The sequence below is a fragment of the Rana temporaria genome, chromosome 7 (genome assembly GCF_905171775.1).
Source record: "Rana temporaria chromosome 7, aRanTem1.1, whole genome shotgun sequence".
Taxonomy (NCBI): Eukaryota; Metazoa; Chordata; class Amphibia; order Anura; family Ranidae; genus Rana; species Rana temporaria.
In genome coordinates, this window is record NC_053495.1 from 18372886 (window position 1) to 18444974 (window position 72089).

The following is a 72089-nucleotide window of genomic DNA, read 5'->3' on the forward strand; positions in this document are numbered from 1 at the left end:
GGCCGTATTATCGGTAAAGCGGCACTAAAAAGCGGTGCTTTACCATCGTTTTAGCTGCGCTATTCGGTCGCTAGAGGGGCGCTTTTAACCCCTGCTAGCGTTTAAAGAAAGGGTTAAATGTGTATCGCTGCTGCCGAAGCGCCCCTCCCTGAAAAAATGTCAGTGGACGCCCATGGTGGCAAGCTTCTTCTTCTACTCTTGGCATCCTCTGACAATTTTGGGCTAGATTCAGGTAGCTGGGCGCATTGTTACGGCGGCGTAGCGTATCGTATTTATGCTACGCCGCCGTAAATCAGAGAGGCAAGTGCTGTATTCACAAAGCACTTGCCTCCTAAGTTACGGCGGCGTAGCGTAAATGGGGCCGGCGTAAGCGCGCCTAATTCAAATGAGTATGAGGGGGCGTGTTTTATGTAAATGTGTGGTGACCCGACGCGATTGGCGTTTTTTACGAACGGCGCATGCGCCGTCCGTGTACTAATCCCAGTGTGCATTGCTTCAAAGTACGCCGCAAGGACGTATTGGTTTCGACGTGAACGTAAATTACGTCCAGCCCTATTCGCGAACGACTTACGCAAAAAAATAGACGCAGGAACGACGTCCATACTTAACATTGCGTACGCCTCATAGAAGTAGGAGCAACGTTACGCCGGAAAAGCCTTACGCAAACAACGTTACAAAAAAATTCCGCCGGGCGCACGTACGTTTGTGAATCGGCGTATCTAGGTCATTTGCATATTCTACGCCGAAAACGACGGGAGCGCCACCTAGCGGCCAGCGTAAATATGCACACAATTATACGCCGGCATATTCAAGTTACGTCGGCGGAGGAAGCCTATTTTTTTCAACGTATCTGCCTTTGAGAATCGGCGTAAAGATACGACGGCGCAGATTTGAAATTACGCCGGCGTATCTGGAGATACGCCGCCGTATGTTGTTGCTGAATCTAGCCCTTTAACTAAACCAGCGTTCCTCTTTAAAACGTCGCAGTGCTCCACGCTGAGCCTTTGGGAACGCTCTCTATTGTAGCGCCGCTGACCGCACATAAAATTCATAAAAAGCCGCGCATTTATTCTCATTCAATCCACTATTTATCCTTCCCAGGAACGCAGATGTGATGTGAGTGCGGAAGGAAGGGAGGCTGAGACCTGTGCGCGCCGCTAGACCTTGTTAATTCCTGACTTATTTAGTAATGTGGCAAAGATACAGCGCTGCCAATCGCCTGCTACAATTCTGCGCAGTCCACCAGCACCCGCTGCCCCCCGGCATCCCTTGTGTCAGAGCTCCCCCTGCTGGCGATCGATGGCAGAGCCCCCTGGCATACATCTGGAGAGCCTGCCATCCAAAGTGGGTAGCAGATGTCTTCATTTCTGCCCTTTAAACGCCCAGAAATGACGAGCGAGAAAAATGCTGACAGGCGCAACTTTTTTTGTTGTTGTGGCGCAGGTGACAAAAGCACAAATTTCAGGAATTCAGCGTTATGGAAGTACAAAGGATCCCACGCCTGGATCTCCGTCTCATAACAAGCCAAGGGCAATCTGTTTAATAAGCTTTATCATGGATTCTGCAATAAAAGTAGATAGAAATCCTAAATGAATTACGTTTCCTTTGATTATGGGCCGGTTCACGCCACAAAAACGCACCCCAGATCCGTTCCTGAATGCGTTTCAGCACGCACACTTTTAGCGCGTTTTCGTTGCGTTCTTGGTGCATTTTTAATGCGTTTCTGGATGCATTCCCGATGCTTTTTTTTCTTCTTTTTTTTTCTGTTTTTTGTTTCAGGGACAGTTCACACCACATGCAGTCCAGTGCGTTTTTTTTTTTTCTGCATCAAAAATAGGTTATATGCTGAGCCGTCTTTAACCACTTAACCCCCGGACCATATTGCTGGTCAAAGACCAGATCACTTTTTGCGATTCGGGCACTGCGTCGCTTTAACTGACAATTGCGCGGTCGTGCGACGTGGCTCCCAAACAAAATTGGCGTCCTTTTTTCCCCACAAATAGAGCTTTCTTTTGGTGGTATTTGATCACCTCTACTTTTTTTTTGTTGCGCTATAAACAAAAATAGAGCGACAATTTTGAAAAAAAAACCAATATTTTTTACTTTTTGCTAATAAATATCCCCAAAAATATATTAAAAAAAAACAAAATTTCCTCAGTTTAGGCCGATACGTATTCTTCTACATATTTTTCGTAAAAAAAAATCGCAATAAGCGTTTATTGATTGGTTTGCGCAAAATTCATAGCGTTTACAAAATAGGGGATCGTTTTATGGCATTTTTATTAATTTTTTTTTTTTTTACTAGTAATGGCGGCGCTCGGCGATATTTTTTGTGACTGCGACATTATGGCGGACACATCGGACACTTTTGACACATTTTTGGGATTATTGTCATTTTCACAGCGAAAAGTGCTACAAAAATGCACTGTTTACTGGGAAAATGTCAATGGCAGTGAAGGGATTAACCACTAGGGGGTGCTAAGGGGTTAAGTGTGCCCTAAGGGAGTGATTCTTACTGTAGGGGGCGTGGCTGTCGGCGTGACGTCGCTGATCGTCGTTCCCTATATCTGGGAACAGACGATCAGTGTCACTGCCACACAGAAGAACGGGGAAGGTGTGTTTACACTCACCTCTCTCTGTTCTTCAGCTCCTGTGACCGATCGCGGGACACCGGCGGCGATCGGGTCCGCCGGTCCCGGGGGCGCGGTCACGGGTCGGGTCGTGACCCCGCGGCTGGGCTCCTAAAGGCAACGTACAGGTACGCAGGGCCGCCATCAGGAATTATGGGGCCCCTTACACAGCTTCAGGCATGGGCCCTCCTGGAGCAGAGAACCGGGGGGGGGGGGTGCTGCCGCCTGAGATTGAGAAGCGGGGGGCTGCCGCGAATCAAATTGAGAAGCGGGGGGGCTCTTTACAAAAAAAAAAGAAATAAAGAGAAATATATATAATAAAAGGGGGGTAGCCATCCGGGGCCCTGGGGACCTTTAATAAAAAAAAAAATATATATATATTATATATATTTATAAAAATATATATATATTTATATATATATAAATATTTTTTTTTTAAAAGGGGGGGTTGCCATCCAGAGCCCTGGGGACCTCTGGGCCCTTTAATAAAAAATAAATATATAAACAAAAATAAAAAAATAAACATTTATAAAAAAAAAAGGGGTTTGCCACATGGGGCCCTGGGGACCTCTGAGCCCTTTAATAATAATAATAATAACAAATATAAAATAGAAATATAAAACTATATAAAAAAAAGATAATTTTTTTATAAAAAAAAAGGAGGGTTGTCATCCGGGGTCCTGGGGACCTCCGGACCTCTAAAAATAATAAATATAAAAAAAATGGCCCTTTAATAAAAAAATAAAATAAAAATATATTAAAAAAAATATATTTTATTTATAAACAATAAATAAAAAAAGGGGGGTTGCCATCTGGGGCCCTGTGGGCCTCCGGGCCCCTGGGAACCTCCGGACCTCTAAAAATAATAAATAAAAAAAATCGGCCCTTTAATAAAAAATAAAATAAAAATATATTAAAAAATATATATTTTATTTATAAAAAAAAAATAAAAAAAGGGGGGTTGCCATCTGGGGCCTTGTGGGCCTCCAGGCCCCTGGGAACCTCCGGACCCCTAAAAAAAAAAAAAATTACCATTCTTCCAATATCAGGGTTATTTGACACATTCTGTACGATAACTTTCTGTTTGTAAAACAATCAAAATTATGGGGAAAAAAACTGTCATTATCGGTTTCGGTTTTCGGGTAAGTGAATCCTGCATTTTCGGTTCCGTTTCGGCACCAAAATTTCCATTCGGTGCACCTGTACTTCCCACTGATCCTGGGGCCCTTCATTCCCGGTGCAAGGCACTTTCCTTTTCTATAGTTGCATAGATTGCAATGTTAAATCACAAGAGTCGCAAGTAAGTCACAAGGAAATTGCAAGCAAGTGGCAAGCAAGGCGCATTATTTTAGGGTCACAAGAGGCCCCCTTCCTATCCTCTTGGCCCCCCCCCCCTCACAGGGGCGGAACACCAGGGCCCAGTCACAAGTGCGACCTTGGTAGTTCTGCCACTGTAACAAGGGCCCAGATTCAGTAAGAATCTGCGCCTTTCTTACGCAGGCACAGGGCAGCGTTTTTACCCTGCGCCCGCGCAAATTTTCTGCGCTGCCCGCGATTCACGGAGCAGAAGCTCCGTAAATTGCGGGGGCGCTGTGTTAACTTGCCCGGCGTAAGGGCGCCTAATGTAAATGATCCCGCCGGGGGTGGGAATCATTTAAATTAGGCGCGCTTCCGCGCCGAGCGTAGAGCGCATGCTCCGTCTGGAAACTTTCCCGACGTGCATTGCGGCAAATGACGTCGCAAGGACGTCATTTGCTTCAAAGTGAACGTGAATGGCGTCCAGCGCCATTCACGATACACTTACGCAAACGACGTAAAATTTGAACATCGCGACGCGGGAACGTGGCCATCCTATAGCATTGGCTGCGCCTGCTATTAGGATGTGTAACGTTGCGCGAAACCCGACGTACGCAAATTACGTAATTTGCGTACGCAGGGCCCGCGCAAGTTTGTGAATCGGTGTTAGTATGCAATTTGCATACTATACACAGATCACAATGGGAGCGCCCCCTAGCGGTTTTCGCTAGAATGCAGCCTAAAATCTGCGTGGCATAAGAGCCTTATGCCGCGCAGATTTTAGGCTGCAGTCGGCGTAGCGATGTTCCTGAATCAGGAGCATTCGCTACGCCGGAGCAAGTAAGCAATTGCGCTGTGTAACCTATGGTTACACGGGCGCAATTGCTTCTTGAATCTGGCCCAAGGTCTCTTTAAGTGGCGTTTGACCTTTGCGGCAATAGAACAAAACTTGCTTGGAAAAAAAAAAGTAAGCAGTTTCTTTGCAAAGACTTCTTACACAGAGTCACCATCTGCATTTCAAAAGCGTCTTTCATGGTAAATATTCGGTTTTATTTACATATATTTTTCTAAGTCGACCTCCAGGGGGGGTTTTGGCGGCGCAGTATTGTCATGTCACACCATTGCTTATCTGCGCCTCCTTTGATCTGCTCGTTCCGGGCCTGGAACCTCTGCCAGAGGACTCCGAAACACACGACTACTCTGGATCCTCGTTAATCAGAATATCCCCCCGGAGGTCCAAGATTAACCTTCTGCACCACAGCCAACCCAGTCAAAGATTAGCAGCTGTAGAAATAATTACGGTATAGTCAGTATTCACAAGGAGGCCCCCCTCTTCTAAGCAAAGATCAGCATATTCAAGAAGAACAATGTCTAAGGCCCCGTACACACGATAGAATCCATCCGCAGATAAATCCCAGCAAATGGGTTTCAGCGGATAGATCCTATGGTGTGTACACGCCAGCGGATCTTTTTCCGCGGATATTTCTCCCCTGGGATGGATTCCAGCAGATCGAATATTTGCTGACATGCACAACATATCCATCTGCTGGAATCCATCCCAACGGATGGATCCGCTCGTCTGTACAGACTCACCGAATCCATCCGTCCCAAGGGATCCCCCGCATGCGTCGTAATGAATTGACGCATGCGTGGAATTCCTTATATGACAGCGTCGCGCATGTCGCCGCGTCATAATCGCGGCGACGGCGCGACACGTCATCGCCAGAGGATTTCGGCGCGGATTTCAATGCGATGGTGTGTACACGCCATCGCATAGAAATCTGCTGAAATCCTCGAGAGGATTTATCCGCGGAAACGGTCCGCTGGACCGTATCCGCGGATAAATCCTCCCGTGTGTATGGGGCCTTAGTCTAAAGCAGACCTCCTTATATGTACCTGAATGGGCCTTCATAGTAACTTCCTGTAATAATCCAGCAGAGCGGCATTTTAAGCCAGTCTATGATGCTTTGCACACTGCTGTCATCCTGCTCAACCAGAGGTTGCCAGGGGTTCCATAAGCTGTGGCTGATTGACATTAGGGTAAGGGTAATTGAGAAGAATGCTCACATTGGTAGCAAATGGGCAGGGCCATCTTAATAGGATCATGGGCCCCTGGGCAAAGTAATGCTCTGGGGCCCCTACAATGATGACAGTGCAGGTAAACAGACATCAAGTAGGTAGGAGGCAGACTGCCTCCCCTGTGTATCTATCCCTCTTGGTGCCATCATGGGCCTCCCAATTTCAGGGCAGTGTGGGCTCAAAGAACAGCTGCTTTGGGGAAAGTGCAGGGGCCCCTCATGCAGCTGGTGCTCCTGTTGATTTCCGCGTCGAATATGTAATTGAGCTAGATACGCCGATTCACGAACGTACGTACGCCCGTCGCAATTAGTTACGCCGTTTACGTAATACATACGCCGGCGTAAAGATAAAGCTGGTCTCTAGGTGGCGCAGCCCATGCAAGGTATGGACGTCGGAACAAGCGTATCTTTTTACGTTGTTTATGTAAGTCGTACGTGAATGGGGCTGTGCGTATGTTACGTTCACGTCACAGGCATTGAGCCGGCGTATCTTTGGGCGTAAATACGACGTGATACTGAGCATGCGCGCGTGCGCCGTTCGTTCGGCCATGCATCTACATGGGGTCACGCTTAATTTAAATACAACACGCCCACGACCTGCCTACTTTGAATTACGCGTGCTTACGCCGGCCGATTTACGCTACGCCGCCGTAACTTAGGACGCAAGTGCTTTGTGAATACAGCACTTGCCTCTCTAAGTAGCGGCGGCGTAGCGTAAATAAGATACGCTACGCCCGCACAACGTAAAGCCGCCCTACGTGAATCTAGGCCATAGTTTTGCATTCAACAATAAGCTGATTTATTACCCCCACCCTCCGTCTACTGTTAAGAAGAGCAGTAAGTGGTAAAAAACAGCAAAGGAGAATTCTTCCCAATGACCACCAATCTAAGGAGCATTCTCCCCTCTGGCCACCAATGTAAGGAGAATTCTTCCCAATAACTAACAATGTAAGAAGCATTTTTTTCACTTACTGGTGACTGTTATCAATGAGAGTGAAAGTAAAAGAAAATTTACAGTTTTGAGTTGTCACTAAAACAGGAATATATTGGAAATCTTCTAATGGGAAGACAAGTTCTGGTGACAACCAGGGATTCTCTTACTTTGAAGGGATTTCTTCTCACTTCCTGTTTTGGCTATGGGGCAGGAAGTGAGGGGAAATCTTCCTGACAGAACAGAATTATAGACCATCTATTCTATAATGTTAAAAAAAAAAAGTTTCCTATACATGTTTTTTTAACCGTACCTTTGGCCGCTTTTGAATGGCATATCATTTTAATTTCACCGGCGCCATATCAGTAAACAGATGGATTCTGATTGGCTGGTATCGGACGCTCTTCTTAGCAGGTCGCTCTTCGCCTTATTGAATAAGCCCTTAAGTATCAACACACTTGAATCAGATCCCTCAACACCTGGAGGAAAAGTTACGTCGCGCGCGAGGCGAGGCGGGCGCTGAAGTGAGAAGGCGAGGGACTCTTTGGCGGAGAAAAGGCGAGTTTCCATGAGAACGCAGAGAGGTTGTTTGTTAAACAAGCAGGCGACGGCTTTCTTATTTACAATTTGCTAAATGGGTCTGACTATTCGCTAAACGCATCGCGCCAATTTTCTCCCCTCCCGGCTCTGAGTGCTGCAGATGATATAAGTAGCACCTGTGCTGCAGATATAGATAATCCCGCCGCAATTTGGATAACTTGAAACCAACGCAAACACTTTTTTTTTATTCTCTCCCACTTAGTGATATCATTTTCCAAGGGAGCGGCGGGAATGACAAATAGCTGCATGGCCCCCGACTATACAATGACGGATCGACGCCTTTTCCTACTCGATCCAGAAGTAAAAACAAGTTTGGTTTTAGATATACTTTAACCCCTTGTCTACCAAAGTATGTTTACAAACAGCATAGTATACAAGAGGTTAAAGCAAGATCATGTCTGTTTTAGGCTGCATTCACACCTGAGCGACACAGGTTTCCAGAAACTTGCAAAAAAAAAAATCGATAAAATGCGCATCACGCGTGTGGTGCCTATATTTCTTAATGACACCCCAAGTGACGGTCGCGCATTTTGTCACACATTTTTCACACAACAAAATTCGCATTGCTAAATGGCTCGGTGTTAAAATTTGGTACTTGAACTTCTTTGGTGCGCAACAAAAATGCACAAAAACATGCGTTGCTAAATGTGCTCGGCTTATTGTTAAAATGTGATGCTTGAGCTTCGTTGGCACGCAATAAAACATGGCTTTCCAAACATGCTTGGCAAAGTGGTAAAATTTAGTGCTTCCGCTTCATTGGCACGCAACAAAATGCACAAAAACGCAGGTTGTCAAACGTGCTTGGCTCGGTGTCAAAGTTTGGTATTTAAGTTTCTTTGGCGCGCAACAAAATGCACAAAAAAACGCAGATTGCCAAACGCACTTGGCTCAGTGTCAGGATTTGGTACTTGAGCTTCGTTGGCGCACAACAAAATGCACAAAAACGCTCAATGCTTGGCTCAGTGTCAAAGTTTGGTACTTGAGCTCCTTTGGCAGGTGCAACTTGAGCTTCGTTGGCGCACAATAAAATGCACAAAAATGCGAGTTGCCAAACGCACTTGGCTCAGAGTCAGGATTTGGTACTTGAGCTTCATTGGCGCTCAAAAAAACACACAAAAACGCGCAATGCCAAACGCACTAGGCTCAGTGTCAGGATTTGGTGAGCTTAATTGGCGCTCCAAAAAATGTACAAAAACGCGCAATGCCAAACACGCTTGGCTCAGTGTCAAAGTTTGGTACTTGAACTCCATTGGCAGGTGCAACTTGAGCTTCGTTGGCACGCAATAAAAAACGCACAAAAACGCGGGTTGCCAAACGAACTTGGCTCAGTGCTACAATTTGGTACTTGAGTTCTTTGGTACGCAACAAAAGGCACAAAACATGCATTGCCAAATGTGCTTGGCTCAGTAGCACGTTTTTCGCACAACCATTACAGCTTCACCAAAAAAGAAAAAGTGCAAAAACGCAACACTCACATGTGAACAAAGCCTTAGCCTTTATTCTTTTCTTTTTTTTCTCGGGACTATCTGTGCCGTGATTGAAGATGGATGGACATCGCGGGACACTTCCAGATTCCGATAAGCCACCTGCCCGTAGACCCCCAAAACCACTGGGCAAGGGTTGTGGGGATGAGGCCCTTTTCCCCATCAACATGGGGACAAGGTGCTTTGGGGGGACCATGTTGAGGGCATGTGGCCTGGTATGGTTCAGGAGGAGGGGCGCTCTCTTGTCCCCCCCCCTTTTCCTGCGACCTTCCAGGTTGCATGCTCAGATAAGGGTCTGGTATGGATTTTGGGGGGGACCCCCATGCCATTAAATTTTTTTCATTTGGTGCCGGGTTTCCCTTAAATACCAGACCTGAAGGGCCTGAAACTCGCTCATCCATGTCTTTATGGACCTTGCTTTGTGCACTGGTCCAAATCATTTGGTTGAGGGGGGATTATGGCGTGGGGTTGTTTTTCAGGAGTTGGGCTTGGCCCCTTAGTTCCAGTGAAGGGAACTCTTAAGGCGTCAGCATACCAAGACATTTTGGACAATTTGATGCTCCCAACTTTGTGGGGAACAGTTTGGGGGCGGCCCCTTCCTGCAGGGTTATGGGGATGAGGCCCTTTTCCCCAGTGCACAAAGCAGGAGTCACCATGAGACAGGAAATCTGGGGCACCAGCTTAAACTGGAACATAGGCAAGGATTAGAAGATGAAGAAGCTGCATACTCAGTAAGTGATTACATCACGATATAATATGTGCTGAGCACATAATATCACTTAACACAAGACTCCATGGTCTATGTATTTTTTTTTATTATTATTTTATTATTATTTTGAGACTGGGACAATTGTTAAGGATTTTAACCGCTTTCCGACCGCCGCATGTATATGTACGTCCACAAAATGGCACGTACAGGCATATGGGCGTACAGGTACGTCCTTGCCTTTCCGCGGGTCGGGGGTCCAATCGGGACCCCCCCCCCCCCGCTACATGCGGCGGTCAGATTCCCGCGGGGAGCGATCCGGGACGACGGCGCGGCTATTCGTTTATAGCCACTCCATCGCGATCGCTCCCCGGAGCTGAAGAACGGAGAGAGCCGTATGTAAACACGGCTTCCCCGTGCTTCACTGTGGCGGCTGCATCGATCGTGTCATCCCTTTTATAGGGAGACTCGATCGATGATGTCAGTCCTACAGCCACACCCCCCTACAGTTGTAAACACACACTAGGTCAGTGTTTCTCAATTCCAGTCCTCAGGCCCCCCCAACAGGTCAGGTTTTCAGGATTTCCATTATTTTGCACAGGTGATTTGATCAGTTTCACTGCCTTAGTAATCACCACAGCCTTTTCATCTGAGGGAAATCCTGAAAACCTGACCTGTTGGGGGGGCCTGAGGACTGGAATTGAGAAACACTGCACTAGGTGAACCCTAACTCCTACAGCGCCCCCTGTGGTTAACTCCCAAACTGCAACTGTCATTTTCACAATAAACAATGCAATTTAAATGCATTTTTTGCTGTGAAAATGACAATGGTCCCAAAAATGTGTCAAAATTGTCCGAAGTGTCCGCCATAATGTCGCAGTCACGAAAAAAATCGCTGATCGCCGCCATTAGTAGTAAAAATAAATAAATAATAAAACTATCCCCTATTTTGTAAACGCTATAAATTTTGCGCAAACCAATCGATAAACGCTTATTGCGTTTTTTTTTTACCAAAAATAGGTAGAAGAATACGTATCGGCCTAAACTGAGGGAAAAAAAATGTTTTATATATGTTTTTGGGGGATATTTATTACAGCAAAAAGTAAAAAATATTGCATTTTTTTCAAAATTGTCGCTCTATTTTTGTTTATAGCGCAAAAAATAAAAACCGCAGAGGTGATCAAATACCACCAAAAGAAAGCTGTATTTGTGGGGAAAAAAGGACGTCAATTTTGTTTGGGAGCCACGTCGCACGACCGCGCAATTGTCTGTTAAAGCGACGCAGTGCCGAGTTGTAAAAACGCCTTTGGGCATTTAGCAGCATATTGGTCCGGGGCTTAAGTGGTTAAATTTTTTTGGGGGGGGGATGAAGTTTCTAACCTGATGGTACAAAGAAACTTTAAAGCATGTTTACTGGTAAGTGGCCACCAGAGGGCACCATTCAATTTAGAGTTTATCCTGCTGGAGGACTTGGCTTGCTATACAGCCAGCAAGATAAGATCACAAATCCTGCATGTACATGAAGATTGGATTCCTCTAATTAAGTGATCGGGAGCTTTGATGCATCCCAAAAATAATAAACATAAACTTCTTTCTGAGGGTAGGAAGCACTTCAAGACATTCCAGATGTGTGTCTTACTTATTGCTGTTCTCCCCCAGGACAGCCGACTCCAATGCTTTAAAATCATTAAGAAAAATAATATAAAGCTTTGCTTGTTGATTCTAATATCTGCAAACAGTTTTATCCCCGAGAGATGAAACATTTTCAGATGTTACCATCTCCATAGAAACACAGAAGGCTTCTCTGTTAATAATTAAAATATTTAGACTTGTTTTATTAACATGTTATGTTATTGTAATTTGGTTTGCAAACAGCGCTGAGAATAAAAATAAAATACAATTTATCCGTCTCCAAGACGCGCCGAAATCAGCGATTTGTGAGCCCGAGAGGTAATTAGCAGAAAACGTCCTACATTTCCATCTCATTATTTATTTTATACACAGACACCCACACTGACACTGACACCCACACTGACACTGACACCCACACTGACACTGACACCTACACTGACACTGACACCCACACTGACACTGACACCTACACTGACACTGACACCCACACTGATGCCGACGCCTACATTGACACTGACACCTACACTGACACGACACTGACACCTACACTGACACGACACCTACATCCACACCGATGCCAACGCCTACACTTACCCTGACACTGACACCCACACCGATGCCGACGCCTACATTGACACTGACACCGACACTGACACCTACACTGACACTAACACCTACACTGACACCTACACTGACACTGACACAGACACCCACACCGATGCCGACGCCTAAACTTACCCTGACACTGACACAGACACCCACACCGATGCCGACGCCTACACCGACACTGACACAGACACCCACACTGATGCCGACGCCTACATTGACACAGACACCTACACCTACACTGACACCAACACTGACACCTACACTGACACAGACACCTACACCAACACTTACACTGACACCAACACTGACACCTACACTGACACCTACACTGACACCTACACTGACACAGACACCTACACCAACACTTACACTGACACCTACACTGACACCTACACCAACACTTACACTGACACCAACACTGACACCTACACTGACACAGACACCTACACCAACACTTACACTGACACCAACACTGACACCTACACTGACACCTACACTGACAGCAACACTGACACCTACACTGACACCTACACTGACACAGACACCTACACCAACACTTACACTGACACCAACACTGACACCTACACTGACACCTACACTGACAGCAACACTGCCACCTACACTGACACCTACACTGACACAGACACAGACACAGACACCAACACTGACACTGACACCTACACTGACACTTACACTGATACCAACACTGACACCTACACTAACACCAACACTGACACAGACACCTACACTGACACTGACACCTACACTGACACCAACACTGACACTGACACCTACACCAACACTTACACTGACACCAACACTGACACCTACACCAACACTTACACTGACACCAACACTGACACCTACACTGACACCAACACCTACACTGACACCTACACTGACACAGACACCTACACCAACACTGACACCAACACTGACACAGACACCTACACTGACACTGACACCAACACTGACACCTACACTGACACAGACACCTACACCAACACTTACACTGACACCAACACTGACACCTACACTGACACCTACACTGACACCCACACTGACACCCACACTGACACAGACACCTACACCAACACTGACACCTACACTGACACCCACACCGACACCTACACTGACACCCACACTGACACAGACACCTACACCAACACTGACACCAACACTGACACAGACACCTACACCAACACTTACACTGACACCAACACTGACACCTACACCAACACTTACACTGACACCGACACCTACACTGACACCAATGCTGACACAGACACCGACACAGACACCTACAGTGACACCAACACTTACAATGACACCGACATCTACACTGAGACCTATACTGACACCAACACTCACACCAACTACGTTTTTTTCCTGACGAGATTCTGGCCCGTGTGTACGAGGCTTCAGCTTGCACTACAGCCAGCAAAATAAGATCACACATCATAGATCAGACCCCATCGGTCAGTTGGTTCCAACACTAATGCTGCATACACACGGTCAGACTTTAGACCGGGCAAAACTCCGTCGGAATTACCGACTGAAAAATAGAGAACCTGCTCTCTATCTAAAGTCCATCGGAAATTCCAATGGAAAAAGTCCGATGGGGCGTACACACGGTCGGAATATTCAATGGAAAGCTCCCATCCGACTTTTTCCATTGGAATTTCCGATGGACTTTAGATAGAGAGCAGGTTCTCTATTTTTCCGTCGGTAATTCCGACGGAGTTTTGCCCGGTCTAAAGTCTGACCGTGTGTACGCGGCATTAGTATCGTCTCCGCAAACTGTTTTATCCCCCGAGAGATTAAACATTTTTAGACGTTAAAATCTCCATAGAAACACAGAAGGCTTCCCTGTTAATAAAATATTTAGACTTGTTTTAGTAACATGTTATGTTATTGTAATCTTGTTTACTAACAGAATAAAAATAAAATACAATTGATCCGTCTCTAACGTCCCGTTCACACGATCCGAAAATCGGGCAAAAAATACCGCTTTCCAATCGATTGTACGATAATCGGATCGTTAGTACAGAACTTTCCAGACTCGATCATCACAGTTCATCCGATTGGACAGAGACGAAAACATTTCTGATACCAGATCCTGTGATTTTCGTTTAGTCAGCACAGTTGTCGCCCTAAAATACATTACAACACGTGACATCACTTCCAAAAATGTCATTCTGTTGTGTGAGAATTTTCGTAACTTTAGTGATCTCTCCATTTTCGATATGCGACTCGCATGCAAAAAACAAACCGACGATCTGTCATCGGATTTTCGGATCGTGTTTCCGGGGCGTAAGAATAATTCCTGCATTTCCATCTCATTTTATTCATGAACTTCGCAACAAATTTCAGGGTGTTAGAGAAAAGAGACCCGGGAACTGCGAGACAACGACACATTGACACGTGGGAGCCTAGAACAATGACACATTGACACGTGGGAGCCTAGAACAATGACACATTGACACGTGGGAGCCTAGAACAATGACACACTGACACGTGGGAGCCTAGAACAATGACACATTGACACGTGGGAGCCTAGAACAATGACACACTGACACGTGGGAGCCTAGAACAATGACACACTGACACATGGGAGCCTAGAACAATGACACACTGACACTTGGGAGCCTAGAAAAATGACACACTGACACTTGGGAGCCTAGAACAATGACACACTGATACGTGGGAGCCTAGAACAATGACACACTGATACTTGGGAGCCTAGAACAATGACACACTGACACATGGGAGCTAGAACAATGACACACTGACACTTGGGAGCCTAGAACAATGACACACTGATACTTGGGAGCCTAGAACAATGACACACTGATACTTGGGAGCCTAGAACAATGACACACTGACACTTGGGAGCCTAGAACAATGACACACTGATATGTGGGAGCCTAGAACAATGACACACTGATACTTGGGAGCCTAGAACAATGACACACTGATACTTGGGAGCCTAGAACAATGACACACTGATACTTGGGAGCCTAGAACAATGACACACTGATACTTGGGAGCCTAGAACAATGACACACTGATACTTGGGAGCCTAGAACAATGACACACTGACACTTGGGAGCCTAGAACAATGACACACTGACACTTGGGAGCCTAGAACAATGACACACTGATACTTGGGAGCCTAGAACAATGACACACTGATACTTGGGAGCCTAGAACAATGACACATTGATACTTGGGAGCCTAGAACAATGACACACTGATACGTGGGAGCCTAGAACAATGACACACTGATACGTGGGAGCCTAGAACAATGACACACTGATACTTGGGAGCCTAGAACAATGACACACTGACACTTGGGAGCCTAGAACAATGACACACTGATATGTGGGAGCCTAGAACAATGACACACTGATACTTGGGAGCCTAGAACAATGACACACTGATACTTGGGAGCCTAGAACAATGACACACTGATACTTGGGAGCCTAGAACAATGACACACTGATACTTGGGAGCCTAGAACAATGACACACTGATACTTGGGAGCCTAGAACAATGACACACTGACACTTGGGAGCCTAGAACAATGACACACTGATATGTGGGAGCCTAGAACAATGACACACTGATACTTGGGAGCCTAGAACAATGACACACTGATACTTGGGAGCCTAGAACAATGACACACTGATACTTGGGAGCCTAGAACAATGACACACTGATACTTGGGAGCCTAGAACAATGACACACTGACACTTGGGAGCCTAGAACAATGACACACTGACACTTGGGAGCCTAGAACAATGACACACTGATACTTGGGAGCCTAGAACAATGACACACTGATACTTGGGAGCCTAGAACAATGACACATTGATACTTGGGAGCCTAGAACAATGACACACTGATACGTGGGAGCCTAGAACAATGACACACTGATACGTGGGAGCCTAGAACAATGACACACTGATACTTGGGAGCCTAGAACAATGACACACTGACACTTGGGAGCCTAGAACAATGACACACTGATATGTGGGAGCCTAGAACAATGACACACTGATACTTGGGAGCCTAGAACAATGACACACTGATACTTGGGAGCCTAGAACAATGACACACTGATACGTGGGAGCCTAGAACAATGACACACTGATACTTGGGAGCCTAGAACAATGACACACTGATACTTGGGAGCCTAGAACAATGACACACTGATACTTGGGAGCCTAGAACAATGACACACTGACACTTGGGAGCCTAGAACAATGACACACTGATACTTGGGAGCCTAGAACAATGACACACTGACACTTGGGAGCCTAGAACAATGACACACTGATACGTGGGAGCCTAGAACAATGACACACTGATACGTGGGAGCCTAGAACAATGACACACTGATACTTGGGAGCCTAGAACAATGACACATTGACACTTGGGAGCCTAGAACAATGACACACTGATACGTGGGAGCCTAGAACAATGACACACTGATACGTGGGAGCCTAGAACAATGACACACTGATACTTGGGAGCCTAGAACAATGACACACTGATACGTGGGAGCCTAGAACAATGACACACTGATACTTGGGAGCCTAGAACAATGACACATTGACACTTGGGAGCCTAGAACAATGACACATTGACACTTGGGAGCCTAGAACAATGACACATTGACACTTGGGAGCCTAGAACAATGACACATTGACACTTGGGAGCCTAGAACAATGACACTGACACTTGGGAGCCTAGAACAATGACACACTGATACTTGGGAGCCTAGAACAATGACACACTGATACTTGGGAGCCTAGAACAATGACACACTGATACTTGGGAGCCTAGAACAATGACACACTGACACTTGGGAGCCTAGAACAATGACACACTGACACTTGGGAGCCTAGAACAATGACACACTGATACTTGGGAGCCTAGAACAATGACACACTGACACTTGGGAGCCTAGAACAATGACACGTTGGATAGATGGACAGTTGCTATGGACACATCTAGTGACTGACAGTTACCATGGACACATGATTGATAGACAGTTGCCATAGAAACATGATTGATACACAGTTGCCATGGACACATGCAGTAAATGACAGTTGTTATTGACATATCTGATGAATGACAGTTGCCATGGACACATTTAGTGGATGACAGTTGCCATGGACACATGAAGTCAATGACAAATTCCATGGACACGTGTAGTGAATGACAGTTTGCATGGACACGTGTGGTATGACAGTTGCCATGGAAACATGTAGTAAATGATAGTTGCCATGGACACATGTGGTGAATGACAGTTGTCATGGACACGTGTGGTGAATGACAGTTGCCATGGACATGTGTAGTGAATGACAGTTGCCAAGGACACAAGTGGTGTATGACAGTTGCTATGGACACACGTGGTGTATGACAGTTGCCATGGACACATGTAGTAAATGACAGTTGCCAGGAACACATGTAGTGAATGACAGTTGCCAGGAACACATGTAGTAAATGATAGTTGCCATGGACACAAGTGGTGAATTACAGTTGCCATGGACACAAGTGGTGAATGACAGTTGCCGTGGACACAAGTGGTGAATTACAGTTGCCATGGACACAAGTGGTGAATGACAGTTGCCGTGAACATATGTGATGGATGATTCAGCGTCATAAAACCACGTGAGGGATCGGCTGTTACTATGGATACATGTCAGCTTTATTCCGTCTCCAGTCACGTGACTGTCTTTCTGCCTTATCATCCTAGCTAAGCATTGTGCGGGGAGTGACTGTCTCTCGCGGGGAGGTGACGTCACGGCCGAGAGAAGTGGGCGTGGCTGGCGGGAAAGAGAGCGCCGCTTAGTGTACGGAGTCCGCCGAGGCGCACACACATTCTCAGCCGCCGCCGCCATGCCGCCAACCGGCAACGATGGGCTCCGGAGCCGGGTGCAGGAGATGGTGGACCGGAACCCGGTGATGGTGTTCAGTAAGAGCTCCTGTCCGTACTGCATTAAGGTGAGGGCCTCCGTGTGTGTGTCCTGTGTCCCCGCGGCCTGTGCTGAGGGACTACAAGGCCCAGCATGCTCAATGCCGGGAAGGAGCCTCAAGAAAACTCAAGGCACAACTTCTTATTTTTTTCCATTTTTGGGGGGTTCTAACCTGTCATGGTTGTTAGCTGTGACCCCCATTGGGGGAAGATTTCCCTTCACTTCCTGTTCTGTACTAAAAACAGGAAGTGAGAGAGAATCCCCCCACAGGGAGGGTGTCCCCAGAACTAGTGTCCCCGCCGGCAGATTTCTCCTCTATTCCTCTTGTGGATTGGTTTTCCCTTTCATTCTCTGTTATCAGTGAACAGAGAGGGGGAATCTCCCTACGGGGGACACAAGCAGCAATAAAAACTGACAGGGGGTCTGATCCATCGCTGCTCCAGCCCTTGGTTTTACTTTAACCCCTTGAAGACCCACGATTACGGGTGTCGGGGGATGGTCATCCGCTGACACCCGTAATCACATAGGGACCAATGTATGTCCCGTTTTCATCCGCAACGGACGGATAAAAATGCGGAAATACGGTCCGTATGTGTGAAAGGGCCCTTAACCAATTTTGCAGCTAAATGCCCTGGCCAGGTTTTGCGATTCGGCACTGCGTCGCTTTAACAGACAATTGCGCGGTCGTGCGACGTGGCTCCCAAACAAAATTGACGTCCTTTTTTTCCCACAAATAGAGCTTTCTTTTGGTGGTATTTGATCACCTCTGCGGTTTTTATTTTTTGCGCTATAAACAAAAATAGAGCGACAATTTTGAAAAAAATGCAATATTTTTTACTTTTTGCTGTAATAAATATCCCCCAAAAACATATATAAAAAACTTTTTTTTTTCTCAGTTTAGGCCGATACGTATTCTTGTACCTATTTTTGGTAAAAAAAAAATCGCAATAAGCGTTTATTGATTGGTTTGTGCAAATTTTATAGCGTTTACAAATAGGGGATAGTTTTATTGCATTTTTATAAATGATTTTTTTTTTCTACTAATGGCGGCGATCAGCGATTTTTTTTTTTTTTTTTTTTTTTTTTTTTTTTTTTTTTTTTTTTTTTTTTTGTGACTGTGACATTATGGCGGACACTTCGGACAATTTTGACAAATTTTTGGGACCATTGTCATTTTCACAGCAAAAAATGCATTTAAATTGCATTGTTTATTGTGAAAATGACAGTTGCAGTTTAGGAGTTAACCACAGGGGGCGCTGTAGGAGTTAGTGTTCACCTAGTGTGTGTTTACAACTGTAGGGGGGTGTGGCTGTAGGTGTGACGTCATCGGTCGTGTCTCCCCTATAAAGGGGATGACACGATCGATGCAGCCGCCACAGTGAAGCACAGGGAAGCCATGTTTACATACGGCTCTCCCCGTTCTTCAGCTCCGGGGAGCGATCGCGACGGGGCGGCTATAAACGAATAGCTGCGCCGTCGTCTCGGATCGCTCCCCGCGGGTTACCGACTGACGCATGTACCGGGGGGGGGGGGGTCCCGATCGGACCTGTGGAAAGGCAAGGACGTACATGTACGCCCATATGCCTGTACGTGCCATTCTGTGGACGTATATGTACATGCGGCAGGCGTTAACCAGTTAAGGGGTTGTAAACCCTCCATGTTTTTCACCTTAATGCCTCCTACACATTAAAGTGGAGGTTCACCCAAAAACTTAATTTTTAACATTAGATTGAGGCTCATTTTGTGAAGGGGAATCGGGTAGTTTTTTTTAAATCGAAGCAGTACTTACCGTTTTAGAGAGCGATCTTCTCCGCCGCTTCCGGGTTTGGGCTGCGGGACTGGGCGTTCCTATTTGATTGACAGGCTTCCGACGATCGCATACATCTGCGTCAGGATTTTCCGAAAGAAGCCGAACGTCGGTGCGCAGGCGCCGTATAGAGCCGCACCGACGTTCGGCTTCTTTCGGCTACTCGTGACGCGATGGATGCGACCATCGGAAGCCTGTCGATCAAATAGGAACGCCCAATCCCGCAGCCCATACCCGGAAGCGGCGGAGAAGATCGCTCTCTAAAACGGGTAAGTACTGCTTTGATTGTAAAAAAAACACCCGATTCCCCTTCACAAAATGAGCATCAATCTAATCTAAAAAAAATAAGTTTTTGGGTGAACCGCCACTTTAAGGCTGGGTTCACACCTATGTCGCATGACAGGAGATTGTGACCGTCTCTCTATGGAGCCGGTTCGCACATCTCCATGGCGGCATCAGAGCGGCTTGCACAGGAGTCCTGTGCGTCTTTGGCTCCGTTTCAGCGCTGAATTCCGGCAAAAATTTTGGTCCCGATTCATCCCTGAAATGGAGAACAGGGACGCACCGGACCCTTGCCGTGAGCCGAATGTGAAGATGGTGAACACCTTAAAGAACATGGTATCCAGTTTCTAACTTCAGCATGTACCACATTTTCCTCTCTAGTTTTAGTAAGTGGCGGTTCAGCAACTTGGGATCCGACTTGTAAGTCCTCAAGTTGCCCCAAGTTGCTGGACATAAGAAATGCCATAGAAGTATATGAGAGCCGTCTTAAAGCGGTTGTATAGGCCCGATTTTTTTTTTTTTTTTTTTTTTTTTTTATTTCTCACACCTGTAAGGCAAACGGCAACTTTATGTTGTGTTGTAAGTTGCTCAAAGTCGCGCTGAAATCTCCTCCCAAATCGCCTTGCAAAACCACTCTAAGTCGGGTTGCCACTGTGTGAACCGGTGATCTGCCGTGCTGGTTCCAGCTATCGTGGAAGTTCCAGCGCAAGCTGATGTGCTGAGATGGTTCCAGCTATCGGGAAAGTTCCTTCAAGGACTGCGCAGGCGCAAACTTGCTGACGGAAATCTCCGAACCGCGGCCGGCATCCAGGGCGACGTGGATTTCGAGGTAAGTGGCCAGTCGGCCTCACGTCCTCGCTTCGCACGGACGGCTCGCTCGGCCTCCTGGCTCTTTTTTTATAACATCCTCCAATCCACGGGGATGTTAAAAAATGAGCCTGGATGTCGGGCGAGGTTCGGAGATTTCCGTCGGCAAGTTTGCGCCTGCGCAGTCATTGAATGAACTTCCCCGTTAGGGGAACATTAAGGACAAGTCACCGGCACTTAATCAACCCCTTAGTGCTCTGGATACAAAGTATTTCTTTGTTCATATTTCATGTCTGAGGTTTACATTCGCTTTAAGTTGACCTCATTTGACGTTGTACCCACTTTAAAAGCCGGCTTCTCGCATCTGACCGTGACTGGATACACTGTGTACACATCCCGGAAATGTATCATTACAATTAGCATCATGTTTACCAGTTTAATCTTTGCAATCTATTGTGTGCTTTAATTTTGCTCTGAACCGTGTCACCTGAATTTTACAAGTCTAATGATTCAGGAAGCACACCCTGTCCCAGGCTCTCTGTGTAATTTAGCATGATATATGGCTGTCTGGAGTGCATGTGATGAGTGATAGGCCAGTGTCGCACTTGGGATGCGGCTGCTGGAGAGATCGCTGTGGAACTGAAGCGATCGCCTGGTTGCACGTGACGCTCCCTTACCAGCTGGGCAAGCGACAACCTTCGCTCTCTTGCTGGGATTTTAGATTTTGCAGCATTTTTGACAGCCGGAGAGTGATATCTTGCGTATCCAGCCGGTGAGGGAGCAACGCGTACAAGACGTTCTCTCCATACACATTTTAGTGATTAAAGGAATTTCACCCAACTTGGGGTAAAGTAAAGGTTATCTAACAGTTGTCCCTTGTCTGATAATTAACCACTTACTAGTTGAAAGGGATTGTAAGGTCAGAAGTTTTTTTTTTTTTTTTTTTTTTTTTTTTTAATGGTTTATCTTAAAGCGGATGTGCCACTAAAAAAATATATTAAAAGCCAGCAGCTACAAATACTGCAGCTGCTGACTTTTAATATAAGGACACTTACCTGTCCTGGAGTCCAGCGGCATCCGCAGCAGATGACGAGCGATCGCTCGTCACCCTGCTGCTCCCCCCTCCATCCACGGTAAGGGAACCAGGAAGTGAAGCGCTGCGGGCTTCACTGCCCGGTTCCCTACGGCGCATGCGCGAGTCGCTCTGCGCCTGCCGATTGGCTCCCGCTGTGTGCTGGGAGCTGAGTGTTCCCAGCATACAACGGGGGACGGACGGGATGCCAGGAAAAAACCCGTCTTTTGCCTGTGTCGTGTGGCCTGAAGTGGGTGCAAATACCTGTCTGTAGACAGGTATCTGCACCCCCCTCCCCTCTGAAAGGTGTCAAATGTGACACCGGAGGGGGGGGGAGGGGGCCGATCAGCGCGACTTCACTTTAGGGTGGAGATCCGCTTTAATTAGAGCTCCCCGATTCTGACTAAAAATGAGAATCACGATTTTTTTTGCTTAGAAGATAGATCACGATTCTCGCGTCGGAAAATCATCTTTCACATAAAAACAAAAAAAATTGGGCTAACTTTACTGTTTCGTTTTTTTGTATTATTATTATTTTTTATTCATTGAAGTGTATTTTTCCCAAAAAAAAAATGCATTTGAAAGACTATTGGGCAAATACAGTGTGACATAAAAAAGTTTTCTTTTTTTTTTCTTTTCTTTTTTCAGGTGAACATGGACAGACGGTCCGTGTTCATCCGATTCCCCCCCCCCCCCCCCATAGGGGAGAGCGGAGATCTGACAGGGTGGTCCCTGCACAGTGTGCGGGGACCGCCCTGTCATCCGCCGGCTCAGCAGGGATAAGCCCTGTTGGGGGGGGGGGGGGGGATTTGGTAAAATATCAGGGGTCATCTCCCCTTTAAGACAGAGAAAGGGACTAAGGACACAGATTCCCAGCCTCAGCTGAAATGAATGGAGAGAAGCTCCTCTCCATTCATAAACTGAAGCAGTGATTACTGACTCTGTCCATTCGGAAAAGGTAGGAGCCGGGTTTAGCTCTCTATCCTGACAAATTGAGGGGGGAGAAGACGGCACGGGGAAGACTTGTAACTCCCCCCACCACCCGATACTTGACTGCCCAGGTATCGGGAGAAGCATCTCCCCCGAGTACAAGTACTCGGGGGGGAAATGCTCGGTATCGGTACGGATACTAGTATCGGGACATCTGATGTCTTGGCAGCTCAGTCGAGAACACAAGCAACTGTGACAGTTTGTCAGTCATGGTATGCCTTGACTATAACTTGTTTGGGAAACCATTTAATCGTTGGATTTAGTAGTTCCGTTTTAATAAGGTCTGAAGTTACTGTTACAAAGAAGTGCCTGGTTCAGCTTGAAGAAGCCATGTTAAGAAAAGGCACGCTGTGGGTACATTTTTATCTCTCAGGTCAGAGCCCTGCACAGTTGTACCCATTTTAAATATGGCTGCAGTGGGAGGAATCCCCACCCGCTGTCAAGGGAGGGGTGCTGGAGCTATTTCTAAAGGTGAACTTGCCCTTTACATTATTTATTTTTTTCTTTTTTCCAGGTTAAAGAACTCTTTTCCTCCCTGGACAGAGAATATGTGGCTCTGGAGTTGGATCAGTGTGGTAAGATCATGCTGAGTTGATTGCTGAGTAGCAAACTTGCCTGTCTAGTTGGTTATAACTATTAATGTTTTACATGTAGTAAATGTACGGCCTTCAACTGGTTCCAAGAAATGCGGAATTATGCTGCTCTGCTGTGTCATTAAATGCATTTATGTAAAGAGGTTTACAGAATAGTGACCTCATTTCTACCTGCATTGATATTGGCTCTGACGTTTAGCCTATAAGGCTCCATTCACACCTGAGCGTGTTGATTTTTTGAGTGTGTTTTATAAGCTTGTGTTTTTTTTATTTTTTTGTTTTTTTTTCCAGGCTATTTTTAAAGGTGTATTGCAAGAGAGTCGGTTCACACTGGGGCGACTTGGGATCCGACTTGAAGTCGCCTCAAGTCGTCCCAAGTCGCACTGTCGAGAAAAACAATGCAAGTGAATGGGAGCGGTGTTAATACACACGACTTGAGTCGCTCCGACTTCTAAAGAAGTTCCTGTACTATTCAATCCGACTTGTAGGCGATTTGTACCCATTGATTTCAATGGAAGTCGCCTCCAAGTCTGTCTTAACTGAAGCAACTTTCCAGGAAGATAACATACATTTCTCAGGCAAACCTCTCCCTCCCCTAGAGCTGATTGTTTGATTGGCCACTGGAAAGTCTCCTGTCCTGGAGACGACTTCAAGTTGTGTTGTAAATCGCCCCAGATCGCCCTGTGATTCATGCTCATGTCGGAGTCGCCTCTGAAAGTCGCGCTGGAAGTCGTGTCGCCCTAGTGTGAACCGACTCTTATATACAGTTTCAGGCATTTTTGTTTAGCCAAAAGAAAGACAACGCTTTTTTTTTTAATAGTTCGTATTGCGAAACATTTTGTAAACCGCGTTATTTGCAATCCGAGGTTCCACTGTAGTTGCAAAGCCTTTCAGATATACAAAGTGAAGTGACTGGCCTTATGTGATGGAGATAAAATGAATTCAGGTACATAAATTGTACCTGTTTATCTACAGCCTTCTAAAGTACACAGATCAAAAGCAATTTCTGATCTCCAGCAAGCAGGGATCCAATGCCACACACTGCACAGCATAGGACACAACAGGGAGCTGAGTTTAATCTTCAAACGATTGTTTTTGTTTCTTTACCTTTTACAAACATGTTCTGCTTACCTGCTCTGTACAATTCTATTCCGCAGAGTGGCCACAAACTTCCTCTTCTCAGGTCCTCTGCTGGCACTCCTGGTCCCTCTTCTGTCCAGTGCCCCCCAGGAAAGCCGCTTGCCATGGGGGCACTTGTGCGTGCTTGTTCCCGAGGCCCACTGCTACAGACATTGACTCCCCCCCCCCCCCCCCCCCCCCCCCCCACTACCTAGTCAATTGATTTGATTGACAGCACTGGGAGCTGAGGCTGTCCGTCACCGTCTGTGTTCTTGGAGGGGTGTCGGGTGTCTCCTGAGATTCTGTAGTGTCGGAATAACCTGTCAGAAATTAATGCAGATAGCATAGGAAGAAAGGAGACGGGACTCCTATTTGATGCTTTTGATTGAAGCTAGTACACACTATAGAGGGATATGATCTGTTCATTTTTAATTTCAGAGGTTTACAACCACTTTAAGTAGAGAGTACACTAAGGAACCTGAACTGTTTATCAGCTGACACCCGCAATCACATAGGGACCAATGTATGTCCCTTTTTCATCCGCAAACGGATGGATGAAAAAGCGGACATACGGTCCGCACGTCTGAAAGGGGCCTATTTTTTTTCTTCCGTCTGCGGATCGGATGAACACGGACACACGGTCCGTGTTCATTCCGATCCCCCCATAGGGGAGAGCGGAGAAAAGACAGGGCAGTCCCTGCACAGTGTGCGGGGACCGCCCTGCCAGCTTAGCAGGGATATACGGAGCGATCCCCGCTGAGCTTACGGAGGCGGATCATTACTGATTCGCCCCGTGTGAAAGGGCCCTAAGCATTAAAAAAAGGGGGGGGCTTCCCATGAGATTCATATAAGCAAATCCCGCTGGCAGATTAACGACTCCTTCTTACTTTTCCTTCCCTCCCACTTTTTGTATTGCTGGTATTTTGACCATCCTAGAGAACCCTAGGTCTCTTCTCCCTCTCTTTGTCTGCGCCTTTTTCTTTTTTTGATCTGTTTAAAGTTTTGCTGGAGAATAACCTTGCTAAAAAATTTCCATTTGAAATTTCACAATAAAATATTGAACATCAAATAGTTTTTTGTTTTAAACTTTTTATTTTTTTATTTTTATTTTTTTTATTATTATTAATCATCAATGGATGACCATCATTTGTTTCCATTGTAGATGATGGTAACCGTATTCAAGAAGTCCTTTTTGAAATGACTGGCCAGAGAACCGTTCCCAACGTCTTTGTAAATAAAACCCATGTCGGAGGATGTGATAGAACTCTTGAGGTAATTTTCCAGGAGTAATGGGTGGTAAAGCATATCACCCACCTCTGCCTGCTTCAACCTGGTATGTTTTAAAATGTATGCAGTTTCTGGCTGAGCACTGGTAAATGTATAAAGTGGAACAAAAATGGAAAAAGTAAAGATTTGCTTTGTTACAGAGAACGTTCAACATGGTAATTATGCCCAAGCCTTACCCTTAATAAAATAAAGCAGTACGATTGTGGAGGCCACAGACACACGCCAGGAAGAAAAATGCTTTTCAGTGGGAATTTGAGTTTGTGTGCGTGTGGGGTTTGTTTGTTTTTTTCTAACTGGGCTTAGCTGTAGATCTGCAATGCGATATCTAAGGTACTGCGGACTCTTAACTGGCTGGTTTCAAGAGATTTGGCATGAGACTTGGTGATCTCACTAATGTACTGATCACTGTTCTCCTTTACTGGAGGCTCTGACATGAGGAAGCAAAGCCCTGCTTCAACCAAGATGGCTACCTCCTGGATACAGTACAGAATAAATAAGGCATTGTAAGTAGCAGGGAGACCACAGGCAATACTGCTGACTAGTCATTTGCCCTCTGTTTGCCTTTTTTTGGGTTCAGCTTCAAGAGTTCATATCCTCTTTAAGACCCCCTTCCACATGAGGCAGATCAGCTCAGCAGGTGATCGCTCCATTGATCTCTGCTGAGCCAGCGGATGACAGGTCCGTCTCTGAGCAGGGAGAGGCCTGACAAAATGCTGCCGATTTCCTATAGGGAGATCGGACAAAGAGGACATGTCTGTTTTCATCAGATCTCCTCTCATCCGCCAGATGGATGGCTGAACCTATCGCCATATGTTCGTTTTTAGCGGATCGGATGGCAGACGGGTGTCAGCAGACACCTCTCCGTTGACATCTGTCTCCCCATAGGAGTCAATGGATAGTCTGCTTGGATCTGCCTGAAAAACAGACATGTGGATCCGAGTGGGCTTGTCATGTGAAAGGAGCCTACAGGGAGAGTCCATCCCCACTGGCATTTGTTAGGTAGATAAGGGAGAGTTGATCCTTTGTGTTTCCTAGGCTTCTAGGGAAGTTAGAAAACGTCCTGTGTGCTTGAGGCCATACAAATATACATACTGTTATACTGATATGAGATTAATGTTTTTGTACATTAACATGAACTCATTATTTTTTTATTTATTTTTTTACTTTTAGGCTCACCGAGATGGGACCCTGCAACAACTGTTGGACAACAATGCTTCTGTCTCTTATGATTATGACTTGATTGTCATCGGAGGAGGCTCAGGTGGCCTGGCTTGTTCCAAGGTATGGTCATGTGACGGTCTCATCCCTCCCTCACCTGTCTTTCCACCAAGGTTGTGCTCTACTTGAGCGTTTCAAGTGGAATCTGTCGCAAAGCAACATACCTGTGTGAGGACACAGGGCAGCGTATTCCTTTTTGACTTTCATTCCTCTTATTCAGATCATCGGCTCATGAATGTTGAAGTGAATTTAATCTTTACCACTTAAAGGGGTTGTAAAGGTAAACGTTTTTTTTTTTTTTACCTTAATGCATCCTATGCATTAAGGTAAAAAAACATCTGACAGCACCGAGCCCCCGTTTTTACTTACCTCTCCACTCGAAAGTCCCGGGCGCGTGCTTGTCATCCTGTTCGGTTCCCAGCCTGGCCGTTGATTGGCTAGGTTGGGCGGATTGATAGCAGCGCCACCATTGGCTGGATGACGCGGCGCGCCGGGGGGTGGGGCCAAGTGATGCAGTCGGCGGCTATGGCCACCGCTGTACCACGGGAGTGTGCTCGCAAAAGCTTTCCACCATGCGAGCTCGCTCGCATGAAGGTTAAACGTTTTTGCGAGGAGGAGCCGAGACAGCCGCCGAGGGACCGCAGAAGACGGGGTTAGGGGACACTCTGTGCAAAACGAGCTGCACAGTGGAGGTAAGTATAACATGTTTGTTTTTTAAAAAAAATAATTCTGCCTTTTAAAGACCAGGCCTATTTTTTTTAATTTGTTTACAAGTTAAAATCATTAAAGGGAAAAAAATAAATACATTGGATTTAAAATTGTTTGGAGGTCAGGTCTAGTATCCCTGTGATGCATATGATTGGCCAATATGTGTGGGTGTTGTGCTCTCCTCCTTCCTTTTTTATTTTTTTTGTGTGTGTTCCTGATTGTTTAAATTCAGCTATTGATAGTAGATTCAAATTATGTCTCTTCCAGGAAGCAGCTGCTCTGGGAAAGAAGGTCATGGTCTTGGATTACGTCGTACCCACCCCTCTAGGGGCGTCATGGGGTAGGTTTCTTCATGTAGATGGAATGTGAAATCGCTTTCAGTAGATTTCTGAGTGTTAAAGCAGAACGCTGCAGAATTCAACCTGCTCACTACTGCCCCCTTCTGATGGAAGGGTTTACAGAGGAGTGGGTGAGGGGAGGGGTCATAAAGATAATAAATACTTTATATAGATAAAAACCCTGGTGTTTGTTTTTTGCTCTCCACATTGTTAATATTTCCCCTCACTTACTTGTGAGAGCCTGAGCTGGAAGTGAGAGCAAATCTTCCCAAAGGAGACTTAATAGAAACCTGTCGGATGTTCTAATCCCTCCCCACTTTATCCAAAGGCTGCCATTCTGCCCGTGTAACGAATGATCGCTGGGTATTGGCGGACATAGAGTCCACCGTACTCGCCACTTGGCTCCCGTTGTGTAGAATCGGAGTGGGAGCGGGCCTGCCGGAGGCCCTCCAGACCAGCAATTATAAGATCGCATACTAGGTACGTGACCTGGCACAAATTGGCTGCACTAAATGTACGGTGGGCGCTCCGTAAGTGGTTAAAGGTCTATTTAAATCTGAACTCCATCTGAGTTTCTTTCAATATTGCGTTGTAGAGACGCTCCACTCCTGTACTGAAACTACATGCTCTGCACGCTGTCGGCTTTTAGCATTGTGCATTAGAAGCCGTCAGATCGCGTCTCACTTCCTGTCTGAAAGAAATCTACCATTATTTAGCAATTGCCTCTCTTCCCTGGCCCGTCCCCTTTTTTTTTTTCCATTCATAGCTGAAAGGCAATTTCAATCATGGAGGCTCAGCATCCCATGTGGGCCTTGCCATAGCTTGCTGTTTTTAGGAACCTTTATACATAAATATCACTGGCCCCTCTCACCATCCATGATCTGCCTTATTTGCATAGAAATGCAAAGAGTCATGACATCACTAGATCAAACAAAAGCTATCACTTGAAAATCCAGATTTTATTTTATGTTGAGAGAACCAGAGATGGTGAATTATCGGCTTTGGATCATCTGTCTCATTTTATTGTTCCTGTGAATTTTTCTTGCACTTCCTGCTATGGGAGTAGGTGCCAGAACATTAACTGCTAAGTACAGTGACAGATTGTTTTATCAAATATAATTTCCTTTTGTTTTTGTTGCTGCTTTAGTCACTGTGTACTCCTCCCCAGCTTAGTTTTTATAACTGATTTGTGTTTATGCAGGGCTCGGTGGTACATGTGTAAATGTTGGGTGTATTCCAAAGAAACTAATGCATCAAGCGGCTCTCTTGGGTCAGGCACTGAAAGATTCCAGGAAGTTTGGCTGGGAGTATGAAGAGCAAGGTAAAAAGAGAATGAAGTATGGAAAAAAAAAAAATTGTGCAAGCCAAGAGCTGAATTGCAACATGCGTGCCTGTCGCACACTTTCACAAGACATTTTGAACTGGTAAATCTTAATTGTAGAGTAGATTAAAAAGGAAAACAATTTGCCCAGGAGAATTCTGATCAAAGGAGGGAGCAGAGTGGGCACTAAAGTCCAAAGCTAAGGATGTGCTCATGCTAGTGTGATGTGGGAACCTTGCAAATCCACTGCGGGTTCCCGCATTGCACCTGACTCGTTCACACTGCCATATGTGAACTGCTGGGGAATGTCAATACATTGTTGGGCACCCCCATTTCAGCTCGCGCATCGCTCTGCGAACTCTCAGTTCGGATATGAATCTGATCGCATAAGTGTGAACACCTATGCGATCCAATTCTGGTGCGGACCAAAAAATGATCCTGTGCGAGTCTAGTCCGAATGCGATTTCAACCATACTAGCTGTCTTATTGCATGTGATTTGCAGTGCTGTGCGAATTGCATGCAATTTTTTGCACCACGTAGCAGTGTGAACCCGGCCCTTAAATGCAAATCTGTCAGTCACATACTTTGATGCAAGAAAAGGATTGAAGAGAGAGAAAATGTTAACTTTTGTTTTTAATTTTTATTTTTTTTCCCAATCTGCAGTGAGTCACAACTGGGATACAATGCGACAGAATATTCAGGACTACATTGGCTCTTTGAATTGGGGCTACAGAGTGTCTCTGCGGGACAAAAATGTCCGCTATGAAAACGCATATGCAGAGTTTGTTGAACCACATAAAATCAAGGTAATCTCACTTATTTAAAATTGCCCTTGTGAGTCAAAGTAGCCGAGAGGATTATCCCTCATTTTTATATTTTACTTTAGTTAAGCCAGCCATAAACCGAACCATGATCAAACCATCGATCAACACAGGTACAATCTGTTCGATTTTTAGGATGCAATTTATTTCCAGCGGTTATAGCCGCCAATAAAAAATTGCGGTGTTCTCCAGGCCGGGATGGCTGCACACCCACCCCCTCGGGTCTCAGATTACTCAGCTCCCTGTTCTATACTGTGCAGTGTGACATCAGATCCTCCGCTTTTGGAAGCACGGAAATGGTGTGTAAACTACACTTGATGTGTAAACCCCATTTTCGCCCGATATGTTTCAGCTGCCGAAATTTCAGTGCATCTCTATTGAATGGTTGTGGTGAACAGAGGGCTGCAGATTAATGGTTACTACATGTAGGAGGCGGCCAGTCACTTCAGTGGGTATATGTAAGGGTTTACAACCACTTTAACTCTAAATTGATGCACTACAAAGGCATTTAAAGCATCACCTATGGACAATTTTGGGTACCGTAGCTTTTTGCCACTTCATGTGCACACCGCTTTTTTTCTTAAAGCTTTGAAGTATTTGATAACCATTTACATGAGACCTCCTTGTGTTTTTATATTTTGCAAAAAAGGGGGATTTATATTGTGTTTCTGTGCACTAGTTTCTCAAATCTTTCAATTTTCAGGACATTATACAATGGTGCATTTTATTTTGTAACCTAAAAATCGTACGACTACGTGATCTCTGCTTTCAGAAAATGTATTGGGGGATTTTAAGCAATCGTTTGGCCTATAATGCACATGTTTCTATGTATGCATAAGGTTAAATATTACTCTGACAGTGAAAGAGTTGGACAAAAGTTGAGCCTTTAATGTCTAAAATTTCTGGTATTTTAGGCAACAAACAGGAAGGGAAAGGAGAGTTTCTTCACTGCAGCAAAGTTTGTTGTGGCCACAGGTGAAAGGCCCCGATACCTGGACATCCCTGGAGATAAAGAATTCTGCATCACCAGGTGGGTGTATTTTTTCCGTCAGACTTTCCCATTTTCTGTTTTGTGTTTTTTTACTATTACTACATTCCAGATTGTCAACCCCTCTTATAGACTTTGCACAATTTTCCTGAGTTTTGCTGTTATCTGACAGTTTTATAGTCAGGACCCAGTTTGCTTTAATAAAAAGCCTGGTTGTGTAACCTTCAATATATGCCAAGTATGTGTTTTTATTGCACAGTGGCCTCGCCTGCCTTCTCCATATTAGGGATGATCTTTGTGAACTCTAAAGAGCAGCTTGAATGCAAAAAAAAAAAAACTGCATGAGAAATACTGATGCTACTCAAGGAATTTTTGCAACCGTTTTTGAAAGGGTAGTTTTATAAAGAGGACTTGTACAAGCTGTGCCCAAATAAGTCAAGCAAAGGACTTAACCACTGTCTGCCATATAGCAGATTAAAAAACACAAATTGCTGCAGAAACGTATTGCATGCTTTTCTGCAGCTTCTCCATCGAAGTATATTAAACCAAAAAAGCACCGTTTTGTGTTGAAAAAAGTCCCTGACTCTTTCCAAATGGGCAGCGGCTGGAAAAAAAAATATGTGAATGTGTCCCATAGGAAAATATGTTGCATGAACTGTAGTGCGTATCTGCAAAAAAAATGCATAGGTGTGAACCAAGCCCAAGACATTTGGTAAAATGGGGTTAAAAAAAACTAGAATTAGCCCTTGAACAGTTAATGAAATTTATAGTAGCGGTTTGCTCTTTATGTGCTATAAAGGGCTAATTTTTATTTATTTCTTTAACCCTATTATGTTACTGATTGATTTTATGAAAATGGTAATCGATTCATTTTTAGCCCTATAGCAGAATGACATGTGTATGACGTCCAGCAGGATAAGCTGTGATCGCGCGTGGCGATCGTTGGTGTTGTCAGTCATTACGGAATCTCGATAAAGAGCCTTTGACGTGGGCTCTTTACCATGTGATCAGCTGTGTTCAATCAGTGTAAACGGGAAGAGCCGTTGTTCGGCTTTTCCTCCACTCACACGCTAGTAGAGGAGAGCCGACCGGCTGCTCTCCTGACAGCGGGTCTGCGCTAATTATCGGTTTGCAGTTTTGGTCGACCAGTTGCCAAATCGCACAATTGGCCCTCGCTCTTTAAAACAAAATGTACAACAAATCTTTGGGGTATTGCTTAGGCATATTTGTGGGGTAATTGACTACAAAGTCAATTCATTGTTCTCCTTAAGCCCCCATTCACACCTAGGCGTTTTGTCGCCTGTAGTGTGACGCTGCAGCAGCCCCGAGACGCCAGAGGGACGAAAACACATGCACCTCTATGGAGATGGTTCACATCTCCACGCCGTACGCCTGAAAAAAAGTCCTGGACCTTTTTTTCAGGCGGCGTTCGGCATAGGAGATGTGAAGGCTGCATTCACAATCGCGGCGTTTTGTCGCCGCAAATCGCGGTACAAAACGCTGCTATTTGTCGCCGCAATTCGCTGGACAAAACGCCGCGATTTTGTACGCCGAAGTGTGAATGCAGCCTAAGATGGCAAAGCTTTGCTTTGCGTTCAGGTCTCTTTATGATTACAAAAACCTTTTCTGGCTTTGCTAATCTAAAAAGATTTCATCATATGTAATGGTGAAAGGTGTTTCTTCACTTCTCTTCCGTTTTTGAGAAAGATCAGTTGGCATTCTTCAGAATGTTTGTTTATTATTTGGCTTAAAGCTGAACTCCAGAGACACCAACTTTAATTTGCATCTATTCAATAACCACAAGGGAGAGATGGAGAGATAGATATAGAGAATATCTCTAATAATAATATCTATCTGTTTTGCGTGTACCCAGGTTCCTTTGGAAACCCAATGTTTACATTGTAAAAGTAGCAGTGACCTTATCAGTGTGCTGTACATAGCCTGAGCAGAGCTGTGGGAGGGGCTCAGCAGGCTCGGTCTACTACAGGCTGCCTGCAGAAATTTACAGGAGGGGCGGAGGCAAGAAAAGTCACCCTGCACAATGTGGGAAAGCAGCAGTGACCAGTCTTTGAGCCGGTTCACACCGGGAATCGTATTAGAACACTGTGTGTTCCTGTGTGATTCACTTGCAGTTCTGTGAGGTGCGATTTCAGCCTGTTCAAAAAAAAAATCACACCACACAATGCACTACTTTTTGGAAACTCGATGTAACCGGATTGCACGGTACAGGCACACGTGCTGCATTTGGGGTTTCATTTCCCAACTGTTTCCTGCACTGCGTGGCCCTAAATTATAGGCAACTGCTGCACAGATCTGGAAGAAATGCATACAGACCAAGATTCCAGGAAGAATACACATGACCGTTGTGGTTAGACAATATTTGCTGATCCCGGAGTTCAGCTCTAACAAATGTGTAATTATTTCCTGTTTTGTCAGACATCCTTTTTTTTTTTTTTTTTTTTTTTTTTTTTTTTACTATTTAAACTGGTGTGAAAATGAACTTGGTAATGTATTTCTGTAAAGTCATTGGCCCAGATTCAGTAAGAATTGCGCATAAATTACGGAGGCACAGGGCAACGATTTTGCCCTGCGCCCCCGCAAATTTGCGCCGCTGCCCTCGATTCACGGAGCAGTAGCTCCGTAAATTGCGAGGGCGCGCCGGCAAAATTGCCCGGCGTAAGCGCGCGCAATTTAAATGATCCCGCAGGGGGCGGGAATCATTTAAATTAGGCGCGTTCCCGCGCCGATCGTAAAGCGCATGCGCCGTCGGGAAACTTTCCCGGCGTGCATTGCGGCAAATGACGTCGCAAGGACGTCATTTGCTTCAAAGTGAACGTGAATGGCGTCCAGCGCCATTCACGAATCACTTACGCAAACGACGTGAAATTCAAATTTCACGACGCGGGAACGGTGGGTATACTTTAGCATTGGCTGCCCCTACTATTAGAAGGGGCAGCCTTGCGCTAAAGACGCCGGTGTTAGTATGCAATTTGCATACTATACACTGAGCACAATGGGAGCGCCCCCTAGCGGTCATCGCAAGAATGCAGCCTAAAATCTGCGTGGCATAAGAGCCTTATGCCACGCAGATTTTAGGCTGCAGTCGGCGTTACGATGTTCCTGAATCGGGAGCATTCGTAACGCCGGCGCAAGCAATTGCGCTGCGTAACTATGGTTACGCAGGCGCAATTGCTCTCTGAATCCGGGCCATTCTCTTTAACTGAAATGCATTAACCATATCCTGAGAATTCTATTGGTCATGGGTTTTCCTCTGGCTTCACACTAGTCCAATGTTTAGCGGTTCCTCTCCGTTGTAGCTGCGGATGAGCTGACCCGGGAGAGGGGGGGAGAAAATTTGTGATCAGATCTGCTAATCGGATGCGTTTCCATAGATTGTTTCTGCAATTCACACTGCAATGCCTAGAAAACGCACAGGTTTTTTGGACAATGCGGATTGCAAATGCAACGCACATATGTGAACCAGATTAATTCAAACGAATAGATCAGGGATATGCAATTAGCGGACCTCCCATCATGCCTCTAGGTGTCATGCTCATGGCTGTCAGAGCTTTGCTATGCCTCATGGGATTTGTAGTTCTGCAACAGCTGGAGGTCCGCTAATTGCATATCCCCGGAATAGATTTTAAAATGTTCTGCGAATTGGATGCGGTGTAAGCTGCATCCAATTTGCATAGGTGTGAACCTTCTTTTAGATACATTTTTGATTGTCCCTGTGTAGTAATCGCGACTTTCCTTTTCATAGGGTGCAACGTTGTCTTCAATGAAATCACTCCAGGGTTGTCATCTGCTACTTGGACATTGGCAGTGTTGATCAGTGAATATCTTTGCCTAGGCCCCATACACACTTGTATTGTATTGTATTTTTTGTCTTCAGATGTACCAAAACCATATAATATGAGTTTAAACCTTAGAGTTTAGATTTGTATGCAATCATGCAGGCACTACATGCTTTTGGTAAATCGAAAGACAAAAATCTGCAGAAAATGTAATAGTGCGTATGGGGTCTCAGACTGACAGCACATTGCTCTGTCTGCAGTAGCTTAGCTACATGACAGAATGGTCCCTGTTCCCCTAGTTTCGTCTAGCATAGCTCAGGAGTAGATAAAATACTAGAAGCTTTCAATGGATTTTAACCTGGAGCAAGATTGCTGTTCAGATCAGCTGGCCTGTTGTGGTTTGTGGAGTATGAAACCAATATCCGTGTAAAAATTCATTTATGAAATGGCCAGTGTTCATTAACTGCGACCTCACTATGAAAATAATCCTAGGAGATTCCAGCCACAAACGATTGCAGAAAAGAGTGCCAGACAAAAGAAAACAGCTGAAAGTATCTGAGGCAACTTTCTGCCAGGGGCATTTTTATTTATTTTTTTCACATTTAAAAATCTGCAATTTCTTTTTTTTTTTTTTTTTTGCCAGAAAATTACTTGGACTGCATATTCCAGGTCTTACTAATTTGTACGGGGGCAAAATGATATCTCTCACTCTCTGGAGTCCATACCTCAGTGGTTGTAAAACCAATTTTCTTCTTTCTATAATCCAATGTGTTAAAGTATTTACCCCCGTGTGTGTGTGTGTACACATACATACTGCTTCATACCTAATTTCAAAGAGCCCCTTGACTCTCACGTGACCACCCACCGCTGTCTTCTCTGATTCTATGGCTACAGCGGGTGGGGCTGAGAATACCCAGTTTGTCGGCTGAGAGGAGAGCTGCAGGGCGGTCAAGTGATCACCAAGCAGCACTCTGAAAATGGGTATAAAGGCCACTTTTTTTTTTTTTTTTTAGATATATATTTATAAATGACATAGGGGCAACAATTTGCAGCAGGAGGGAAGGAGCGGGTACTAAAAGAGCTTGACAGGCAGGGCGGGAGGTGAGAAGAGCTGCTGGTGAGGGAGGCACGTAAACTAACCAGTGTCAGGGTTCAGCAGCCATGATAAACCGTGGTTAGTTTACAGGGAGCGGCCAGAACCAGGCAGGATCAACCAGGTATTTCAGGTGATACAAGGGGCCAAAGCACTGTGCTTTATAGCAAGCTTAAAAGGGAACAGGATCCATAATGTTTTTATTTTTTTTGGAGTAACAAACACTTTAATACAGGAGAGAATTTTGCTAGTTTTGGAAACTGCAGCTTGGCATTGCATGCTAATGAGTGTATGATTTACCAGAACACCCAGATCCTTCTCCACCATTGATTCCCCCAGTTGTACTCCACCCTAATATGTATGATGCATGCATATTTTATCCCTCTAGTGCATAACGTTACATTTATCAGCATTAAACCTAATTTACCACATCGTTCCCCAATGAAACTGCATTGAGGTCCGCTTGTAAATTGGAGACATCCTGTAAGGACGTTATTCCACTCCATAGCTTGGTGTCGTCTGCAAAGTCTAAAATAGTACTTTTAATCCCAGACACAATATCATTTATAAAGATATAAAAAAAATAAGGGTCCCACCACTGATAACCTTAGATCATACAGAGTAAGAGTCATTAATCCCTACTTTCTGAATGCTGTCTTTTAGCCAGTTTTCTATCCATTTACACAGATTTTTTTCAAACCTGTAAATTTTACCTCCTACATTAGCAAAGTGTACAGGCTTGGGGAAAATCAGGGTATCCTTCTCCAATATTCATATTTAAAATTTATTAAATTGAGAGACTCTTCATCATTTTTTTTTTCTCTCCTTTTTTTTTTTTTTTTATATGCCATTAAGGGAACACTTGCTGTGTGTGAAAGACCTGTCCACAAAACCATTAGGCTTGTTTGAAGTCTTTGCAGGAGACAAGTGGCAGCATCCCCAAAAAATAAGACACAACTAGCATTGTTTTTAAAGTGCTGTTCTTGCCCCAAATTTAAAGTGACCAGCTCTTCAGATTAGGGTATCCCTCTTTCTTTTTAATAACTTTCTTTTTTGGGATGCTTTGAAATTTCCACGTAGTGTTGTGCCATCTTGTGGCCATACTATAGTATTACACTAATCTGCATCCCTCTGCGTTTTAGACAGGTACAGTACCCAGCCCCACTGCTGGCAAGCTGGACTGGGCTGAGCGCTGTACTGAGTGGTAATCTCATTTAGGGCTCTGTGCTTTCAGAAACTAATGTCCCAAACGCAGCTCTACTAAACACTTGAGTATCACTTGGTACGGCAGTAAACCCCCCCTCCCCCCCCCCCCAGCCAGCTGCAGCCTACAATTGATGACTGCCCACAAGCAGTGGGGCTGGATGCTGCACCTGTTCCTCCCCGGGCACACACTAAACTGCCAGGAAAGATGCACAGCAGCTACCCAGGAGGGCCCAATGATCAGGAAAAATTACAAACCAGCTGCACAAGGAATGAAGGAGATTTGTATATGTTCTGTAGTCTGTTACTGTGACTAAAAGGAATGAAGGTTGTCAGTTTAGAGAAATCTGAATGGAAATAAAAGGAAGTTATGGGGGGGTTCTGAAGACAACAATCATCCATACTCTCCTCTCTGCTGCAGAATCGGTGTTATGCTGCAGCTGTGGCCCCACTGGTTTAAAGACTGAAAACTGAGGATTCACATGCCTGCTGATCGCTCAGTTCTCTTTCAGCATGTGAGGGGTGACACTCGGTCACAGTTCTCCACTCTGCCCTTTCAGCGCTTACTGGAGCATCGGGTTGGAGAGGGGAGCCAGCTGCCAATCAAGTAGCTGGGTTTATCCCAAAAATATGGTTGGGATTAGGGCTGAAACAACTAATCGATTATGAAATTAATCGATTTATGAAAATTGTAATCGATTGATCGGCCAGTAACATAATGGGGTTAAAAAAATGAAAATTAGCCCTTTATAGTACAAAAAAGCAAATCGCTACTGTAAGTATTACTTTCACTGTCCCACAGTAAAAAAATGAACTCCTTACAGTAGCAATTATTTGCTCTTTTTGTACTTATTTTTGTTTTTTTAACCCTCATTATGTTACTAAACATCTCAGGCCGGGGTCTGCTTTTTGCAGAAACTCACTACAGTTCATTTACATGTTTTCCTATGGGACACGTTCACATCCATGATTTTTATTTTTTTTTTCAGCTGCTGCGTATTTGGAAAGGCCGAGGACTTTTTTTTAACGCAAAACGGTGCTATTTTTTTTTTTTTTTTTTTGGTTCAATATACTTCAATGGAGAAGCTGCAGAAAAGCATGTAATGTGTTTTTGCGGGAATTTGTGTTTTGTAATCTGCCCAACAACAAATTGGCTATTTTTTCGATTAATCGAAACAATAATCGGCCAACTAATCGATTATGAAAATAGTCGTTAGTTGCAGCCCTAGTTTGGATCCTTCCAAGCAGCTCTGTGACTTCAACTGACAGCAGGTTTTAGGTCCCTTTCACATTTGTGCAACCGCGTGATTTATTTTTATTTATTTTTTAACCGCAATTTTACCTCAACCTTGATGCCTGTGTAATGTGGAGGTGTACGACTTGTCATGCGACTTTGATGTTGCTCAGGTGTGAAAGGGGCCTTAGGTGATTTCTGGGTAACAAGCGAGCACAAGTATGTGCATTGCTGTCATCCACAACAAAAGTATAACCAAACTTCTCTTTTTAAAATGTTTTTTTTTTTTTTCTCTTCAGTTACAAAATAGATTCTTATGTTTATTGATGTTTTATCTCTGACACTCTCTTCTCCCCTCACAGCGATGACCTTTTTTCCTTGTCATATTGCCCTGGAAAAACACTTGTGGTTGGGGCCTCCTACGTGGCGTTGGAATGTGCCGGTTTTTTGGCTGGTATAGGTCTCGATGTAACTGTCATGGTGCGATCCATATTCCTCCGTGGCTTTGACCAGGAAATGGCAGAGAAAGCCGGCACCCACATGGAAACGCATGGAGTGAAGTTCCTCAAGAAATTTGTACCAACTGCTGTAAGAAATTTTTACTGTCATTTACAGACTGCTACAATTCTCTGCTGTGTGACTGTAAACCATTCCTTGTGTTTTTCACTCTTGAAATTAAATAATTCCTTCTTTTTTAAGTCAAAGCCCAATTCCAGACAAAGTGTTTTTATCCTAAAGGGGCTCTGTTGCAAATGCAAAATCCACCCTTGGTCGCATCTCATGTGCTCCTTCTGCGTTTTTTGCTGCTGATAAATGATTGGTCATTTAGTGTATGGGGGAGCATGTGACGACCTATGATTCAGTGCTCAGGTCTAGCAGTGAATTGCCATGTCTGAGAACAGATGCATCATGGGAAGAGGGTATGTCACCATTACTGCAGTTTGCCAAGTCTTTAATTGGGGGTTTTGAATGACCACAAGGGGAAAACATTAGAGAAAAGCATTGAACTGTATGCTGTCTCAAAACGTTGTGACTGTTCAATTCTTCACTGCTGCATAATATTGTTTTGGATTCTGTGGGGTCTATTTACTTAAGGTAAATGGACTGTGTACATTGCAGTTGCACTCTGCTCCAGAGCTTAGTAAATTAAGTGAAGCTTTATTCTTCATGTGATTGGGTATTCTTTGCAAGGATATAAAAAATAAAAAAAATTCTTGTACAGAACTGGACAATGGAAGTCAGCAGAGTTTCTTCATTTACTAAACTCGTCAGCAAATGCACTTGCAGAGTGCAACTGAAAATTGCAGTCTACTTGCCTTTAGTAAATGGACCACTTTGATTCTATACTTATTAAGGAGTGGTGACATTCAGCATGCCTGCCCTAGAGATAAAAGAAGGCCACTCTGTATTCTGTATTGCTCTTTTAAAGTGGAACTTCATGATTTATGGCACATTCACAAATGCACCCAACATGCATTCTATACATCAACCCCAGTTCCTGGCGATTAGTTGCAGAAGGCAGCCCCACTGAAATCGGTGAGAGGCTTCCCGATTGCGCAGGACCAGTAGCTTGTAATCGCTCATGCATCAGTCCATTGGGAGCGAACAGCCCTAGATAATGGATGACGCCAGTGTTGCTTTGTCTGAACAGACTGCCAGTACTGGAGCAAGCAGGTAGTGGGGGTCTCTGGAGGGTGTAGAACTTGACAGGGTTTATTTTTTATTTATTTTTTCCAATTGAAACAAATGAGTGGAGTTCTACTTCGAATAGTGTGTCATTTTAGGATGGACTGTTGCCTTTTTCTGTGGTTTATTAAGCTAACTGATAACACCCCCCCACACACAGATTGAAGAGCTGGAGCCCGGTACTCCAGGAAGGATCAGAGTCGTTGCCAAGTCCACTGAAAGCGATCAAGTCATCGAAGAGGAATATAATACTGTAAGTGATCTTTTGACTGTCACAAGTCTGTGCTCCAGACATTGTTTCTCTCTTTGTTTACGCTCTATGCATAATACATTTTGTTCTTGCAGGTACTGATTGCTGTAGGCAGAGACTCCTGCACCAAAAATATCGGCTTAGAGAAAATTGGTGTTAAAATAAATGAAAGGTAGGTCTTCTCGATTTTAAAGGTTGCCAAACAAAAAATAAATAAAAATCCAACTTCCTGCGCTCAGATATGGTGCTTGAAATTTGGATGTTGTGGAGTTCTGTACTTGGAAAATTGTGATGAGCATGACCTTTGTATTGGTTTGTGTACGATAACCTATTTATTTTAACATTCGTTCCTCCCCTGCGATGCATGACCCTGGAAGTGATTAGGAATTTTGTCTCCCCTGTTTTCGTTTTTTTACTGGCCTTTGCCAGGCAATCATCTGATCAAACTCATCTGTTTAAAAGGTTTGGGGCAGAGGAGGAATTGGGGGGGTCTTGTACACTCCTTGTCACTGCCCAAGCTATCACAAGAGGTGTTAATGCTTTGTGATGGCTATAAAGGGGGGGGGGAAGCCCTGTTTGATGCAAGGGACGCACCTTCTTCACAGCACACAGGAACAATGCAGCGTTGAGTATATGACTCGTGGGGTGTGTGTTCAAGCTCCCCTCCCCCGCCACCTTTTTAATCTCGGTGTCGAAATGACTTAAAAATGACACTCGGTGCTTTGGATTAGAGGCAGGATTACAACCAATTTAACAAAAAAAAAAACTGTTGCTTTAGTTGAAACGCTTAAGGTTTTCTAACTGAACTTTTGCTGTTTTCTCCAGATGGCAAATGACTGAGTTAAAGGGGTTGTAAACCCGTGTGTGTGTGTGTGTGTGTGTGTGTGTGTGTGTGTGTGTGTGTGTGTGTGTTTTAAAAAAAAAAAAAAAAGGAATAACTTGCCTATACTTACCTGCCCTGTGCAATCGTTTTGCACAGAACAGCCCTGGCCCTCCTCTTCTGGGGTGCCCCACTGATGCTCCACACCCCTCTTCATTGGGTGCCCCCACAGAAAGCTGCTTTCCCTGGGGACACTGTGCATGCTTGCTCCCGAGTCCCGCTGCTGCGTCCAACACAAACAGCAGGACTCAGCCCCACTCCCATGTTACTGAATTTGATTGATAGCCGCTGGAGCCAATGGATCCTGCCATCTGTCCAATTTAGGATAGAGACAGTGACTGGAGCCTCTGCGCTCGTGCACATCGCTGGATGGGATTGAGGCTTTACAGCCATTTAAGGCCTGGTTCACACTGCTGCGAATTCTATTGCGAATTTGATCCGTTGCGATTACTCAAATTCGCAAGTCATTTTACTAACAGTTTTCCATGAGTGCCGTTCACATCAATGTGATGCGAATCTAAGCTGCGTTAAAGGGTCCTGTGCGAGTTTGATCCGCGTGCGATGCAAATTCAGCTCTATAGACTGGCATTCCCTGGAATCGCGGCAAAATCTCGGTGAAATCGCACGATTTTGAAGACGCAGCAGTGTGAACCGGGCCTAAAGCAGAGATTATTTGCAGACCCGTCTTCCCCCAATTTGTATCCAGTACCCTGTGACTTGTATATGGTGCTTTCATTATGTATGTAGATAAAGCTTGTTCTACAGTCAGGTCACATCAGAACAAATAATCATAAGGTCTCTGGTACTGTCATCTGTACACACTTGCTAGAAGTAGGACACCCACACATGAATTGTGTGTGTGTGTGTGTGTGTGTGTGTGTGTGTGTGTGTGTGTGTGTGTGTGTGTGTGTGTTTCCTTTTTCATGAGTAATAGTCTTGCAAAATTACTTCACAAAATGACTTCACTAATTCCACACATGTGGTTCTTTTCCTAAGAAATGGCAAGATTCCAGTGAATGACGAAGAACAGACCAACGTGCCTTACGTGTATGCCATTGGAGATATCCTGGAGGGAAAGTGGGAGTTGACGCCGGTGGCAATCCAAGCAGGGCGTTATCTTGCCAGGAGATTGTATGGAGACTCCAATGTAAAGGTGTGAATGCAGCGCTATATTACACACGGCGATCCCTGAGATAAAAGCTGCACTGTCGTTTTATACATGGAGATTCAGACTACAAATTGCAGTTTTTGACACTCTTTAAATTGCACTGAAATCAGATTTTAAATCAAAGCATGAGCCCTGGGCTTCTAGCTCCGGCTGTTAGTATTGTTTTCAGATATTGCTGTGGATTAAGCAGTCCACCCCACACTCTTCTAAGTCTGTAATCTGCAGGCTGGAAATGTTGTCTATAGACTATTTGCTGTCTCTTTTCAGGTGTAAGGCTGCTTTTAGTATTTATTTGAATCTGGTGACCACAACCAGCAGAAAGGAAGTTTCAGATTGAGAAAGCAAACTTTCCCACTGAACATGTGAGGCGCTATGAGAAATCTGACTCAGTAGAGAACTCGGATTAAAGTGCATGAAGTAGTGTTTGGGTAACATTTAGTAGTTTGGTTATTTTGTTTCCTGGAATCAATTTAAGTAATGGACCGTCTCGTTTTTAAACAGTAATTCCAGGTGTGGGTGTGTTGTGCGTAATTTAGGTATGCACTGATTTATTATCAGAAATACGGTTATCGGGGGTTCTGCTGATAAAAAAAAAAAAAAAGTGGCAAAAAACGCACATGATTTTGCTGCAGTTTTTATAGATCATGTAGCACACTTGCATTTTTGATGCCCTTTTAAATTTTTCAATGCTTTTCAATGGGGAGTTAAAAACCCTGCGCCAAAAAACGCAGCAAGCAGGATTTTTAACACCGCAATGGAAGTGCAACGAACCAGTTGGAAGACATAGGCCCAGATTCTCGTAGGAGTTACGCCGGCCAAACTCCTACGAGTGTGAGGCGTCGTATCTATGCGCCTGATTCTTAGAATCAGTTGCGCGTAGATTTGTCTTGGATCCGACATGTGTAAGACACTTACGCTGTTGTATCTAAGTTGCATATTTACGCTGGCCGCTAGGTGGCGCTTCCGTCGATTTACGCGTCGAATATGGTAATGAGCTAGATACGCCGATTCTCAAACGTACGTGCGCACGGGGCGCATTTTTTTTTTTTTTACGTCAACGTAAGGCTTTTTCCGGCGTAAAGTTACCCCTGCTCTATGAGGCATACCAATGTTAGGTATGGATGTCGGAACAGCGTCAAATTTTTCACGTTTTACGTCATTTGCGTAAGTCGTCCTTGAATGGGGCTGGACGTAACTTACGTTCACGTCGACTAAGCATTGAGCGGGTGCAATTTAATTTGAAAATTCGATGTGATACTGAGCATGTGCGCGCATGCGCCGTTCAATAAAAGCGTCATTTACGTGGGGTCACAAAACATTTACATACAACGCCCCCTACTAGCCTAGTTTGAATTGGGCGTGCTTACGCCGTAAAAGATGCACTACGCCGCCGTAACTTAGAGCGGAAGATGTTTCTGAATACGGGACCTGCCGCTCTAAGTTACGGCGGCGTAGTGTATCTGAGATACGCCCACCTAAAGATGAGCGCTTTTTTGAGAATCTGGGCCTCAGACTTTAAAGCGGAGTTCCACCCAAAAGTGGAACTTCCACTCATTTGTCTCCTCCGCTCGGCTTTTTCCTCCTCCCTCTTTCGCCAGGCCAGTAGGAGAGAGGTGCGAAGCCTTCGGCATGCGCAGTAGGGTTTCCAATGTGAAGCTGTAAGGCTACATTACCGGGTTCCCTTACTTGCAATGGCGGGGGCAGCACCCGACAGCTGATGGAAATGTCGGCTGTGGCGCCGGACTCCAGGAGAGGTAAGTGTCCTATTAAAAGTTAGCAGCTGCAGTATGTGCAGAAAAAAAAGTGCTTCAAAAACTGTGCAGCTGATCAAGTGCTGATGGCTGAAAATTCATATTCATGATATTTATTAAAAAGTCAAATATACTATAAAGTCTATCTCAAACATTTTTTTTTTTTTTTGTTTTTTTAATCAGAGCACCACTATACATAATTACAATGGGTCAGCTTGGACCAAAGTAACTATATTTACCATAATGACTGTTTGCCCCTGGAAAGTGGAAATCGCTTAAGTAGACACCAATACTCCAGTGATCTCCAATTGCTTCTGGGCCACCAGCCAATCGGCTGCATCACAGTTTACTGAACACAGGAGTTTGGTCACTCGGAAAATGTGCCATTCAGAGAATGCTTTGCGTTTTCCAAGTAATTTTAAAGTGTTCTCTGATTTTAATGGGGTGGAGAAGCGGGGGTGGTGACATTACGCTCTCCACATCGTGCATTCATCAAACTTTTTTTGCTTTGCAATTTCTAAATGGTGCCACAATGCAGGAGGTCAGCCACTTGTCGTGGGAGGAAGCGGAGATCCCTGGAATAGCAGTGTCTACTTCTGTGACTTCCAGGGGCATCAGCCTCTTATATAGTATATGTTTCTGCATTGGTCAAAGCTGGACCAATATGTATAACATGACGCCTGAAATTCTTTAGTGTTTTGCTGAAGTCTGTCTCCAAGTCAATATAGCAATCAGCATAGCATAAGGAAAGTACATTGCATGTTCAGTAATATTGGCCATTTATTTTCCTTATCCATATTGCCTGTTCCTGCCGCTTCCCACGTGTTTCCCTAGACTTCCAACAGAGGGCCTAAAATGTTTGCTGGATGTTGCTGAAAATACTGCGCCTAGTGAAATTCCAACAATGCCCAGTGCTGGTTGGCAATGAATGGCAATAGCCTCACTATTGATGGTCACGGGAGGAAAGGGCTTCCTGCCATGTGCATTTAGTCCCTGCCCATCAATCAGAGAGGGTATAATGAGTCTCGTCGGTCATGTAGCAATGCTTTATCTCAATGAATTATGTGGTTTGCAGTATAAAGCAATGCTGTTTGCTCTAATTTTTTTTTTTTTTTTTTTCTGACAGTGTGATTACATTAATGTACCAACCACAGTGTTTACTCCAATGGAGTATGGCTGCTGCGGATATTCAGAGGAGAAAGCCATTGAGGTCTTTGGAGAAGAAAATCTGGAGGTAAGCCGGAGTTCCCAGTGCAAACCTTGTCTGCTCACAATTTGTGTTTGTTTTTATTTTATTTCAAGATTTAAACTGACTTTTTAAATTGTGTGTGTGTGTGTGTGTGTGTGTGTGTGTGTGTGTGTTCAAATCTCTCACTGTATCTGGCCCGGAATAAAACCTGAGAATTTTAGCAACCCCAAGAGCCCTCCAGATGTTGGATTTCAGTCATTAGTGATCACTAAGCTGGCCCATATTAAAGTGGTTGTAAAGGCAGAAGCTTTTTTTTTTTATCTTGACCTCCTCTGCCAAATGTGACACCAGAGGAGAGGAGGAACACGATAAGCAGAAGTTCCATTTCTGGGTGGAAGTATGCTTTAAGACACAAAAACCTTCTGTGTGTAGCGGTCCCCCAGCACCCCCCCCCCCCCCAATTACCTACTTGAGCTCCTTCTCTCTCCAGCGATGTCCATGATCCCCCTCAGCCATCCAGTACACTCCTCCTGATTGGCTGAGACAGAGCAGTGTCGCTATTGGCTCCCGCGGCTGTCAATCAGTCAGTGAGCCCATCAGGGAAGAGGGGATGGGGCCAGGTCGGGGGTCAGTGTCTGAATGGATACACGGAGCTCTGACTTGGCTTGGTTGACCCCTGTAGCAAGCTGCTGGCTGAGGGGTACTCCAAGGAGGGAAGAGCTAGGAGCAGCAAAGAGGGACCCAAGAAGAGGAGGATCTGGACTGCCCTGTGCAAAATTGACTGCACAAAGGGCATGTTTAAAAAAAAAAAAAAAAACTTTACAAGCACTTTAACTTCTAATTCCCTCCCTGAGAGATTTGGCCACGTTGATGATGGCTGAAGGGGGATAATTGGAAAAGCCTGGCTGATATATTCTTTTCGCAGAGGTCATGTGAAGGTACCTAGGTTTGTGGTCATGTGATTGGGCAATGAACCATTTTCTCCAGTATAGAGAAGGGTTTCATCTCGATTTTATGTTGGTCCTCCATAAACCTCCCACACTCTTCTTTGAGAGACTCTAGTTTGATCACTTATACTGCAAAGGTTATATTCATGAGAACCTTTTTATATTGTATAATTGCCTTTTTAAACTTCATGAGAAACTTTTGCATGGTATAATTACTTCAAACATCAAGATGCATGTGTTGATTGGAGGGGTTAATGGCACAAAGCAATGTTATATGAATTTATAGCAATTTTGTTTGTTTGGGATACACCTTTTTTAAATGCTTTACTCTGTAGATATTATTTAGCGGTCAGACCTGTTCTCTGTTTTTTTTTTTTGTTTTGTTTTTTGTTTTGTTTTTTGTGTGTTGACTATATATTCTATATTAATCCAAAGATGCATTTATTCTTTTTTTTGGAAAGCTTTTTTTTTTTTTTTTTTTCACAGTAACATCCATTTACCTTTTTTAGGTCTACCACACTTTGTTCTGGCCTCTGGAATGGACGGTCCCAGGACGGGATAATAATCAGTGCTATGCAAAGATCATCTGCAATAAAGAGGACTATGTAAGTAACAGCTTGGTTAAATAATCTTGCCATATGGTAATTTAATATCTATTTGACCCAAGAACAAAGATGTAATCTACACCGATCAGCCATAACTTTATGACCACCTGCCTAGTTTTGAATAGGTCCCCATTTTGCTGACCAAACAGTCCTGAGTCACTAGACTCCACTAGACCTCTGAAGACCTCTCGTGCTGTGGTATCTGTCACTGAGCTGTCATTAGCCGATTCTTTAAAGGGGTTGTAAAGGTTTGTTTTTTATTTTCTAAATAGGTTCCTTTAAAGCGGAGTTCCACCCAAAAGTGGAACTTCCGCCTAATCCACTCCTCGCCCCCTTACATGTCACATTTGGCATGTCATTTTTTTTTTGGGGGGGGGGGAAGTGGGGGCTTCAGGAGGAGTGGGACTTCCTCCTTCCGCCAAGGGGCTGCAGAGGCAAATAGTCATATCGCCTTTTGGCAGCCCCTCCCTGTAGGTGATTGTCTGGGACACGTGACAGGTCCCAGGCGATCGCCTGTCCAATCGGATGGCGCGGCTCGCGCATGCGCAGTGGGTGCCCGGCCGTGAAGCCAAAAGCTGTCACAGCCGGGTGCCCACACTTAGAATGAAGACGCTGGCTGGAGAGGAGCCCCGGCCGGCGCGTCGCTGGAACGTGGAGCAGGTATGTTTGTTTATTAAAAGCCAGCAGCTACACTTTTTGTAGCTGCTGACTTTTAATAAACATTAAAAATGCCTGGAACACCCCTTTTTTAAGCTAGTGCATTGTTGGTTCACTTACCTTTTCCTTCGATTTCCCTTCTAAATGTTTTTTTTTTTTCTTTGTTTGAATTTCTCACTTCCTGTTCCTCCTCAGTAAGCTGTTCTGGCTGACTAACCCCCCACCCAGAAAGGCTCGGATGATGGTGGCAAGTTTACTGAGGAGAAACAGGAAGTGAGAAATTCAAAGGAAAAAAAAACCTTTAGAAGGGAAATGGAAGGAAAAGGTAAGTGAACCAACAATGCACTAGCTTTAAAGGAACCAATTTAGAAAATGAAAACGAACCTTTACTACCCCTTAACTCCTGTAAGTTGGGAGTTTTCCAGCACATCCCACAGATGCTCAATTTGGCTTGAGATCCTCAGAATTTGGAAGTCAGCATGTCGCACTCGTGTACCACAAACCATCCTTGAACTATTTTTGCATTATCCTCCTGGAAGAGGCCTCTGCCATCAGGGAATATTGTTTCCATGAAGGGGTGGACTTGGTCAGCAACAATGTTTAGGTAGTTGATACGTGTCAAGTATCATCCATGTGAACGGCAGGACCCAAGGTATCGCAGCAGTTTATTGTCCAAACATCACACTGCCTTCACCTTCCCATACTGCATCATGGTGCCATCTCTTCAGCGGGTAAATGACACCAAACCGGCCATCCATATAACGTGCTTCATCAGACAGGCCACCTTCTTCCAGTCCTCTGTGGTCCAGTTCACGTGCCTATTGTAGGCACTTTAGGCTGTGAACATGGGTCAGTTTAGGCACCCAGTCTGTGGCTACACAGCCCCGGACACCGCAAACTGTAATTTCAGTTTTTCTGCTTTCAAAGAGGGAAGAAAAGAAGGCGCACCAGCCTAGTGTGTTACCGTTATAACAATTTAATAGAATAAAAATGTGATAAACTACTCACAAAGAAAGCGGCATAATAGGCTTATCAACAACGCTGTAGTAGATACCCCTCGAACCACACTCCAAATGGGGGGATAAAGGTGTGTCCCTGCCGGCTGACGCGTTTCGAGGCTCAAAGGACCTCTTCATCAGAGCTGCTGGGCTCTGATGAAGAGGTCCTTTGAGCCTCGAAACGCGTCAGCCAGCAGTGACACACCTCCTATTAAAAGCCAGCAGCGCAGTATGTTTTGCTGCTGGCTTTTAATTTTTGCAGGGGTGGACAGACCTCTGCTTTAAAGTGATTGAGTGTAAAGCTTCCTTTTTGTTTTGCAAAAAAAATTGTTTTGCACAGAGTGAGCCCGATCCTCGTTTTCTGGTGTCACCCTTCTGTGCTCCTCCTCTTTTCGGGTACCCCCTCGGGAAAGACGCTTTTCCATGGCGGCACTCGTACGGGTGCGCTACTGAGTCCTCCTGCTGTGTCCATTGACACAGACAGCAGGGCTCGGCCTGGCTCCCGTATCGCTGGATTTGATTGACAGCAGTGGGAGCCAATGGCTCCTGCTATCAAGCTATACAAAGAGGACCCAATACAGTGGCTGGAGCTGCTGTGCTCATCCCTGTTGCTTGAATGCTCAGGTAAGAAAAGGGGGGGGGGGGGTGCTGCAGTGAATAACCATGAAGGTTTACAACCCCTTTCTTTAAGTTGTCACAGTGAGAAAGTTATTCATAAATGACTTGTGTTCTATTTTTTAGCAGGAAGTGAAACTTTTTGGGACAGTTGTGGTCTAATATGTATATATGAATATCAAAATGATCAAATATGTACTTCTTTTTTTTTGGTGATGCCAAGAAGCATTTATTTTTTTCCCAGAAGCAGCAAGATTTGGCCAATGACTAACGTTTTCATTCTTCCTTAGGAGCGTGTTGTTGGATTCCATGTCTTGGGTCCGAACGCTGGAGAGATCACTCAGGGATATGCGGCCGCCATGAAATGCGGACTCACTAAAGAGAAGCTGGACGAGACCATCGGCATCCATCCAACGTGTGCAGAGGTGAGTGGCCCCAGGCCGTTCTGTTATCAGTTTCACATCGATGTAAAAACTGACTTGCTAGAAAGGTTTATTGTGTGGTGGTTAAAAAAAAAAATTCTCTGCATCGAGACATTCCAAGCTTCCTTGTAAAAACATATGCTGTAAATTGTCAGATAAAATTATTAGCAGATGCAGCGCAATTTTCAGCAATGGCAGTATGATGCTTTTCCACGGCTGAAGCATAACCACCTGTAACACGTAAAAAGGCAACAAAACGGCACATTTATTACCCAGCTGGGCAAAAGATTTCCCTTGCTTGCCTGGCACAAAAAAAAAAAGATTGGCTCCGCTACACATGTGAATGTCATTGACTTAATCGTTAGAACTTGTTAAAGATGGCGTGCTTGTGTAAAAATCCAAAGGCAACTATTTAACTGCGCTCCAAAGAAAAGGCCAAAGGCTGGTAAATTTATTCCCCACAGGACAGTCCCAACCGAAAACTTTTCCACTGACTCGTTTCACCCACAAGGCTTAAAGCGGAGTTCCGGCCACAATTTCACTTTTTAAATATAAATACCCCTGTAATACACAAGCTTAATGTATTCTAGTAAAGTTAGTCTGTAAACTAAGGTCCGTTTTGTTAGGTTGTTACAGCATTTAGACATTTATAAAATAGAAATTGACTGGGGCCATCTTAAGTGTGGGCATCATGAAGCCAGACTGTATGACTTCCTGGATTTCAGCCTTGCAGATCTCGCACATGCTCAGTGTTGCACAAGCAGTGTCAGATCAGGTTTCAGCACCTGTGCTGTCCAAGTCACATGATTCTTTGAGACTGGGGAGTGCACAGACTCCTGGAAAGTTACACCCACTACATTCCCAGGAGTCTGTGCGGTGTAGGTTAGGAAGCTTAAGCACCTAGGTGCAGGAAGTGGGAAGATTAACTATTCTGCCTAGCAACAACACTTTGAAGGCATCTAAAAAAAAAAAATGTTTTTCGTAAAGGACTAATGAATTTTTTTTTAAAACTACTGATGTAATGTTATATTTATGGGTGGAACTCCACTTTAAATTTTCTTAAAAGTTTGCGGTCTTCAGTAGTCCCATGACAGAGTCGCCGATTCTGCTTTTCCGGAAACCGGAGACCTCTATGATTAAAGGAAAAGTTCACCTTTTGTAACGTGTTGCGCCCATATTATTTAGGGTGCAACATGTTACACATCCACAACTCTGCCTACACTGTTGCCTTTCATTCACAGGGCTCTATGATTTGAGGTCTGCCACCTCAGACGGGCTTGTAGTTCTCAATGGACTGTGAGCGTGCGTTTTAGTGCGCTTGTAGTCCATTCACTCATCGGCTTTCGAACAGCCCATACAGTGGAGCAGCCTAAGGTCCCTACCTCGCATACATACAATATGCTGGACCCAGTTTAAGCAGGAGACAGTCAACCGTGTGTGTGTGTGTGTGTTGTGTGTTTGTTTTTTGTGGGAGGAAACCAATGTACCCAGAGTAAACCACACCAGTACAGGGAAAACATGCAAACTCCATGCAAATTAATGTTCTGGTCTGGATTTGTTGTCAGTGTTGCAGGGAAGTACTAACCTCCAGGCCACTGTGCTGCCTGATTTGGAGAAATGCTTGTGTGATGTTGATTATAGTATTTGGCGGCGTTTAAGATGGCTGGGCATATAAGACGACCCCCTAATTGTAAATTTGGAATGTTGGTTTTGTGATATACGCGCTGTATAAGATGGCCCCCTTCCGACCAGCCTGCTGAATGTGTCTTGCAGTATACATACAGTATACCACGCTGAGCCAATCACGGCAAGCGATGCATTCTATTAATGAATAACAAGCCTACTCGGATTGGCAGAGGCTGTGACATTAGCCCGCGCCTCTGACTCTCAAAGCCAATCCGAGCAGGCTACTGTATATAGCCTGCTCGGATTGGCAGAGGTTGTTCCTTCAATCTTGAGCAGTCTCTGTATTCATTAATGGAATACATTGCTCGCTGGGATTGGCTCAGCGGTGTGTACTGTATGTATACAGTATTACTGCACATTCGCGTAGCATCCAGAAGGCCGACATTCAGCACCCGGCGTATAAAACGACCCCCGCTTTTTGGATTTTTTTTTTTTTTTGTGTGTGTGTGTAAAAGGTCGTCTTATACGCCGGAAAATACGGTAACTGGTGCAGTTATTAAAACTGACATGAAATGAAACGATTTAATCTTTATTTTTTCCTCTTCTCGTACCAGATATTTACCACTATGGACGTCACAAAAGCCTCAGGTGGTGACATCGCGCAAAAGGGTTGCTGAGGTTAAATCCTGCTGTTGACGCCACCCATGAACGATCTTCCGGTTGTGAGGCCGGTTCGGCTAAATAGACTCCAGTAGAAGACTGTTGAGGCCACTTTGAACCAACATGCAGTGCAGCCTCCAGGAGGAGTCGGTGAAGCTCGGTGACCACTCACAGGAGGATTCTCGTGGGCGTTCGGTGTGACAGCAGGGTTCCTGAAACTTCTGGATCTGTTTTGGAGCAGCATTTATTTTATTTTCTTCCAGGAATGCTGATTATGAAGTCATTGCTTGTCACCTCATCGAGGAGAGCTCTGACAGATGTCCAAATATCTTCCAGATCATCTCAACTTTCTAGCTTGGATTTATTGTTTTCAATATGCACTCTACCCTTTCTTGTGTTCTCGTATCTCCATGGACAATCCTATCTCCATGGACAATCCTATCTCAATCATCACAGTTGTTACCAGTGTGATGCACGCCGTATTATTATATTCGGTTTTTTCCTTGCCCTGTTGGCGGTTATTCCAATATGGCCGCCTCCAGTGATGTTGTTTTAAAGAGCTGCCTATTTTTAGGTATAAGCTTGCAGTCATCGCAAGCTTTGTATGCATTTTGCACCTTTGGGCTCTTTGTTTTTTACACAGCCAGGGTGTTCCAAAATTACTGAACCAACTGACATTATTGGCATCTGGTTTTGGAATAAGATCGTCTTCATTTATTATGTTGGTGAAAAGAAAATAAAGTCACTCAAACTCAAGTCCTTTTTCATTGCTAGCTGAAAAACACAGATCTACCTGAAAACCTGTAAAAAGGAGCATAAAATCTGTATAACTTTGTGAATGTTTTTGGGGATAAAAAAAATCCAATAAATTGCAAGTTTACCATTTGAACAATTGCCAATGGGTTGTGTCAGTTTCCTGCTTTGCTTCAAAGCCTTTGTGTGGTCGGTAAGAGTTACCAGAGTGTGATCGTGGAAAATTTATGTGTAGGATTTGTCTTTTTAAGTGGCTCTTCACTGCATGTGAGCACCGCCAACAAACACCATTTACCTAATTTTTAACACCTTGCCGACCAGCCGCCACAGTATTACTGCGGCAGGTTGGCACGGCTGCGCGAATCGCAGTCATTGTAAATCCGCTGCTTCAGCTGCACGCACGGTTGGCAGCCACGATGTCAGCCAGCCACTCGCGATCGCTCGTCAGAGAGCCAGGAAGGAGATATGTCAATGAAAACAAACAGATCCCCGTTCTGACAGGGGAGGAGAGAGATTGCTGTTTTTAGTGATCAGGAACAGCGATCTCTCTATTCTGTCAGTATACTGCCCCCACAGTTAGAAACACCTCCCTAGGGAACACTTAACCCTTGATCGCCCTCTAGTGACCCTTTCCCTGCCAGTGACATTTTATACAGTAATCGGTGGCTATTTTTAGCTCTGATTGCTATATTTGTCACTGGTACCAAAAGTGTCAAAAGCATCTGATCTGTTGCAGTCCTGCTAAAAATCGCAGAACTACCATTACTAGTAAAAAAAAAAAATGGCATAAATCCCCTTTTCTGTAGAAGCTATAACTTTTGCACAATCCAATCGATATACGCTTTATTGCGAGATATTTTTGGTAAGAAAAAAATAAAATGTAGAATTCATATTGGCCTAAACTGATAAAGATTTTTATTTTTGGATATTATAGCAAAAAAACGAAATTGTCGCTTTTTTTTATTTTTTTTTTTTTGTTTTATAGCACTAAAAAGGAAAAAACGGAGAGGTTCTAAAATACCACAAAAAGGAAGCTCTATTTGGGGGAGGGAGGGGAGTACATTTTTATTCGGGTACAGTTTCGCACGACTGCGCAATTGTCGGTTAAAGCGACTCAATGCCGTATCGCCAAAAATGGCCCATTCATTAAGGGGGAAAATCCTTCCGGTCCTTAAGTGGTTTATATTCAAAGCAAACTCAATGACGCCCCCCCCCCCCCTTATTTCTGCCCGCGGCCATCTTGAGTAAGGGCAGATGATTCATGTAGCACTTGCTTCCTGAAATCCATCTTCCCTAATCTCTGGCATGCCAGGACAAACAATCCTTCCCTTCTGAAGACTCCTCGGATGTATCACATAATTTGCCTAGTCAAGGAACAAGGAAGTAACTTAAGTAATGTGTAAAACATAGAAAAGTATACCATTTACATCTATTTACTAATGCTAGCACCATAAAGATTAAAAATCAATGTTTGGGAGAGTGAAGTTCCACTTTAATACCTACACAAAGTTCCAGGTATGAATATTTTTGCATAGTACATTATTCCAGCTTGGACCAATTTAATTATGTAAATTCCATAGCTGACCCGATGCCTGTGGAAGCTGGAAATTATTTTAGTAGGCTCAGGTACTGGAGTGGTAGCTGCTGGCCTACAGATCTTGTGCTGAGCAGTGGCCCTGCCCTACTAGGTGGGGCTCCCCCGAAGGGAGACCCCATGAGAGCAGGCGAATTAAGCCAGAAAGCCATGTCCACCTACTCCCAATCACTCGTAGTGTACATAAAGTGCACCAAACAAAGTGACAAACGGGGGTAAAATAAAAAAAAGTGGGGGAGAAGGAAGGTGGGAGAGTGAGTAGAAAGTGACCATTGTGCAATACGATGGCTGGCCCTCTGGCCAGGAAACAAAGATTCCTCTGGTCCCAGCCAAAAGGCTCGGCCCTAGTGTATGTGGAGATGTGACCAGGGTGCCACACTTGTAAGTGCCCTCTCGAAACACTTGTGCAAGGTATGGCACCCCTGGACTGCCACTCCAGGGGCACCATCTCCACAGGCTTTTCAACAGACCAGCAGCACCCATCCCAGCCAGGAAGGTAGGACAATGTGGTTTTGCAGCTCTTTAGTGCCATGGTTAGCATTGCTTCTGAGCATGCGTGTTAGTACTTTGGAATACACAACCATTTTAAAGCATGCCATCCCACATTTGTTGGTGGAAAATCCAACAACAATTGTCCGATGGAGCAGCCTGTGATCACAATTCCCGTCGGATTATCCGATCGTGTGTACGAGGCTTTAGAGGACGCTGCGAACTCCTTGAACTGTACAAAAAGGCAAAACTCATTTCCTGTGTGATCTCTAGGATGAACGTTCGCCTTGTTCAGCTCCTCCCCGCTCTTTGTGTAATCTGCTGAGAGTCATGAAATGTTCATACTGAGGGAGGATGGAGACATTGCTGACATGTCATTGACCCGGGTGACCTTTGCTGCTGATTGTGACCCGGCATCGTTCATACTCATCCAGGGAGAAGCCTTTTTATAGAAGATCGATGTCCAATCTGCAGTGTCATTGTGACACAGAAATATGCTTTATAGAAGTCATTATGGCCAAAGAAAAAAAAAAAAGTGTTGTGTCATGATGGATGAGGAAAACTGGAATTGTGAGGGACACAGATAAGAGAGAACTATTTTAAGATCAGGTTGTTTATGGCGAGTTTGGCTTTAAAATGTATACAGTACATGGTTTCACCAGGGATCTCCAAACTAAGGCCGAGACCCCCAGGGGTCTCGGCCGTAGTTTGGAGATCCCTGGTGAAACCATGTACTGTATACATTTTAAAGCCAAACTAGCTATAAACAACCTGATCTTAAAATCGTTTTCTCTCATCTTATACCATCCAGCCAGGGATTTCATTTACTTTAACCCGTTTCCCGACTAACTCACGCAGATATACTGCGGCAGAACGGCTTCCCTGGGTGAAATCCCGTACGGGTACGTCCTTATCTTTTTTGGCCACCAGAGGGCGTGCTCGATGCATTTGGCTGTCAGGCACGATCGCCGGTGGCCACGCGCAACCGCGTGCATGAGCGCCAGCACGGGGATTTTTTATTTTAATTGTCATACATACAGAGAAACAATTTCATTAATCCATCAATCATATGAATTCCAACGAATCCATTCAAAATCCAATTATCAGCATTACTCCTATCTTAATTACCGTATATACTCGAGTATAAGCCGACCCACCTAATTTTACCACAAAAAAACTGGGAAAACGTATTGACTCGAGTATAAGCCTAGGGTGTCCATATGCATGCCTCACTGTGTCCATGTGCATGCCTCACTGTGCCCATGACTAGAAGGGGTGACCAGCTTTGAAAAATCGGTGCTCCCCGGCTGTAGGTCTCCCAGACAACAAACTTTGCACACTTGTAGAAAATAAATGGGGCTACATGTGTGCCAAGTTCCGGGTCTAGAGGACCTACGACGGGCTGGTACTGGGTCTCCAAATTCACAGGAGAAATGACCGTTTAACATGTGAGTCTATGGAAGGGGTGCCCGGCTTTGAAAAATCGGTGCTCCCCAGCGATAGGTCCCCTGGACAACAAACTTTGCACATTTGTAGAGGAAGAGTGGGGCTATATGTGTGCCAAGTTCTGGGTCTAGGGGACCTACGACCGGCCAGTACCAGGTCCCCAAATCACTGGAGAAATTACCATTTAATATTGGAGTCTATGGAAGGGTTGCCCAGCTTTGAAAAATCGGTGCTCCCTGGCCGTAGGTCCCCCGGACAACAAACTTTGCACACTTGTAGAGGAGAAGTGGGGCTACATGTGTGCCAGGATCCGAGTCCAGGTTAACACTAGTGGGGCAAGAAAGGGGTTAATTATGTTCCCTGGGTGTGTTCTAACTGAAGGGGGGGTGGGATTGACTAGGGGAAATGACAGATGGGTGTTCATACATTGTATGAACAGTGAACAGTCATTTCTCCCCCTAACAGCTCCCGGTTCTCGCTCTGTAACGAGCGATCGCGGGTGCCCGGCGGTGATTGCGCCCGCCAGGCACGCGCATCGGTACCAGGGGGCGCGCCCCTAATGGCTGCAATGCGAAATGACGTATAGCTACGTGATTTTGCCGAGCCGACCTGCCAGCGGCTGGTCAGCTAGTGGTTAACGGGGGGGGGGGGGGGCGTGCATGCTCAGAAGCAAGTTATGAGAAGGGAAATTTGCATAATCAGCCCGAAGGGTGGCGCCATGCGAATGAAACTTCCCCTTTATAGTGCCGTTGTACGTCACTGCGCTTTGCTCAAGCATTTTTTTAAATCACGATCGTGTGTAGGCAAGGCAGGCTTGACAGGAATCACGTAGAGAAAAACGTCGATTTTTTTTCCATGACATGAATAACGGTCGTGTGTACGCGCCATTAGAATAAACAAGTGTTGCCGTTTGCATCCCTCAATGTGTATGAGAGGTGAGATGAGAGCCCCCCCCCGCCCCCCCGCCCTCATGCTGTCTTGGTAATAGCGGATCATAAGACGTGTTATATGTATACATTTCTGTCTGTGCGGGTTCTCTATGGAAAGGGAAACATCCCTGTACTAGATGATAATGAGGAGACAATGACTGGAGATGATCGGCCTCCCACACACAGGTGCACACAATGCACACAGCACTTTATATTATGACATGTTTCACAGCCACTTACTGTTGTTCTGCGAGTCTATGTGCCGCAATTACTGCACAAGAGCCGATCATTGGAGGATTGCTTGTAGTAAGTGGCGTTGGGTCCCTTTCACACAAGCTTTCCAAAGGCAGACCTGATCAGAAGCTCCATGCAAGTCTATAGATAGACCTCTCAGTCTGTTCCCGTCTAAGGCAATTAAACATGACAGATCAGAGGTAGGGCTGCCACTAGGGTTGTCCCGATACCAGTATCGGGACCGATACCGAGTATTTGCGGGAGTACTTTGTACTCCCGCAAATGCCCCCGATGCCTGAATAGAATACTTGCCCCCCCCGCCACCCCATACCGCAAAGCCGCCGCTGCCGCGTTAATCAGCGTGCGGGGAACATTACAGGCAGATTTCGTTTGAATAGCTGTATTTGCCGCCGCGCCGTGTATAGACACTCCACCTTGCTCGGGATTGGACAGATCCGTCCAATCCCGAGCAAGGGGGAGTGTCTATACACGGCGTGGCAAGGAATGGACAGCTATTCAAACGAAAGTTGCCTGTAATGTTCTCCGCACGCTGATTAATGCGGCAGCGGCGGCATCATCATCTACTAGGTATGGGGGACATGGCTGGATATATGTGGGGGGACATGGCTGGATATATGTGGGGGGACATGGCTGGATATATGTGGGGGGACATGGCTGCAATATGTGGGGGGACATGGCTGCAATATGTGGGGGGACATGGCTGGATATATGTGGGGGGACATGGCTGGATATATGTGGGGGGACATGGCTGGATATATGTGGGGGGACATGGCTGGATATATGTGGGGGGACATGGCTGGATATATGTGGGGGGACATGGCTGGATATATGTGGGGGGACATGGCTGGATATATGTGGGGGGACATGGCTGCAATATGTGGGGGGACATGGCTGCAATATGTGGGGGGACATGGCTGCAATATGTGGGGGGACATGGCTGCTATATGTGGGGGGACATGGCTGGATATATGTGGGGGGACATGGCTGGATATATGTGGGGGGACATGGCTGGATATATGTGGGGGGACATGGCTGGATATATGTGGGGGGACATGGCTGGATATATGTGGGGGGACATGGCTGCAATATGTGGGGGGACACGGCTGGATATATGTGGGGGGACATGGCTGCAATATGTGGGGGGATACGGCTGGATATATGTGGGGGGACATGGCTGCATTTGGGGACACATTTTAAAAAAAAGTATCGGTATTTGGTATCGGCGAGTACACGGAAAAAAGTATCTGTACTTGTACTCGGTCCTAAAAAAGTGGTATCGGGACAACCCTAGTTGCCACCTTTTCTTCAAGTCAAACCCGAACACTTTAGCAGCGCAAAGCAATTTTTTTTTTTATTCATATATTTTGCCAATAAATACAATTTCTATTCATATGAAGTTAATAACAAGAGTCCCTCTTTATATCAGAGTTCCCCCTTTTTCATCTGAAAAGTTCCCTTTCACTGTTATGCCCCGTACACACGATCGTAAATTCCGACAGCAAAAGTCCGATGTGAGCTTTTGAACGGAAATTTCGACCGTGTGTAGGCTCCATCGGACTTTAGCTGTCGGAATTTCCGCCAACAAAAAACTGAGAGCTGGTTCTCGAATTTTCAGACGGAAAAAAAATTGCGGTCGGAAAATCCGATCGTCTGTAGCAATTCCGAGGCATGCTCGGAAACAATTCAACGCATGCTCGGAAGCATTGGACTTCATTTTCTCGGCTCGTCGTAATGTTGTACGTCGCCGCGTTCTTGACGGACGAATTTTGTGTGTATGCAAGCCAAACTTGAGCAGAATTACGTCGGAAAAACCATTTAAGGTTTTTCCGACGGAAAAAACGTCCGTGTGTACAGGGCATTCGATGTGGTGGCTGCATTAGTTTTCTGGTGCTCAATATTTTTTTGGGGGGGAGCAGTTGCAAACCAATGGCACCCCCAGTGGCGGACTGACCATTGAGTCACTTGGGCACTGCCCGAGGGCCCCATGCCACTAGGGGGCCCCACCAGGGTTGCCAGGCTCAGTAAAACCAGGGACCGTATGTAAAAATCTTTTTTTTTTTTTTTAGATCTGTCCCTGATATGTCCGAAACCGACATGCTTTTGATGTGAAAATCCCGAGATTTTAGCTGCCGCCTCTGCACTGCCTCCTGCAGTGAGACTCGGAAATACTCAGAGACCGTTCGGCTGCATTCGGAAACCCCTGAAAAGGCTTGATAACAGAGTATTTCTGAGTATTTCTTTTCTTTTATTTATTTTATTTTTATTTTCAACTCAGAGAACACAAACCGGAGACATAATCAATTTTGCGTTCATACGCTGTCTCCATCCTGGTTCACATGATGGTAGAAAGTAACTTTTTCCAGCGCCCCCGCACCTCTGGCCAAAAGCGGTACTGCACACGACAGAGGCTTGAATCCTGCGAGACAACATTTGCAAACCGAGTCAGGAATTTAAAAAAAATAGTTGCTTGTGTTGCAAAACGCTCGTGAACCGCGTTGCTCGCAATCCGAGGTTCCATTGTAATAGCAAAATACATGTTTGTAAACAACAAAATATACCTTTATTCAAAAATAAACTGAACTTGAGGGATCATTACATAAACCCTTTCAAAATTAATTATTGAAGTTAAAAAAAATATATAAAAAATCTGTAAAAAAAAGCAGGTAAGGTCCATATCAATATTAAGGCCTTGTGGAGTCAATGAATCTACTTCATGAATCCACTTGGTCTCATTCTGGGATACCATTTTACGAAGGTCACTACCCTGCCCTGCATGCCAAGATAACAGCTGCAGTAGTAGCCATGAGCTTGACCCCATGCCATTTATAAATGTATCGGGGTTAAAGCCCTGATGAAGGAGGCAAGGCTTAGCCCCTGAAACGCGTTGACCTTTTATACCGTTTTCTTTTTCCGTTTTGACCTTTTATTGGAATAATATTTGTATTTGGACTGTAACACTACAGTGTGGCATTTCAATGTTTTATAAAGGGGAGGCTTTGCTGCTCAATTCTGATTGGTTGTTAGGTGTCATTGTACCCCCTTGCTGTTTCTCCCATGTTTTAAGAGTTAATCGCCTTTACAATGCGGTTTATTCCAGTTTGCTGGACGCCCTCTTATGTGGGCTGGTAATGAATTGCCTGTCATTAATTGATGCCCATTAGGAAGCTTTTATTACAACCTGTGTACTTCCTGCAGCTCGGGAAACCAATTAAGGCTCCACATTCTTCCTTCTCCGTAAAGTCGCAGTTGTGTTGGTTGAAGAAATTGCTAGTTTGTTTTAGTATTTTTTTTTTTTTTTAAGAATAAATGCGGATACTAACCTTTTTCATGAACTGGCAGAACGGGATCTTTGTATAAAAATTAGCTGTACGAGCAAACAAAAATAACGTTGTCTTTTGTGTATTATAATTATTTTTGACGATCGTATGCGCCATCTGGTGGCCATAATGCAGTATTTTTTTTAAACGCCGGAAAAATACTGCAATATGGCCACTAGATGGCACTTACGACTATAGGAAATAATTGTATTAAACAAAATGCAGTGATTTTCATTAGAGATCTGTGAACGTTTGTCACATTCGTATTGCAAAGTTTCCATATATAGACCCCCTAGCTGTTATATATATATATAATATATTATATATATATATATATATATATATATATATATATATATATATATATATATAATTTATTTATATATATTTATTATTATTATTATTAATTTATTTAAATGTATATTTATTTATATTTATATATATATTTACATTGAGATATATATATATATATATATTTATTTAAACAATTTTTCCAAAAGTATTGGGACGCCTGCCTTTATACACACACACACACTTTAATGACATCCCAGTCTTAGGCCTCGTACACACGACCGAACCAGTCCGCTGAAACTGGTCGGTCGTGTGTAGGGCCGAGCGGACAATTTTCCGGCCGACCGGACAGGTTTCCAGCGGACAAATGTTTCTTAGCATGCTAAGAAACATGTCCGCTGGAAGCCTGTCCGCCGGACATGTCCGATGGTCAGTACGACTCATCGGACATGTCCGCTGGCCCGAGAACCCGCGCATCGCGTCAAAGTGATTTGACGCATTCGTAGAAGCTTTGAACTTCCGGGTTAGCGCCTACAAAATAGGGGACAGAATTATGATTTTATTTTTATTTATTTTTTTTACTAGTAATGGCGACGATCTGCGATTTTTATTGGGACTGCGACATTATGGCGGACACTTTTGACACATTTTTGGGAGCATTCACATTTATACAGCGATCAGTGCTATAAAAATGCATTGATTACTGTATAAATGTGACTGGCAGGGAAGGGGTTAACGCTAGGGGGTGAGGAAGGGGTTAAATGTGTTCCCTGGGAGTGATTCTAACTATGGGGGAGGGGACTGACTGGGGGAGGTGATCGATCTGTGTCCCTATGTACAAGGGACACAGCATCAGTCTCCTCTCCCTGACAGGACGTGGATCTTAGTTTACACACAGAGATCCTCGTCCTTGTCTGTGTAACGATCGCTGGTACCTGGCAGACATCGCGGCCTCCAGGCACGCGCATCGGCACCTCAGTGACGCGGCGCGTGCCCCACAATGGCTGGAGGAGCCGAGGACGTCAATAGACGTCCTCCCGGCGTTGTAGAGCCACCTTGTGGCCGTCATTTTACAATGGCCCGGGGCTCCAAGTGGTTAAAGCAAATGTTTCTAGACGGCGACCGCCATTCCTGTTAAGCCCCTCCCCTTAAGCGCAGGGGTTCAGGGTCGCATTGGTGTGAAAATTTTCAACCTGGCCCATAACGCTTGGCCTCTTTTATGGTGTTAAGGAGATAGACACACCCGGGAACAATAACCCAACTCCCCGTGGGCGGCATTCATCAGACAGAATGGCGAGTGATCTTATTTTCAGGTTGTGTTTAATGGCGGCGCGGTTCTCTTATGCGGCCGTTTTACATACAAACAGCACTTAGAGGAGTTACGAGACTCGCGGGATATCGCCGCCGTCACACTGTACTCCCTTCATTACCGACATCTGTCCCTAATCACTGCGCTTTTCTTTTTTTCTTTTCTTTTTTTTTTTTATTAACATCGGCTGATTTCCGCGCTGCGCTCGGGGTCATGTTCAGGTTAATTATTTAACGGCAATAAAGAAATAAAAACAGATTATCGTCAGATGTGTTTGAAATCCCGGGAAGCGAACGCGTCACCTGGAATGCTGCTGGGGGGAGGGGAGGGGTTTAATTGGTTCTTTATATATTCAGATCTGACGACGGGTCTGCGGCGCTGGGAGACGAGGAAAAAGATTGGCGCCACAAAGGGGACCGTTGTAAAAGATCACAGCGGATACTTTGCCGCGGTCACAGGGAATATGGGGTCAGATTCACAAAAGAGATACGCCGTCGTATCTCTGAGATAAGACTGTCGTATCTATGCACCTGATTCATAGAATCAGGTTACGCATAGATAGCCCTAAGATCCGACAGGTGTAATTCACTTACACCGTCGGATCTTAGGATGCAATTCTAGGCCGGCCGCTAGGTGGCGATTTCATTGCGGTCGGCGTAGAATATGCAAATGACTAGTTACGCCGATTCACGAACGTCCACTTTGCCCGTCGTTCTAAATTTACGCCGTTTCCGTAGAGATGCGTCGCATAAAACTAAGCATGCCCTCCTAGGTGGTCTAACCAATGTTAAGTATGGCCGTCGTTCCCGCGTCAAATTTTTTAATTTCACGTTGTTTGAGTAAGTCGTCTGTGAATGGCGCTGGACGCCATTTACGTTAACGTCGAAACCAATGACGTCCTTGCGACGTCATTTAGCGCAATGCACGTCGGAAAATTTTAGGGACGGAGCATGCGCAGTACGTTCGGCGCGGGAACGCGCCTAATTTAAATGGTCCTCGCCCCATTTGAATTAGGCGGGCTTGCGCCGGGCGGATTTACGCTACGCCGCCGCAAGTTTACAGGTAAGTGCTTTGTGAATCAGGCACTTACGCTGTAAACTTGCGGCGGTGTAACGTAAATGGGATACGTTACGCCGCCGCAGCGTAACGCATTTGTATGTGAATCTGGCCCATGGTTACCACTAGACAATCGGATACATTGATTGATCTTTGGAAATTCGGATGTATCCAAATTTCTGAATTACAATAGTAACAAATTTAAACGAATCCGAAATAACGAAAACAACATTTCTGATGAAATTCAAATTCCAATCATTTTTGTATTAATTATCTTTATTGAAACAAATTATTTGTACAAAAAAACATCTCCATTTGGGAGCACATTCGCAAATTATCAGCATGTATACTTCTTACTTTTACATCATATTCATTAAATATTTAGGCATTGCTTCTTTTATTCCACTTATATACAACTACACACTTAAACAGACTCAACAAAATTTATAAAACCAAACCAAACAAAAAAAAATAATAGTTTTTTAATTCAAATTGAATTAGAAATTTCCAAAGAGAATAAAATAGAATAGAAAATAGAATATAAAGGAATTAAATACAATAATATAGAGTGGAATAGAAAAGAATAGAATAGGAAAAAAAATAGAAACTAAAGGGATAGAATAGAAAAGAATAGAGAAAAAAATAACAAAATAGAATAGAAAATAAAGGAATCAAATAGAAAACAATTGAATGAAATAGAAAAGAATAGAAAATAAAAAAAATTGAATATCATAGAGTAAAACAGAACAAAATAGAAGACTAGAAAATAAATGGGATAGAATAGAAAAGAAGAGAGAAAAAATAACAAAATAGTATGGAAAATACAGGAATAAAATAAAAATAAATAGAATGGAATAGAAAAGAAAAGAATAGAATAGAAAAATTGAATATCATAGAGTAAACAGAACAGAATATAAAATAATAGAAAAATAATAGGGATAGAATAGAAAAGAATAGAGAAAAAAATAACACAATTGAATAGAAAATGGAAATGAAAAGGAATAACATAGAAAAGAATTGAATGAAATAGAAAAGAATAGAGAATAAAAAAAATAGAACAGGATACAAAATAGAAGACTAGAAAATAAAAGGGATAGAATAGAAAAGAAGAGAAAAAATAACAAAATAGAATAGAAAATAAAGGAATACAATTAAATGGAATAGAAAAGAATAGAATATAAAATAAAATAGAATTTCATAGAGTAAAACAGAACAGAATAGAAAATAATAGAAAAATCAGAAATAAAGGGATATAATAGAAAAGAATAGAGGACAACAAATAACAAAATAGAATAGAAAATAATTGAATAAAATAGAAAAGAATAGAAAATAAAAAAAAATTGAATATCATAGAGTAAAACAGAACAGCATACAAAATAGAAGACTAGAAAATAAAAGGGATAGAGTAGAAAAGAGAAAAAATAACAAAATAGAATAGAAAATAAAGTAGTAAAATAGAAAAAAATTGAATGGAATAGAAAATAATAGAATATCATAATAAGTAAAACAGAACAGAATACAAAATAAAAGAATAGAAAAAAAATAGAACAGAAAATAAAGGGATAGAATAGAAAAGATTCGAGTAAAAAATAATAAAATAGAATAGAAAAAAGGAATAAAATAGAAAAAATTTAATAGAATAAAAATAAATAGAATATCATAGAGTAAAACAGAACAAAATACAAAATACAAGAATACAAAAAGAAATAGAATATAAAATAAAAGGAAAGAATAGAAAATAATAGAGTAAAAAAAATAGAATAAAAAAGAAAATAATAGAGTAAAGAATAATAAATAAGGAATAGAATAATATAGAATATAACCATCTTCTGAAATTCCCCAAATTCCCCAAATTTCCAACAGAATAAATTTGAATTCAAATACATTAGAATAGAATAGAATAGAATAGAATAAAAAACCTCTAAGGCGGCACAACCCTTACCCAGGACAGCAGAGCTCAGACTAGTAGAGGGAAAAGCAGGACGCTGTTAGAAGGAGAGAGCAGAGTGACACAGGGCTGATTCTCCTTTCACAGTTACAGGCTGATGGAGGAACAAGACTTGAAAGTGTTACTGAACTGCAGCAGAGAAAAAGAAAATCGGGTCCCCCGATAGACTGTGCTATGTAACGAGGCTGTGTTATTCTCAGGACTGGATGAACAGAAATATAATTATTTTTTGGCAGGTAGAACGGCTCCCTTATCGGGGTGTTTATCTTGCAGTGAAAAGACTGCGTCTCTCATGTAGGTGAATGTTGGGTGAATGTCGGATGAATGTCGGGTGAATGTTGGGTGAATGTCGGGTGAATGTCGGGTGAATGTCGGGTGAAACTTGCGGCGGAGTAACGTAAAGGGGATACGTTACGCCAAAGCGCAAGTACGTGAATCTGGCCCTAAATATTTAGGCATTGCTTCTCTCATGTATGTCGGGGGAATGTCGGGGGAATGTCGGGTGAATGTCGGGGGAATGTCGGGTGAATGTCGGATGAATGTCGGATGAATGTCGGATGAATGTCGGATGAATGTCGGGTGAATGTCGGGTGAATGTCGGGTGAATGTCGGATGAATGTCGGGTGAATGTCGGGTGAATGTCGGGTGAATGTCGGATGAATGTCGGGTGAGTGTCGGGTGAATGTCGGGTGAATGTCGGGGGAATGTCGGGTGAATGTCGGGTGAATGTCGGATGAATGTCGGGTGAATGTCGGGTGAATGTCGGGTGAATGTTGGATGAATGTCGGGTGAATGTCGGGGGAATGTCGGGTGAATGTCGGGGGAATGTCGGGTGAATGTCGGATGAATGTCGGGTGAATGTCGGGGGAATGTCGGGTGAATGTGTACACAATGTTACAATGTCCCATCTGTGACGTCTCTGACTCATTCCTCGGCTCAGCGGCCAGAATGGAAGCTCCGGAGTCGGGACTTTGTGTCTTTTCCAGGATTTCGCTCGCTGACGTTGTAAATCCTCCACTGGGCTGACAAAGGATCCTTCTGTGTCCAAACCGCAGCCTGGGAGTCCGTGCCGAGCCGTCCGTGCCGACCCATGCGCTGATATTCCCCCTCCAGGGACAATTCCCCTGACGGCCTCGATGTTTTATTACTCTTTATACTTTATTTTATCATCACCCCGGTGTTTATTATTTTCATTTCTTACATGATTTCTTTATCATTCACAGAGGAATCCACTGCCAGTTCCCTCCCTATAGCAGGCTCCCTATAGAGGGAAACCATCTTCAGTCTTCCCTCCATGCACCGCATCCCGTCCGAGGCAACTGTGTGCTGCACTGTGCGCAAAACAACAACAACAGACCTTTATAGGCTTTCTGATTTTACAGTCAATTTTTTCAGTATGATTTCAGCTCTTTCTTAATCATTTCCTTATGACAAAAAAAACATTTATTTTTCAATATCTATGCCTCTATTTTTATAGTGTATCAATGGCTAGAAGTTTTCTTTTGTTTGGCTGGAGTAGGAAGGGGTTACAAACTTGATGACGAGGGATTGCCCCTCAAAATGAGAAAGCTGGGGCTCTGATGACGAGCGCTCGCCCCTCAAAACACGTAAGTCGGGGCTCTGATGAAGAGGGCTTGCCCCTTGAAACACATAACCTGGGACTCTGATAAAGAGGGCTTGCCCCCTCAAAATACATATGCCGGGGGGTCTGATGAAGAGGATTTGCCCCTCGAAAAACGTAAGTTGGGGGTTTGATGAGGAGGGATTTCCCCTTGAACCACTTAAGCCGGGGCTCTGATGAGGAGGGCTTGTCCCTCAAAATACATATGCCGGGGCTCTGATGAAGAGGATTTGCCCCTTGAAACACTTAAGCCAGGGCTCTGATGAGGAGGGCTTGCCCTTCAAAATACGTATGCCGGGGCTCTGAAGAAGAGGACTTGCCCCTTGAAACACTTAAGCCAGGGCTCTGATGAAGAGGGCTTGCCCCTAAAACATGTATGCCAGGGCTTCCAATGATGAGGGCTTGTCCCTCGAAACATGTAAGCTGGGGTCTCTGATAAAGAGGGCTTTCTCCTCGAAACACGTAAGCCGGGGGTCTCCGATAAAGAGGGCTTGCTCCTCGAAACACGTAAGCCGGGGGTCTCTGATAAAAGGGGCTTGCTCCTCGAAACACGTAAGCCGGGGGTCTCTGATAAAAGGGGTTTGCTCCTCGAAACACGTAAGCCGGGGCTCTGATGAATAGGGCTTTCCCCTTTGAAATGCTGAAACTGCACTGGAGACTGAGAGGTTCGTAAGTAGTATAGAGACAGGGGCGGACTGACAACTCATGGGGCCCCCAGGCAATAGAAGATTATGGGGCCCCCGGGCTTACAGATGGGCACCACGCCAGGAGGCAGTGCAAAAGCATGTCAGTATCGGACATTTCAGGGACAGACGTAACAAAACACAGATTTTTGCATACTATCCCTGGTTTTACTGAGCCTGGCAACCCTGATGGGGCCCCCTGGTGGCATGGGGCCCTCGGGCAGTGTCCGAATGGTCAGTCCGCCCCTGTATAGTGAAAATGCGTTAGGTCGGTGCGCCTTCTTTTTATTGTTCTTTAGGGAGGGGTTACAACCCCTGCCAGGGCTTTTTCTGTTGCTTGTGTCCTACTAGGGAAATTTCTCTTCACTTCCTGTCTTGGGGATAAATTTCCTCTTAGTTGTCAATGACCCCATTGGAAGTTTCCTTCTCACTTCCTGTTTTGAAGACAGGGCCACGGATAGCGGTGGTATTCCCTCAGAGGCGGCTCCGGGCTTTGTGAGTAGTGTTGCTCACGAATATTCGCATTGCGAATATTCGACTCGAATATAGCATATTCGAGAAATCGCGCTATATTTCGAAATTCGCGGTGAATATTCGCAATTCCGAATATTCGATTTTTTACAATTTTTTTTTTGAATCAGATCACATCCTAGATATCTCCATCGACGTCTAAAAGCATTGCTGGTATCATTAGAGACCCTGGGCCGAGTAGCTGAAGCGTTCATTGAATTTTCCAGAAAGATCGCAATGCGATTATTCGGCAAACGCAATATCGCACGATTACTTTCCTCGCCCCGATCTTCCGCATCAGAGCGATTTTTACAGTTTCATTTTTAAAACAGATCACATCCTAGTGATCTCCATAGACGTCTGAAAGCATTGCTGGTATGATTAGAGCCATTGGGCCGAGTAGCTGAAGCGATCATTTTATATTGCCGAATATTCGCAATGCGAATATTCGGCAATAGGAATATTGCGCGATTATTTGCTCCGCCCTTTTGCATCAGAGCCAATCAGAGTTCTCCTTCCACACTCGTCACAGGTTAGCAACCAATAGGAACCTGCCTGCATGGACATTATATAAGCTCACTCCCAGCACCATTTCATTGCAGATTCAGAAGCTTGCTATAGAGTGTGGAGGCTGTTTCTGTGTTCCTGGTTTCCTGGTTTCCTGTGTCTTTGTTCTTGATTGATTTAGATCATCACCAGCATTGCTATTTAGTGATTCCAGTGGATCTTTTCCAGTATATCAACTGCTTTTTTCAAAGCAATAGACCCAAGAGCTTTTTTCAAAGCTACGTTTTGTGCTGTTTTGTGCTGTTTTTTTCATTTGTGTTACTGTTTGATCCTGCAATCCTCCCTGTTCAGTTATATTTGCAAGAGATTTCAGAACACGTTTTGCTGAGCTTTATAAAAGAGCTTTTCTAAAAGCTAAGTTTTGTTCATCTTGTGTTACTGTTAGATCTTGCAGGTTCGCTGTTCAGTGATATTTGATAGGCATCTCAGTTCAAATTTTGTTTAGTTTTCCCTAAAGAGCTTTTATAAAAGCTAAGTTTTGTGTTCAGTTTAGTTAAATTTTGTGTAGTAAGTGTACACACTGTTAGTGTACATTTATTTCATCTAGCTTAGCTTAGTGTGTGTTTAGTGTCTGTGTTTTGTGTTTAAAAAAAAAAAAAAAAGTTAGTGTTTGTTTAGTGCTTTTTTTTTTTTTCTTTAATTTTGTAGTCCTTGTCTGGTGTACTACTTTTCTTATAGTTTAGTAGCTGTCTGTGTACGTCTTTGTCTGCGTGCCTGTCTTGTAAAAAAAACACAAAAACACATTTTGTTCACATTTTCCCCCCCAATAAAGTTTAACCCCCCCACACACATATCAGCAATAATGAGCGGCATCCGTGGCCGTGGCAGCAGGGGTAGGGGAGTTACTCCCAGTGCTGGATCGCTGCCAGCACGGGGTACCTCTCGTGCCCCTACTAGTGGTAGAGGATCGGGTGCAAGGGGAGTACGCCTGATCCGGGAGTTCTTCCCATCGGGCAGCCGCCCGATATTGCCATCTCAGGCTCAAGTAGTGGTGGACTACATGGGGCACAGCAGTGCCACTGAGTCGTCGGTCCCGACTCACAGTAGTACCACCATTACACCGTTGCCTGTACTACCCCCCCCCAGCCCCCAAGAGTCCAGCATCTTACTGTTCGACAGCGACAGTGATAGGGATCTCTTGGGGGAGGCCATGCATCAGGCAGACCTCCAGCTCTGTCCTGATGGTCAGGACCTTTTTGAAGGGATGGATGAGGAGGATGGGATACCTGCTGGCAGTATCCCAGAGACATCCCTTCAAACTGGTGCTGCTGTTTTGGTGCAGGAAACAGCAGCACCTAGTCAGACCCAGGCGTGGGTGAGGGGACAGCGGAGCCAGGCTAGAGGCTCCATGTCACGTGGTTCCCTCAGACCAACACATCTCAGCCCTTGGTCTGACATCTCTGGGGGCGAAGAGGGTGACCCATCATGGTTGCCATCTGACGCGTCGGCTCACTACGTCAGTGACGACGGGGAAGGTAGGCACCCTGGTGAAACGGTGCGCCAGGTCACCACCAGGGAGACCATCGTCAGGGTCTCCACTGGTGATGGCAGCAGGAGGTGTCAGGAGGAGGAGCAGCAGCAGCAGCAGCAGCAGCAGGCAGCTCCACCTGTGCGCACCGAATCCCAGCAGGTGCAAGTAAGCGTCACCCCATCTGACAGGAGGGCGGTGCTGAAGTCACCTGTCTGGAATTTCTTTACCCTGGTGGCAGACAACCCTACCGTGGCCATCTGCCGGATTTGTAAAGTGAGGGTGAAGAGAGGGAAGTGTTTGGCTCGGGTGGGTACCACAGCCCTGAACCAGCACCTGAGGATAAACCACTGGGCGTTGTATGACGAGATGAAGCGTGGTGGTGGTAGCAGCGCCACCACCACAAGTGAGCAGGGTACAGCAGCCCCTGCCACATCTTCATCTGTTTCCAGCAGGTCATGCCCCCCCGCTCCCTCTAGTAGAGGTACTGGTACCGGCAGCCAGACCTCTACTTCCACAGCACCCTCCACGTCTGTGTCCCGCACTGCCGTCCGGCGCCAGGCGTCGATTTCAGACGCCTTTGACCGCACCACTCCCTTCCCCCCTGGAGACCGACGTGTGCGTTCCCTCAATGGGCTCCTGGCAAGGGTTATTGCCCAACATCTGCTGCCCTTCAACATAGTTGACAGCAACCCCTTCAGGCAGATGTTGGAGCAGGCCCAACCCCAATGGCGTGTCCCCAGCCGCCATTTCTTTGCCAGGACTGGTGTCCCTGCCCTACACCAGCACATTGTGCAGAATGTAACCCTGTCGCTGGATCACGCTGTCAGCGACAGGGTTCATCTGACAATGGATGGCTGGACCAGCAGGCATGGGCAGGGACGCTACATCAGCTTCACGGCCCATTGGGTTTCCCTCCGAGGCGTCGGTGAGGGATCGTCGGCAACCGATCTTGTGGTGCCGCCCCGGGGTGTCCAGGGGAGAACTGCTGGTCTCCCTCAAGCCACTGTCTCCGCAGCTGCTGAGCCTCCCAGCAAGCGCCCCCGTAGCTACTCAAGTGTGGGGCACGTGCGCTGTCAGGCCGTGCTCCAGCTTGTTAGTTTAGGGGACCGGAGACACACTGCAGAAGAAGTGCTGAAAGCACTTCAAGCTCAGGTCCAGAAGTGGCTGACACCCCGAAGGCTCCAGCCAGGTATGGTTGTCTGCGATAACGGCAGCAACCTACTCGCCGCCCTCCATGCTGGCAGTCTGACGCACGTGCCCTGTCTGGCACATGTCCTCAACCTGGTGGTGCAGAAGTTCCTGCGCACTTATCCAGGGTTGAGTGACATTGTGGCAAAGGCGCGTAGGATTGCCAGCCACTTCAGGCGCTCCCCAACCGCTACCGCGTCCCTGTCCAAATTGCAGCGGAAGTACAATCTGCCCCTTCACAGGCTGATTGTGGACAGTGTGACGCGGTGGAACTCCACCCTCCACATGCTGAAGAGGTTGTGGGAGCAGCAAAGGGCGGTGAGGGAGTACCTGATGGAACTAGGCACTGAGAGGGCTTCACCACAACTCCCTTTCATCGCCTGTGCGGAGTGGGGGCAGATAAACCAGGTCTGCCAAGTGTTGTCCTCCTTCGAGCAGGCGACCAAGATGGTCAGCAGTGAGCAAATTGGCCTCAATAGCGTGCTGCCAATACTGTTCATGCTGGAGAGGACACTAGATCGCCTGCTCGAGGCTGGGGAGAGTGCCTTGGTGGAGCAGGAGGAGTCAGCAATGCTC

The 72089-nt window shown here is 44.9% G+C and overlaps 1 protein-coding gene across 1 annotated transcript; it reads left to right on the plus strand.

Moving 5' to 3' along the window:
- The first annotated feature begins 17781 nt into the window (after nt 1–17781).
- TXNRD3 (thioredoxin reductase 3) lies at nt 17782–52457 on the plus strand. The gene is made up of 16 exons (XM_040358988.1): nt 17782–17981; nt 23426–23486; nt 25786–25895; nt 27081–27191; nt 28104–28176; nt 29376–29495; nt 30160–30302; nt 31232–31347; nt 38995–39220; nt 40479–40571; nt 40664–40740; nt 42445–42601; nt 45494–45601; nt 47013–47108; nt 49669–49803; nt 52041–52457. Exons 1-16 carry the CDS (start codon nt 17877–17879, stop codon nt 52101–52103), a joined length of 1794 nt encoding a protein of 597 aa, XP_040214922.1. The 5' UTR covers nt 17782–17876; the 3' UTR covers nt 52104–52457.
- Nucleotides 52458–72089: the final 19632 nt, after the last annotated feature.

Bases quoted from the DNA above. Each gene is read 5' to 3' on its own strand.
- TXNRD3 (XM_040358988.1), top strand. From the start codon at position 17,877: ATGCCGCCAACCGGCAACGATGGGCTCCGGAGCCGGGTGCAGGAGATG. The intron at 27,192-28,103 runs GTATGGTCATGT...TGTCTCTTCCAG, and splicing joins GTGGCCTGGCTTGTTCCAAG to GAAGCAGCTGCTCTGGGAAA. The intron at 49,804-52,040 runs GTGAGTGGCCCC...TTCTCGTACCAG, and splicing joins TCCATCCAACGTGTGCAGAG to ATATTTACCACTATGGACGT.